At 47.1% G+C, this 70,421-nt stretch overlaps 5 protein-coding genes across 5 annotated transcripts; 3 read left to right on the forward strand and 2 right to left on the reverse strand.

Moving 5' to 3' along the window:
- Window positions 1-11,365: 11,365 nt before the first annotated feature.
- Window positions 11,366-22,588, reverse strand: csnk1da (casein kinase 1, delta a). Its single transcript, XM_080511373.1, has 9 exons — window positions 22,137-22,588; window positions 18,125-18,235; window positions 16,821-16,969; window positions 15,075-15,303; window positions 14,824-14,994; window positions 14,583-14,731; window positions 14,329-14,497; window positions 14,029-14,141; window positions 11,366-13,432 (listed from the first exon to the last, which is right to left on the reverse strand). Exons 1-9 carry the CDS (start codon window positions 22,210-22,212, stop codon window positions 13,382-13,384), a joined length of 1,218 nt encoding a protein of 405 aa, XP_080367499.1. The 5' UTR covers window positions 22,213-22,588; the 3' UTR covers window positions 11,366-13,381.
- Window positions 22,589-23,213: 625 nt separating this feature from the next.
- On the forward strand, window positions 23,214-34,718 carry engase (endo-beta-N-acetylglucosaminidase). The gene is given in 15 exon segments (XM_080510771.1): window positions 23,214-23,351; window positions 26,411-26,487; window positions 26,582-26,706; window positions 26,708-26,784; window positions 26,873-27,021; window positions 27,770-27,924; window positions 27,996-28,144; window positions 29,281-29,452; window positions 29,518-29,624; window positions 30,529-30,640; window positions 31,629-31,816; window positions 32,041-32,183; window positions 33,555-33,654; window positions 33,764-33,884; window positions 34,013-34,718. Coding segments are annotated over 15 exon segments (2,121 nt in total). The 5' UTR covers window positions 23,214-23,313; the 3' UTR covers window positions 34,421-34,718.
- Window positions 34,719-39,367: 4,649 nt separating this feature from the next.
- Window positions 39,368-47,871, reverse strand: scpep1 (serine carboxypeptidase 1). Its single transcript, XM_080511424.1, has 13 exons — window positions 47,742-47,871; window positions 46,443-46,582; window positions 46,263-46,352; window positions 45,392-45,547; window positions 44,257-44,331; window positions 43,658-43,730; window positions 43,490-43,527; window positions 42,907-43,035; window positions 42,690-42,771; window positions 42,488-42,601; window positions 41,606-41,743; window positions 41,031-41,194; window positions 39,368-40,136 (listed from the first exon to the last, which is right to left on the reverse strand). The coding sequence occupies exons 1-13, from the start codon at window positions 47,797-47,799 to the stop codon at window positions 40,074-40,076; spliced, it is 1,320 nt and encodes a 439-aa protein (XP_080367550.1). The 5' UTR covers window positions 47,800-47,871; the 3' UTR covers window positions 39,368-40,073.
- Window positions 47,872-48,740: 869 nt separating this feature from the next.
- On the forward strand, window positions 48,741-54,876 carry coil (coilin p80). The gene is made up of 7 exons (XM_080511481.1): window positions 48,741-49,017; window positions 51,527-52,262; window positions 52,691-52,771; window positions 53,445-53,492; window positions 53,729-53,798; window positions 53,899-53,987; window positions 54,710-54,876. Exons 1-7 carry the CDS (start codon window positions 48,767-48,769, stop codon window positions 54,758-54,760), a joined length of 1,326 nt encoding a protein of 441 aa, XP_080367607.1. The 5' UTR covers window positions 48,741-48,766; the 3' UTR covers window positions 54,761-54,876.
- Window positions 54,877-58,937: 4,061 nt separating this feature from the next.
- On the forward strand, window positions 58,938-69,985 carry rab11fip4a (RAB11 family interacting protein 4 (class II) a; the record flags this gene model as incomplete). The annotated part of the gene is made up of 15 exons (XM_080511044.1): window positions 58,938-59,090; window positions 62,099-62,186; window positions 62,391-62,473; window positions 64,006-64,148; window positions 64,742-64,906; window positions 65,067-65,201; window positions 66,334-66,369; window positions 66,497-66,605; window positions 67,011-67,114; window positions 68,097-68,237; window positions 68,334-68,415; window positions 68,572-68,709; window positions 68,905-69,042; window positions 69,586-69,729; window positions 69,862-69,985. 15 exons carry the CDS (start codon window positions 58,938-58,940, stop codon window positions 69,976-69,978), a joined length of 1,776 nt encoding a protein of 591 aa, XP_080367170.1. The 3' UTR covers window positions 69,979-69,985.
- Between the last annotated feature and the right edge of the window lie 436 nt (window positions 69,986-70,421).

Here is a 70,421-nt window from a genome sequence, read left to right on the forward strand (position 1 = left end):
ATGAACAATAAATTCTGTTACTTCTTTTTGTTTGGTTGGGTTTTTCTCATGTATTACTTCTGTTATGTTCCATATTAATTTTTTCTCCCGTATTACGACTGCTATGGTTATTATTATTATTATTATTATTTATTTTTTTATTTCATTTTTTTTCTTTCTCCAGTTGCTTTTTTTAAAATGTGATTATAGTTTTTGCATCACTGGTGTCTGGGGTAACCGCACGGGTTTTTAAGGGAGAGGCTAAAATAAGCCTTGGCTTCAGCCTAATACCCATTTCAGATACAAGTATATTGTGGAAACAGTGAAACATCACAGGTGTGTGAACTTGTACCATGAACTGCACAAAAATTCATCAACTGCACTTGTACTGAAACTGTAACTGAAATAAACCATTCATTCATTCATTCATTCATTCATTCATTCATTCATTCATTCATTCATTCATTCAGGTTGGGACGTGGCCAGAACATAGGGGAAGCGTTTTACCATGGTGGTGATGAGAGGACTTCAGGAAGTGATATTTGATTTGGTCAGGGCGGGGACATTGATCATGTTGTTCATGAGAACCTCAGCCTGTCTGTGTGTGGGGAGGATGAAGTGAGAGAACGTCGGGACTGGCTGGGACACGATTTCCATGGTGAATGAAGCCAGGAATTTATGGCCCTGTTGTTTCTGCCTGAGGGCGGACTACTGAGATACTCAGAAAATATCTGAGTATCAGACATAAAGTAAAGCACAGAACGGAACATGGGCACTTAGAAATAAGCAGGAGATAAAAGCAAGATAAATAAATAGTAAGGTGCAGTGGCAGAGCCATTAGAAGTAGGCATTATATAATAATAATAATAACAATAATACAGATAATAACAATGTGTAATAGTGTATAATACTCGTGTATAGTACTACTAATAATGGTAGCAACAATGTAACAATAACAATATGGTAGCAATAAAATAACAATAACAACAATATATATATATATATATATATATATCAGTAATAATAATAATAATAATAAAAAAAGCCACGCCGCTCACACTCATGGTTCTAAAGAAAAAAAAAACCCAGATCTCCTGCATATAGCTGCCATTTTAATAATATGTAGCGTCACAATGCAATGCATCATGGGAGTTTGTGTCTGTTGCGCTTTAGATGTCATTATTGTTTTGTTTTTTTTAGCTTTGTAGTGTTGTGTGTTTGCGGCTTCGTTCATGGAGTTAGTTAGTTCATCTGGTTGAGTTCAGGAGGGTTTTAGTGTGTCGTGTTCCTTGCTAGCCTGTCAAAATAAAAAGACCAACGTGCGCGCCTGGTGTAAAGCCGAAGCTTTACCACTAGCGTTGCTCTGCCATAGTAGCGCGGAGACATTGTGAAGAATGTGTCTTTGTGCCTGTGGACGACGGGATCAAATGAGTCTCTGAGCTTTGAAGGTTGCCAGCTGCTAGTTTATGGTTTTTTATGAGCGGAGCTCTGTCGCTGAGCACTGCCTGGACTCTCATTCAAGGTGGGGGTGGGGGTCCCTGGACACTTTCACTTGCAAGTTTGTTTGACAAAACTTTACATTTCCTGAGCATTCTGGGGCGTCATTGTCAACAATCACTGAATCCTCAGAACTTTAATATTAAGTTGTGGGTTGATACTTATATTATCTATTTATTTATCTTGCTTTTATCTCGTGCTTATTTCTAAGTGCCCATGTTCCGTTCTGTGTTTTACTTTATGTCTTGTACCCAGATATTTTTATATTTTTATTTTTTACTTTTATTACTATTCTATCGTATTTTATAATATTCGTATGTACCAGATTGCTGCAACAAGACAATTTCCCTTCGGGGATGAATAAAGTAATTATCTATCTATCTATCTATCTATCTATCTATCTATCTATCTATCTATCTATCTATCTATCTATCTATCTATCTATCTATCTATCTATCTATCTATCTATCTATCTATCTATCTATCTGTCTATCTATCTATCTATCTATCAATAAGTCTTGATTCCCAGGAGGCACTATGATTTCGGTCTTATTAATCATTTCCTCCACCAAGGGTCAGAAGAAGGCCATTCCACCCATAAATCAAGACGATTATTATTTTGCAGGCAACAAAATCCTCCGTTGGCCAGATCAAAGAGCTTAATACACCGGCATGTTTCTGTGTCAAACACACTTAATGCTTCCAAAGTGTGTCAAAGTCACTTTGGAACCCTTGAAATGCCAAATACATTGGTGGAGGACGAGTTGTCTGTGAAGCACGTGGAAGGGTGTGACGTGGACAAGGCCTCCTGTCTCACCTGCTCAGATGAAAAGGGGATTCGGGGGATGGGGGGGGTGTCTGCAGAAAACAATGGGAGGAGGAGGAGGAAGACGGTGTGGAGGGGTGTGATCAGGAACTGTTTGAAGTTTTGTTTGAAGGAGGAGGAGGAGGGAGGAAGTAAAGCCTCCGGAGAAACAAGCTCATCTCGGGCAGTCGACCTGCTTTCATCCCAGACAGACGCCTTTTTTATAAGAAGGTGGTTATTTGTGGAACGTCAGTGACTACAGAGAAACTCTTATAGATTCTCATAGGAAAAACAACAACACACACATTATCCTTTTTATTTTTATTTTTAATGTGTGTATTAATTTGAGGGGAGTTACGTGTCCTGGAAGTACAGTTCTGTGTTCTATAGATCTATGAAGCCACGTTCAACATAAAGAAACACATAGAAACGCTTTTCAAATTGATTGTTTTGTTGGATAATCATTGTTTTATTTGGTCCTTATTTTATTTGAAGGTAATCACTGACCCATTTCATTTTTAATTTTTCATTTTATTATTTATTTCATTCATTTAAAACAATGCAACAACAGCATTTCGTAGGAATGAAAAGGAGCAGAAAGAAGTAAAACTTATAATGTTCTGCCTCTTATCAACACAAAATCATTTCATTTGAGTCACATGCAGCCGTTTTTTTCCAAGACATCAAACACAAAATACATAAATAAGGCTAATCTGCTACTCCGCCGTGTCGTATTTCTGTAACATTGACAATTTAACAAGTTTCTTAAACACATCAATGGACTTAGAAGTTAGAATTTTACAATCAAGACTGTTCCGCAGACCGACTCCTTCCATTGAGATGCATTTTTCCATTACGGCCGATTGAAACCTGGGGTTTGTCAAAACCTCAGTTCTGTTAGAGTTATGACGTTTTCTTTGACCTCTGAACTGTGACGCTTCCCGCATGGACTTATTCAAACTGTTAAAATGGCGTCGGACTGTTTTGTTATTGAGCTGTAGATGGTGGACAAATACTGAAATGCATCATGGGAAGCGTAGTTTGTTCTGTCTGCGTGAAGGTCCGCCAATAGGAGAGCACGTTGCTTACGCCTCCTTCTAGCGGTGGCCAATGGGAAGAGGGGATTTACCGGAGCGCGTGTTTTATATAGCGGAAGGTCCTGCTGGCTCACGCTCTCTGTCTTTTCCTCCTGTAAGCTGGATCCGTGTGCTATTTTGTGCCGCTTCGACGACTTTAGAATTGCACAATTCTTTGGAAGGCCAGTATTTCTGTCTTTTGTAATAAATTACTGTGTTAATCCAATCTCAAGGTTTGTGGAACTGTGACTTAATGTTCGCCGCTGCTTCCCTTCAAAAGAGATCTGTCCTCTCTTCTGTGCTCGGGAGAAACACGACAGGACAGTTCCTTTCAGTTCATATCTACTTTTTCTCTTGGCGAATCTGTTTTGCAATTTGTTTGGTAAACTTTCCAGATGAGCTTTAAACAAGGTTGTACTCCACTAAATCTTTAAATTTCAGTGTTTTTTAGTTGTATAAATAAAGGATTAGTATGGTCTCTGTAACCACTTCCACTAGCCACTCTAATCGCTATAACCAGTACATGAGGGGTCTTCTAACACACACACATACACACACACACACACAGAGCTCAGAGGGTGTTGTAAAGTTCCTCAGGGGGCGGGGTTTAGTGGCTCCCGCCCCCTGACTTGAGGATTTCTTTTGATCCAGAGGCAGGAACACACGCTCTCTCTCACTCACTCACTCACTCACTCTGACTCACAGTGTCTCACTCTCACTCCCTCACTCACTCTCTCACAGTGACCTCATGGAGCACAGCAGGACCACGGTGAAGCAGGAGGACCAGGACCCAGAGCTGCTGGACTTCATGGGACTGATCCAAACCAGGATCATTCAGGAGCAGCTGAACCTGAAACAGGAGCTCAAAACTCAGGAGCAGGAGGTGAAGGAGGAGCTCAAAACTCAGGAGCAGGAGGTGAAGGAGGAGGACAAACAAGGGGAGGAGGAGAAGGAGGACAAACAGGAAGAGCAGGGCAAACAAGAAGAGGAGGATGAACAAGAAGAGGAGGAGGAGGATGAAGAGGAAGAGGAAGAGGAGGAAGAGGAAGAGGAGGAGGAAGAGGAAGAGGAGGAGGAGGATGAAGAAGAGGAGCAGCCCCCTGAGGCTCCTCGTGTGACGACTGACCAGGAGGTGAGTGTGAATTCACCTCATGAAAATCAATGAACACAGTTACTGTGTCTGTCTCTTTGTTTGACTCCATCCTCATGTCTCCCTCCTCATGTCTCCATTCTCATGTCTCCCTCCTCATCTCCTTCCTTATGTCTCCCTTCTCATGTCTCAGTCCTCATGTCTCCCTCCTCATGTCTCCATCCTCATGTCTCATTCTCATGTCTCCCTCCTCATGTCTAAATATTTGTCTCCCTTCTCATGTCTCAGTCCTCATGTCTCAATCATCATGTCTCCCTTCTCATGTCTCAGTCCTCATGTCTCAATCCTCATGACTCAATCCTCATGTCTCAATCCTCATGGCTCCCTCCTCTTGTCTCCATCTTCATGTGTCAATCCACATCTCTCCATCCTCATGTCCCAATCCTCATGTCTCAATCCTCATGTCCCAATCCACATCTCTCCATCCTCATGTCCCAATCCTCATGTCTCCATTCTCATGTCTCCCTCCTCATGTCTCAGTCTTTGTCTCCTTCCTTATGTCTCCCTCCTCATGTCTCCCTTCTCATGTCTCAGTCCTCATGTCTCCCTCCTCATGTCTCAATCATCATGTCTCCCTTCTCATGTCTCAGTCCTCATGTCTCAATCCTCATGGCTCCCTCCTCTTGTCTCCATCTTCATGTCTCCATCTTCATGTCTCAATCCACATCTCTCCATCCTCATGTCTCAATCCTCATGTCCCAATCCACATCTCTCCATCCTCATGTCTCAATCCTCATGTATCAATCCTCATGTCTCCCTTCTCATGTCTCAATCCTCATGTCTCAAACCTCAGGACTCAATCCTCATGTCTCAATCCTCATGTCTCCCTCCTCTTGTCTCCATCCTCATGCCTCAATCTACATCTGTACATCCTCATGTCCCAATCCACATCTCTCCATCCTCATGTATCAATCCTCATGTCTCCCTTCTCATGTCCCAATCCTCATGTCCCAATCCTCATGTCTCAATCCTCATGTCTCAATCCACATCTCTCCATTCTCATGTCCCAATCCTCATGTCCCAATCATCATGTCCCAATCCTCATGTCCCAATCCTCGTCTCGATCCTCATGTCTCAATGCACATGTCTCAATCCTCGTGTCTCCGTCCTCACATCTTAATCCTCATGCCTCAATCCTCATATCTTCATCCTCATTTCCCAATCCTCATGTGTCCATCCTCACGTCTTAATCCTCACGCCTCCGTCCTCATGCCTTGATCCTCATGCCTTTATGTCTCCGTCCTCATGTCTCTACAGGGTTCCAGCTCCGTCCGTCCCCAGAAGAACCGCGGCAGAGTTTCCCGTTGGAAGACGTATGAGTGCGAGCTCTGCGGGAGGTGCTGTAGCGGCCCGGCGGCCCTGAGGATCCACCAGCGGAGCCACACCGGCGAGAAGCCCTTCAGCTGTGAGGTCTGTGGGCGGAGCTTCAGCGTGCGGCGGACCCTGACCCTGCACCGCCGCATCCACACGGGGGAGAAGCCCTATGAGTGTGTGGACTGCGGGAAGCGCTTCGCCATCGGCTCCAGCTTCAACACGCACCGCCGTATTCACACCGGAGAGAAGCCGTACGCCTGCGACCTGTGCGACAAGCGCTTCACCTCCGGGGGGGCCCTGAACAAACACCGCCACGTCCACAGCGAGGAGCGGCCGTTCTCCTGCGGGACCTGCGGGAAGACCTTCAAGTGTAATTTATTGGCGCTGTACCACCAGGACAACCACAAGGGGGTGAAGAGGTTCTGCTGCAAGTTCTGCCAGGAACGGTTCATCTGCAGGACGTCCCTCAATGTCCACCTCCGCCGCCACACCGGAGAGAAGCCCTTTAGCTGCGACCTGTGTGAACAGAGGTTCACCACCGGGACGCAGCGCCGCTACCACCGCCTGGGACACAAGTTCCGGGACCTCGCAGCCGGGACCTCGCAATTGGCGGCATTATCACATCACAAATATGGAGCCTTCATCATACCGTCTTCATCACCACGTCCCGACCATGGAGTCTTCGCCACAATGTCTTCATCACCACGTCCCGATCACGGAGTCTTCACCACACCGTCTTCATCACCACGTCCCTATCACGGAGTCTTCGCCACACCGTCTTCATCACCACGTCCCGACCATGGAGTCTTCACCACACCGTCTTCATCACCACGTCCCGACCATGGAGTCTTCACCACACCGTCTTCATCACCACGTCCCGACCATGGAGTCTTCGCCACACCGTCTTCATCACCACGTCCCGACCTTGGAGTCTTCGCCACACCGTCTTCATCACCACGTCCCGATCACGGAGTCTTCGCCACACCGTCTTCATCACCACGTCCCGACCACGGAGTCTTCGCCACACCGTCTTCATCACCACGTCCCGACCATGGAGTCTTCATCACACCGTCTTCATCACCACGTCCCGACCACGGAGTCTTCATCACACCGTCTTCATCACCACGTCCCGATCACAGAGTCTTCGCCACACCGTCTTCATCACCACGTCATGACCACGGAGTCTTCATCACACCGTCTTCATCACCACGTCCCGACCACGGAGTCTTCGCCACACCGTCTTCATCACCACGTCCCGACCACGGAGTCTTCCTCACACCGTCTTCATCACCACGTCCCGACCACGGGGTCTTCGCCACACCGTCTTCATCACCACGTCCCGACCACGGAGTCTTCATCACACCGTCTTCATCACCACGTCCCAACCACGGTAGCGTCATTACAGAGTCTTCATCACCACATCTTCATCAGTATGTCCCTACCACACAGTCTTCATCACCACGTCTTCATCAGTATGTCCCTACCACACAGTCTTCATCACCACGTCTTCATCAGTATGTCCCTACCACACAGTCTTCAGCACCACGTCTTCATCAGTATGTCCCTACCACAAAGTTTTCATTACCACATCTTTATCGCCATGTCCCAACCACACAGTCTTCCTCATCACGTCTTCATCACCCCGTCCCAACCACACAGTCTTCCTCACCACGTCTTCATCACCATGTCCCAACCACACAGTCTTCCTCATCACGTCTTCATCACCCCGTCCCAACCACACAGTCTTCATCACCACGTCTTCATCACCACGTCTCAACCACACAGTCTTCATCACCACGTCTTCATCACCCCGTCCCAACCACACAGTCTTCATCACCACGTCTTCATCACCACGTCTCAACCACACAGTCTTCATCACCACGTCTTCATCACCACGTCTCAACCACACAGTCTTCATCACCACGTCTTCATCACCCCGTCCCAACCACACAGTCTTCATCACCACGTCTTCATCACCACGTCTCAACCACACAGTCTTCATCACCACGTCTTCATCACCACGTCTCAACCACACAGTCTTCATCACCACGTCTTCATCACCCCGTCCCAACCACACAGTCTTCATCACCACGTCTTCATCACATTCCTCAGCAGGTCTGAGTCTCAGTGGAAACGTTCTGTCTGTAAAACAACTTTATTAATGTTCAGTTTGTTTATGACACTGATCTGTTCATTAAGATCAATAAAGTTAAACTGAATTTCATACACGCTGTGTGTGTGTGTGTGTGTGTGTGTGTGTGTGTGTGTGTGTGTGTGTGTGTGTGTGTGTGTGTGTGTGTGTGTGACCTCCATCATCCAGCACCTGCAGCATCCAGAAGAGAAGCTCGATCAACACAAACACACTCAAATAGAAACACAAAATGTGTTTTATTTTTAATCATGAATAATTGTTTACATCATTTGTGAGTCTAATGTTCTACATACCAACGTCTACGCTCACACAACGAGCCAGAGGGGTGACGGGACAAAACGTTTCCAAATGATCTAATGTTTCAACGCCAATGAAAAAGGGAAAACTGATGAAATACACAAGATTGTTGTTACGTGCTGATTTCATATCGGAAGCGGCTCCGGAAGATAAATTCAAAATGTATGAACAAGAATGTCTTTTCATTTTCACAATAAAGCAGCATTTTTACACTCAAATCATCCAAACTAAATTCACACGTTCTTCTGTCACTTAATGACTGGTCATTATTATGAGTGAAGTGCCTCCACCCAGTGGCCAGCCGCGGGCAGTGCAGGAGGTGGTGTTCCCTCCACGTCCAGGCTGAAAATACATCTTTTTTAAAAATCTAAACCCCACTTTTATTCATAAAAGATCATGAATAATGAGATTGGAGAAAGAAGACATAATTAAAGCTGTTTTGTAGGTGGCGCCGTGGAGCCACTTTAACCAGTGATCTGAAGCCAATGAGACATTTACATTTTAAACGTATCTTTTTTTTTCTTCCTGCTGTCGGTTTTTACCTCTGGACTCGAACCCTCACCCTCTGGACGGACTTCTGATTGGCTCCAGAGGTCAAATTCAAATCAAGAGGATTGAACCAGACGACATCAGTCTGAGGAATTGTCTCTTGTGTCTTATTAACATGTTATAACAGGAAGTCAAAGTCCTTCATCCCCTCTGTCATAAAGCTCTTCAAACACAGGCCACACCCATTTTAAATGACGCTACCATGAAGACATTTATCAGTCTTCTTCATTGCTTTTATTGCTGTTCGTTATGTTATTCATATACTGCCTTGCTTTGTGCATATCTTATCTGCTTTTATTTATTTATTCTCTTCTGACGTCCCCCGATGTCCCCTGCCCGTCCCTGACATGCTGCGCGTTGACTTGAGGACAAACTGCATGCATGTATGGAAACGTACGCGCGACAAAACGACAGATGACTAAATAAAAGTGTCTGGATTGGAGTCTCAACCCGTTCAGCTTTATTTATACAGCAACGAACACAACACAGTCACTTCGGGGCGCTTTTACAGGGAAAGGCCAACAGTTCCACACGGAAAGAAGGAATAGAAGCAGGGCAGCAGTGTGACTTTGTGTGGCCACAAAGGTCACACACACACACACACACACACACCCTTCAAAGTAAAGTCACTATTTTCACCTAAAAAAATAAATAAATAAAGAGGGGGAAAGATGTGTTCTGTTGCCAGCAGGTGGCGGAGACCATTTAAATACTGTATTAACACTTTTATTTCAAGTGAAACTTGGTTTGATTTGTATTCAATAACTGAATTTTTTTCTTTTTATCAGTGTTTTCTTTCTTTTACGACAGAAATGTGTATAAACGGATCGGTTGAGCATTAAGAGGGTCATTCATATATATATATATATAACACGATGTGATTAAGTTATGAACTTTTACAGGTTAACGGGCTTCACGCCGCCAGATTCTACTTCCTCATGTAGATACAGGCTGTTTTTAGCCTCTGCTTCTCCAAAACCGGCCCTAAAAGTGACATTTGTGCTCCTGGTGAGCTCGTCTTGTCCGGAGGTCAATGTTGCGTTCAGATGCATCACGTAAACTAGAATACTGGACTCTGTGGCCGAGAAATCTTCCTTCTCAGAATCTCAATCAGCAAATAACCAATAAAATACTTTATTAACAGATAAAACACTTGGTTATCATGTATCTGTCTCTCTGTGGGTCTGCAGGCTTCACAGCAGGCGCATGAAGCACAACACAGCCTGTGTGCAGGAACTTCCAGCACTACGAAAAGACACATTTGCGAAAATTGATGCAAATATGATCAATCCCCCGTGTTCCTGCAGTGAAATTATTTCCCTGTTACAACGTGGACACCTGCGGCTTATCATCAAGTGTGTCTTATATATGTTTTTCTTTGTTGTTGTTAAATTTTTCAAGTGCGGCTTAAATTCAGGTGCACTCTATAGTGCGGAAAATACGGTAAGTCAGGGTACGGTTTAAGTTTTGTTTATTTAGGAACGGGAGGGAAAGGCCAGAGGCCCGTACTACGACCCGGGATCTCTTCGAGTAGTTCTGCGTCCCATAAATCCACGTTTCGTCAGTTCCGTGAGGCTTGATCATGAACCTCATTCGTCCAGATCAACCGTCGTGGAGAAAAACAGACTTGGGACGAGTCAAGACCAAGAACATCCTTCAGAGCTTCAGGGACCAGGATTCATTTAATGTCAAAACGTTCTCCTCGCAGCTGAATCCGTGTTCTATTTGATATTATAGGAATCAAGTTGAATTTCATTGAAACCGTACCAAGAGATGACCTCCTATCCGGAACATAAAGAGTCAGTTACCACGGCGATTTAAGAAGAGAATGAAAGTCGTAGTGCGGAAAAGCCCCGATTAATCCTTGATTATGTCGATGAAAAAATCCAGAGAACCTTCTGTAGAACGTTGACGGCACCACGACTGAGGACAAATCAATCACACACCACCACCACTTGATTTATTTACAAAGCGTTCCAGTTGCCTGTCTCAGGTTTGAATTTCCAGTTCAGCCTCCTAAAAAGTGCAAAAACATTGTGGGTTTAAAGAATTTCCCTCTGGGATCAATGAAGTATTTCTGGTCCTTTTCTATCATCAGGCGGTGGAAACCCAGAGAAGCTCCTCCTCCTCCAGTCTGACACCATCTGAACAGAAAAGGGTTCAGATTTCTACTCTAGAGCTCCTTCAGAATCCTTATTTCTTGACTAGGAAACCGTGTCTAATTCCAGCTAGCAGACAAGTGTCGCTTTTAACCCTTTCAGCACCACATTAAACCGCGTGAAAAGATTTGGTATGAGCAGGTCGACGTGATTTACTGCTGCAGGTTCATTTGTGGAGCAGGAACAAAACCCCACCTGCATTAAACACAACTAGAAATACAGTTTAGGATTACATTCACTATTGTAGTGGTTTTATTGTGGAAAAAACTGAAATATCACTAACATACTTTAATAACACCGTTCAGTCTGTAAATCATAATTTATGAAACACTATTTGAGAAGGAAATCAGTAAAAAAAAAAAAAAAAAAAAGACACAAACCAGTACGTAATACTTAAGTACTTAATTTATTTACACAGTTTTAAAATACACAAATACAGTGGCATTACAAATGAGGAGCCCAAAGTCCAAAGTCAAGTGTGGAAAGAAATTTTTCCCCCCCCATGAATCCACAGTCCAAGATGCATTGTGGGACATGATCAATCATCTCCACGAACACGGTTCAGAAAAAAAAAGAAGAAAGAAAGAAAGAAGGAAAGAAAAAAGAAAAGACAAGTACAAGAAGTGAAGTGGACATGACGGCCTCAAGAAGCTCCCCCAGGCAAAGTGTACCTGTGTTCTTCGTCGTCATCATCATCATCATCAGTGAGACACAAGTTAATTCTGCCACGTTGTTTTAAGCCCACAGGTGAAACAGACCCTCGAACCTTTAAACACGACAGACTGGAGGTACAGACGACCCGTTAACCACAAACGACGGCCTACAAAACACAGTTTCAGTCTACACACAACGTTTCTACCGGAGAACCCGCAGAGCCCCGCCTCTTAAAGGAGCCGCGCGCTTGAAGCTACGTCGTCGCGCCGTCCCCCACCGGAACTCGGGGCCGTCACCTTGTCCTCGGGCACTGCCGAGACCAGGGACACGTTTTGAATCCGTCTGTCTGGAGACAGTGACGAGGCCATGTCACAATTGTTTCAGATTTATCTAGAAAGATTTCCCAAAAAAAAAAAACCTGCTGCAGATTTAACAGAAAATCAACGTCAGTCTGAAACAAACGACTGTCATCAGTTGTCTCTACTTTATTTATTTTTTTGTTCTAAATGAACCTGAAGGGTGACAGATGTTTCCCCTCATTGATGATAAAAGCTGGATTATCAAGTTTGGAAATGGACGGCGAGTATCGAGAGTTTCAGGTGGGAGACGGTCAAGAGGTCGACGACGACGACGACGAAGGCAAACTACGTTTTTGGTTCAAAGTGAAAGCAGTGGAACGAACGAGGGTCTAAAAGTGAGGTGGACGAGACAAAGTAGCTCAAAATAAAATAAAAACAAACAAAAACATTTCCCCCCCCTCCAACCCTCTGCGGCGGGAGAACTAAGACTGAAGCACAAACACACCGAGGAACACATCATTTAAAAACATCCATTCAGTGCGTCACACCTTTCACAGCTTCCCCCACAACACACTCGAAACCAAAGCCTTTTTGTTTTTTTGTTTTTTGTTTTTTTTAAGGCTCGTTTGCGACCACGTCCTGCGTCTGAAGCACCTTGAGGAGGAGGAGGACGACGACCACCGCTGGAGAGAACGCCGCCTCGCACGCCGGGGGAGCACGCCGTAACCCACGACGACACCCCCGACTGGAAATAAACCTCAAGAGGAGCTCGCCCCACCGGCTGGGCTCTGTGTGTGTGTGTGTGTGTGTGTGTGTGTGTGTGTGTGTGTGTGTGTGTGTGTGTGTGTGTGTGTGTGTGTGTGTGTGTGTGTGTGTGTGTGTGTGTGTGTGTGTGTGTGTGTGTGTGTGTGTGTGTGTGTGTGTGTGTGTGTGTGTGTGTGTGTGTGTGTGCGTAAGTAATGCTAAAGCAACAGGAAGGAAATCAAAACGTGACGAATGAAAGAGTGAAACCGTGGCTTCATCAACAACAGCGAGGAGGTGAAACGTTCCCACGCTCCCTGGCGGAAGAACAGAGGAGGCTGCGGCCGCTACGACGCCGAGAGGTTGGTAAGGCAACCATACTGTACTGCACCTGCCGCGCATACACACGCACGCACGCACACACACACGGCAGGAGCACAGCAAGGATCTTGTGCATTAGTAGGCAGTCCTCTGTGTGTGTGTGTGTGTGTGTGTGTGTGTGTGTGTGTGTGTGTGTGTGTGTGTGTGTGTGTGTGTGTGTGTGTGTGTGTGTGTGTGTGTGTGTGTGTGTGTGTGTGTGTGTGTGTGTGTGTGTGTGTGTGTGTGTGTGTGTGTGTGTGTGTGTGTGTGTGTGTGTGTGTGTGTGTGTGTGTGTGTGTGTCCGGTGGTGCACGTGGAGGCCTCCGTGGTGCAGAGGAGGTGGAGTGTTTCACCGAGGCGCTGCAGACTGGAGGCCGCTGGGCGTGACCCTGGACAGAGCCTGGAGGAGGGGGAGGAGGAGAGACGGTTGTCATGGTTACCGGGCGGGAAAACAAACGCCCCAGAGCTTCTTTCTCCACCTTCATGAGATGAATTACGGAGATTGTTTTTTAAACTGTCCATCACTGTGACAAAGCCACTCTGGGTTCACGCTCCAGAATGTTCTCAGTGGTTCAGTCACAGAAACGGGACGACGATCATATCAGCGTCACACGGACCAACGCAGACGTTTGGTGTTTTCATTCTTTTAGTTCGTATGAAACGGTCAAGCAAAGAAAAAAATACTCAGAGATTTAAATCTGTAAGATACTAGTTGGAACATTTGACAAATTCTTATTTAAATTTTATTCTTGTGGACTAAACTCACTAAATCTAAAATACGTTTGATGACTAAATCTCGCTTTTGACAAAAGGCTGTGGCAAAAATTTAATCAATTATTGCAGTGAAAAGTCAAACTGGCTCCCACAAGTCTTCAGAACGAAGATTTATAACTTTATTCAGGTCAAGAGTGGAAACAACCTTCAGCTCAGTGCGTCACGTCTCCATAGAATTCTCCCCGACCCCCCAAGGGACCCCAGCACACTGTCTGTCTCTACCTGTGAGGTGGACATGCGCGAGGTGTCCTGGCGTCCCGTCAGGTCTGAGGACGAGATGTTTACCGGAGCTCCACGATGAAGACGCATGCTGACTTTCCTCTCCTTCTCCATACCTGAGAAACACAAGAGCACGAACGACGGTTTTCAATCATCGTTTTTTTTACCATCAAGCATGTGATGCAGTGTGTGTGTGTGTGTGTGTGTGTGTGTGTGTGTGTGTGTGTGTGTGTGTGTGTGTGTGTGTGTGTGTGTGTGTGTGTGTGTGTGTGTGTGTGTGTGTGTGTGTGTGTGCGTGCTGACCAGTGTGTGAGGACGGGTTAAGCGGGGACGGGGCGGCCACGTCCTGCGTCGCCCTGGCTCTGCCCGAGGCGGAGGCCATGCCCCGGGCTCCAGGGTTCCTGCCGTGCCTCAGCCTCTCCTCCCGCTCCCGACGCTCCCGCTCTGCGTCCTCCATGGCCCTGTTGGCACCCTGGAACCACAAACCACCCGTCAACCTATCAGTTCCACGCCGCGAACGGACCACCCCCCCACCCCCGGAAGCAGCGGCCACTTACAAATTTGAGCATGTTCCAGTCGAACACGTAGTCGTAGGAGAACCCCTGCCGGTGGAAGAGGTTCCTGAAGAGCTGGCGGAGGTACGAGTAGTCGGGCTTGTCGTCGAACCGGAGGGAGCGGCAGAAGTTCAGGTAGGTGGCGAACTCCGCTGTGGGTCAGAAACATGGCGGGCAGAGCGTGTCAGAACCCCCGGAGGTCAACAGTAGCGGCGCAGCACGGCGGCGGGACGGGAGCACCTACAGGGGTAGCCTTTACACAGGACCTCGATGGGGGTGGACATCTTCTTCTCGCTGATGCGCTCGTACTTCTGCCTCTTGGTGGCGGCCTTGAGGCCCTGCCAGGGCAGAGAGCCCAGGTTGAAGTACATCAGGACGTATCCCAGCGACTCCAGGTCATCCCGCCTGGACTGCTCTGTAGGGGGGAGGGGAGGGTCAGGATCACCGCTTCAAACCAGGCCTGAACGGTTGCCAAGTTGGTCGCCGCGGTCTTACCGATGCCCAGATGTGTGTTGATGGAGGCGTAGCGGGCGGTGCCGGTCAGGTTCTTGTTCTCGCGGTACGGGATGTGCTGGTGCGTGCGGGCGTCACGGTACTTCTTGGCCAGGCCGAAGTCGATGATGTAGACCAGGTTGCCCTTCTTGCCCAAGCCCATCAGGAAGTTGTCCGGCTTCACGTCTCGGTGGATGAAGTTCTTGGAGTGGATGTACTCGATGCGGCTGATCTGGAAGAGGGTCGTGACTCGTTGCAATGGGGGTCAAGTCAAACTGTGTAGGGGGGGGGGGTCAAATAAAGCTGGACTGAAGCAGCGACGAGAGAATAATCGGAATGTGCCGCTTTATCTGATGCCCAGTAGAGGGCGCTACAACTGCTTTCAACTCCAATCAAAATACAGCAGAGGGAAAAGCAGACGGTGTATTGGCTGAAGGAGCGGTTTAGCTCCAGTCGTAAAATAAGGCGTACCTCGCTGTGTCCTTCACGCTGGACTAACGTGTTCGCTCCTGCTCGCGTCGTGCTTTTACCACCGCTGACACTTTGACCTACGTCATCACTGATCAACTTGTTTACATCGATGCGCCATTAAAAAATAAATGGACTCAGTCATTTCTTGCTCATCGGGAATCTTTCGTCCCCAATATCTGAATGGACACAAAGCATCCATAGCGGTCGGGCTCTAATCATTATATAGAAGGAGTTTCCCAAAAAACATAACATCGAATTATTAGTATTTTAAAAAATTGGAATCTGAATTATGGGGGGGGGGGGGGGGGGGGGTACCGAGTAATACCAGACACACGGTTGAATAACTTGAAGATTACAGGAACTGCATATTGGTGAGGGATTTTGTGCAGTGAAATTGAGATTAGAGTTTCAGTTTGTTCTGGTTTTTATAAATAACCCTGCGAACATGAAACTCCATGATTGATCCCACATTCTGCAGCCTTGAGGGCTCAACCCGGGCTAAAATGATGGAGTCACCCATCTTGGAGGACGTTCATTGTACTAGAGACTGTTCCGCTAGGTCAGGGGTGCTCAATACGTCGATGGCGATCTACTGGTCGATCGCAACGGTAGTAATAGTAAATGGCATGACATTAGAAAAAAAAAAATAAACGCTGGTGTAGTGAAACTAATTTACCTTTCCGAATTACGAGTACAATCGAACGCAGCGTCAGATGACGGCTGAATCTTTCTGACCTTCAGGTCGCCGCACACGTGCAAACGATGACGCTAAGTGTGGCGAAGCTAACAAGCTAGTCAGTGAGTTAGCGCAAATTTGAAGCCCCCCAAAAATGAGTGGGGGAGCTGGACCAAGTGAGAAGACGAAGACGTGTCACTTTCATGAGGAAATGGGAGGTGGACTTTTTTTTCACAAAGTCATTTTCGAAGTGCGTTTGTCTCGTCTGCCCGTCGACCGTCACAATACCAAAGAATCAAAGTAAACTCAGGTAATTACAAAGAATGTTCATAGTTAATTATGTCGTGTTGCACAATATTGGCTCATACGGTTTTGCAAGGTCCATCATTATACATTGTACATGTAAAGAATCCTCAATATATTTGAAAATAAATATACGTTTTGCATTTTTGTAGAAGGTAGATCACTTTGACTTGGTCGTTTTATAAGTAGCTCGCAGGCTGAAAAAGTGTGGGCCCCCCTGTGCTAGAGCATGGTTCTTGCGGTGTATGGGTGTAGCAGCAGTGATGTCAGAGGTGCGTCGTGGGCAGCCGGCTCCTCACCATCTGATCGGCCAGCAGCAGAACCGTCTTCAGGCTGAACTTCCGGGAGCAGAAGTTGAAGAGGTCCTCCAGACTAGGCCCCAGCAGCTCCATCACCATCACGTTGTAGTCGCCCTCGGCCCCGCACCACTTTATTGTGGGGATCCCCACTGCAAGACAGCGCAGAGCGGCACAGGGTCACACGGGGTCACGACGTAAAACGGCGGTCCACCGAGGGACACGCCGTCTTCCCGCTGGCTCGTGTTCTAAACGCAGACCGACTCCCACCATGTTTCTCGACGCCATGTTTGCACTGCTTTTTGTGCTTTTATACGGCAACAGCAAGAAAACGATGCAGTCTGCAATGCAAACATCACCTCATAAACATCAACGGTGCAGAGTACACAACATCCGTGTGGACAGACGACGAACTGGACGCCAACAGGATATGAACAGGGAGCCTCGCCGCTCTGGAGGCGCCATGTCTTCAGAAAGTTGCATTTTCAGTGGCTTGTTTTGTTTGATGAATTGTGTAAACAAGCAGAGCTCTGCCTCTGTGCAGGTCGGCTCCAGAGATCAACCTGCAGCCTGTCCACCACAAGCTGGCGCTCCGGAGCCGTCACACAGCAGCTCGCATGCACAAAGTCAGTGATGTCAGCGATATCTGAGCCGAGTATCAACGGGTAACATCCATAGGCGCCGGTAAAGGTTGCGAGTTCACCAAGAGGTCAGCGGTCAGGAGCAAACCTGACCTCGGTGGCTTTTTGAGATTAAACACATAAAACGGAGGTTCTGGAGGCCAAACTGCAACCAAACCTGTTTAATCGCCGAAACCCACTTCTCTGTATGCCCAGTAACGTTGAGACAAACGAGTCACGTCTAACCGGTTGAAAACCGCCTGACCTTTGTGTACTTTGGAGTAGTAAACAAACAAAAACAGAGGATACTGTATCAGGAGTTACAGACTGGATCAACTGGAAAACTACTGACTTCAACAAGCTGAGAAGAGCATCTGCTATTTCACTCTGCAGGCAGGAAATAGTGTTCAGCATGAGAGAGAGAGGGAGGGGGGGGGGGGGTAGAGGAAGAGGAACTCAAAGTTCCATATTATTCAGAGGACTTTTTCCAATACAAATGCAGCAAATCCAGTTAAAATCTGCACTTTAAAATGCAGAAACGCGCCGCAGGGGAACCAACCTGATCCCACCTGAGTGATCTCATCGTCGTACTTCCACAATAAAAGCTAAGCAGGATTTTTGGATTCATTTCCATTTAACTCCAGGTTCAGACGCCGATGCTAAACAGATCAGACGGTGGTTCTGTACCTCCGCCCTGCATCATCTTGTAGATCTTGCTCTCGATGTGGAGCTGCGGGTGTTTGGTCTTCACACATTCCAGTTTGATGGCGACTTCCTCTCCAACGGAGATATCGGTGCCTGGAGAGGGAGAAACGAGAGAAGTGAGCTGCGTGGAGACGTACACTCGCGGCGTGACAATCCCTCGCGTCGCGACTTGAACGGTCGTCGACGCAAAGAGAGAGAACGTGTCATTTACCTTGTCATCTTTCAAGTACACTTTTATTTTGAAACACCACTTCCACGCCCGTGTCATTTCCACCCAAGCGCCTTCATGTGGAGAAAACCTGGGTCAGCGCACAACAACCCCAAACAAACTACGACCTGACGAGTTTAAGTATTTGGGAAACCTGCGGGGGCATTTAAAACGGGAAACACGACGTCGACGCCAATGCTAACGCTAACAGTACCACGTCAGCCTCGACAGGCTGTTAATGACATTATAAATGTGATTGACAGTTTACGTGTACGTTGATATAATGGCACTTTAAGTTAATGCATAAAAACTTGTTTTTACAAGGAATGTGGCACTTTATTAGCAGGTTGTTTTTTTTAAATAACTTTTTCAACTTTAGCTTTTCATTTAAAAAGTTGGTTCATTTGAATATCCAACAAATGTTGATTGAGTGCATGATATACGGTCTCATATCCATTACAGGACCCAGAATTGTCATCAAATTCAAGTCGTGTTGTGGCAGATTTTGCTAAATCGGCAAATATTGCATCGCACACCACACCTCTGCCTTACTTTTCCTCAAGTAGATATAAACTATTAAAAATGTTATCGGTGCTGGGAGCGGTTGTGAGAAGCAGGAAGTGATTGGTATAAAACCACTGTGCATCCCTGGTCGTGGGGGGAAAAAGTGTGTACTTTGCACCCTGCTGAGCTTCGTGTGTCGACATGCCTCTGCAGGATGAATTGTTCTCAGACACGGGAACATTCGGAGTCTCACCTCCACAAACCAGTTTATTATGAAGGATGGCGCACAAACTGACAAACCATGTTCCAGCTGCTCGCTCTCCAAATATGGAGCTGGTGTCCGTACCCCCCCGTTCCACACGCACACACACACACACACACACACACAGTAACCAGACACCCAGTTACATAACACAATGTTTCATTCACACACGAGGAGCAGCTCAGTGCAGAAAGGCCCAGCAGCAACGCAAAAGCGTTACTCGGTCACACGTCCATGGTAGAAAAATACAACTGAAGTTTAGTCAATGAGCCTTCAGGCAGACTTCCATCCTGAAATTAATCCAGACCTACGACTAAAGACTGTTTCTCACCGTACTGCTCAGAATAATTCAGTCTCCCAGCGCTGGTCGAACACGCCGAGCGGCACCGCCGCTTTGTTCCCTCAATAGGTAATATATGCCGGTTGCCATGGAGATGGAGATGCTTTCCTTCACCAGTATACTGACTGGAGGAGGATGTGGCTGCTAAGTACAAGCCAAAAAGGATCTGATAGGGAGAGCGATGGGACAAAACAACACGACCTTCAAAGCAATAAAACGATATTTCTGAACGTTTGACCTGCGGGCCGAAACGTCTCACCAGCGGTTTTATTGTCCAACCTGGAAGAATCAACGGTGGGAGTGACGTCACGGTCTGACGTGTGGATGGAAAATATGGCGCAGGCAACAAGCCTGTTCTAACCTGTCCCACCTTGGAATACCGTGAACCACCCGATAGTGACTGTAGCGTCCATTCTGACTTCCTGCTGTACATGAAACCCCTCCCCAGGGAACCCGTCGCCATCAGGGACGTCTCAAGATGCGTCGTTTTACATTTAACAAAAGTGATGAGTCATCTTCTGAGTGTATTGGAATGGACGGAGAGTTCAAGAGTGGTCACGATCTACAAGTCACGAAGCACCTGGGTGGAACTGACGACCAACCAAGGGTTAAGTTTCCATTGCAGCTCTCCGGTGTGAACACTGCACCGCTTCCCAACACTGTGAGGTTTGGATCTTCTCCAGGTTCACTTGTTTACTCCCTTATGTAAGCCCAGCCATCCCAAACCTGTCACCTGTTGAGTCATCGCACGCAGGCTGCCGGTTACACAAGCACCAGTCGGACAGGTACCCGGCTCAGGTGAGGCTTCAGCCTTCAACCAACGTCGCAGAGCGTGTGCAGTCCTGCTACCGTGACAACGGGCTGCTGGGAACGCCTTGACGAGCATCTGTCAGGGAAGTTTCCTTTGGAGGAGATGATCGGGGTGATTAACGGCTACGACGGCGTTGGAGGGCGGAGCGGGACGAAAACAGAGCGTGGTTATGTAATCAGCTCGTCCACATAAAGACCCACTGGATCCAATTACTGTAAAGTGAGCGTCTGGACGTGTGCAGGACCGTCAGCATTTCTCTAATATCCTGCACTCGTCTACCACTGCAGGCAAAATAAAGCTGCACGTTATATTTACCCTCACTCCCGTCTGCTCTGGTTTTAATTAGTGGATCTAAACTTTCCACTTTGTTGGTACAGAAACGGTTTTGTTTAAATATGTTGCTGATGTGAGCCGCAGCGAGCTGGAGGATGTTTAACGTGAACCCACATGTGCTCCCGGTGCTTTTTCTCTTACAGATCCTGGAACTTAAAATGCTATTTATAGAGAACAAAGTGTTCTGTTGAGACGCCAACGGCCGTCACGTCTCAACTCCGACAAACATCAGCAGACTTTTCAAAACCAGTTCACCTCAGACGATCTGAACCAACCAAACCGCTCCAGTGGAACGGCCCGACCCGGCACGTGACGTTCGAACGATTTTGAAAATGGTGACTATGTCCTCCAGATCCAGCTGTTTAAAGCTGGTCAGCTTAAATAAGGCCAGATGTTGGATTTGTTGATTGGTCCATTTGGGCATGCTCCATGTCTGCTCCTCCATTTGTGGTGTTTTTCAAGGTGTCACCTGGACTTAGATGTGTCCTGCATCTGATGTTAAACCAATGGCATGGCGAATATGTCCCACGAGGCAATCCGTCCCTTTTCCTCCCACTTTGATCCAGAAAGAAAGACGTCCTCTTTCTTTCTATAAATTAGCACCCAGAGCTGATCAGTTCAATGTGTTGTTGCTCTGAAGATCAGCCCAGACAGGTGATCAGCTGGTTTTACGTGCACCATTTCCTCACCTACAGGCTCCACGTTTCCCTGTCAAACCTTGTCCTGCAAAGACAACATTACCTTTACTATGAAACTACGTTTGGACTGAGGCCTGAGCCAGGAGGTCAGTACTGGACTTCACTGCTATTAAAGTAACACCAAGTTATTACTGTAGTTTGTCCTCAGGAGAACCTTGGTGGTGTGCTGACACAGCATCTTCCCTCCCTATAATGTTTGTTATGATGAGGGGTTGTTTTTTTTGTTTAAAAAAAAAAAAAGAAGCAAAATGTAGTCGGAGCGTTTTTCACCAAAACAATGGGAACATTGAGTCAGAAACGGACAACTCAGATCACAGACTTCAGAGTTGTTATTCATCCAATGGTCATATCCCCTGAAATAAAGTGTGACGGGCCTGGAGTCTTCATACTCCCGAAGTAATCTAACGTTACACGACATTAAATACTGAAAACAAAAAACAGCAGTATCTCCTCAGCATGAAGCCTTTGGCCTTTATATACACACACACACACACACACACACACACACACACACACACACACACACACACACAGAAGCTGCGTCCAGCCCCGTGAAACACAGAAACACTTTTATTAAGCGACTCATTATCATGATAAAAGACTTTGGAGGCTGATCGTCGGACAATAGAAGAAGAAGAAGAAGAAGAAGAATTCTTCTTCTATTGTCCGCCTCGGGGCACTCGGGGGTTCGGAGCTCGCCTGGCGGCTCACAGCTGATCGACCCCAAACACTGAACCCCGGAAATACAAACCGTCTCCCGTAACACTGGACCCCCCCAGTACCAGTGCCACATTCGGAGGACGGGGGGACTAAATAAGCAGTCCGAGCGAAGACTCACCCAGATAAATGTCTCCAAACGAGCCACTTCCAATCTTCCTGCCCAGCCTGTATCGGTTCCCCACTCGCAGCTCCATGTCAGCTTCGCGTCGGGCTCGCCTCCTCGCTTAGCGGGCTCGCTGTGGCAGATCCGGTGATTTTATTTTAAGTCAAATCGCGTTCCGGGCCGAAGCGGAGAATAAAATCCACCCCGGAGGAGAGAACTGAATCCACCGGAGCAGCGGACGGGTCGTCTCTTCGCCGACGAAAGGCGGCTCTCGCTTATCTTTCGCCTCCTGTTTCAAAGTGCTAACAACCACATAGTGTGGCAATACGACGCTCGTCCGAAAGCTTAGGGTGTGTACTTTGTGCTCCTGGTGTTTAGAAGGCGGATGGAGGTTAATAGATGGCGGATGACGACGGATTAGATCAGGTTCTCATGTCTCTCGGTAGCCGGTCCTGTCGATCACTGAAGCTGTGGGCTCCCTCTGACGTCAGATCCTGCTGTGAGCGCGAGAGCGTGAGTCTGGGAGAGAGTGTCCGGCAGACGCCACGTTCGGTAACCAGCCGTCATGGCCTCCGCCAATCAACGGAAAACAACAGTAGCGACCCGCGGTAACCGAGTGGGTGAATGGAAAACAGGAGATTATAAAACCAAGAAAAAAAAATCAGTCAAAGTACAAAGTGTGTATGTGTGTGTGCGCGTGCGTGAGCGAGAGAGAAAGAGAGAGATTGAGAGATTCCCCGCCTGTATCCGCCATCTTTACTGTTATTGCGGTCGGTCTTGTGTTTTCCACAGCAGGCCAATCTCTCCCGTGTAAAGTGTCGGGACGACGCAACAATAACAAAGAGTGTCCTTTGTCCAGCTGTTGTCCTGTGTTAGTCTGCTGATGGACATGGGTCCTCCTCACATAAACACACACTGGAAGCCCCTCCACCCAGTCCCCGTGTCTGGGAGCCTCACGGCAAGCCGCGAGAGACGATTGAAAAGTAAAGTCACCATTCATAGGGTGTGTGTGTGTGTGTTCTGAGTGGGACTGTCTAGTGATATAGGTCTGTATCTACGTGCGTATGTCTATGATTGTGAAGCCGGAAGTGTGTGTGCAGAGAGCAGAGGCTCAGAGGAAGTAGGGGAGCAGTAGAGTCTAGTGGAGTTTGTTCTTCTGTCCTGCTGCAGTTTCTGTTCAAGAAAACAAGTGATGGCGTCCAGTGCAGAGCTGAGGAGGGTGGACAGCAGGTACACACACACACACACACACACACACACACACTTATTATTCCTATTATGTGGGATTACTTCCCAGCTGTGCTTTACTGCCATGAACATTATACTTTTAAAAATGTGGTATTTTCCTGTTCTTCTTTGAGTTTTCATGTGCTGGTGGTTTTCATGATTGTTTGAATTAGGTGAAACATTTTGTTGTTTCACATTATGGAATTAAAATGCTATCCAGTGAGAATATGAGTTATATTGTAATAGAATATTTATAACTGGAAATGTTCACTCACATAAAAACACATGTAGACGAAGCAACTTGGCCCTTTACACTTTATACACAATAACCAGTGTTGAGCAACTTGTTTCCAAAATGTAATCTATTATCTATTATTAGCTACTGTCATTTGAAAGTAATTTGTTACATTACAACATCACTTTTGAGTTTCTCTCATAGAAATAACCTTTGAAATAGGACTCGGCATTCTGAAGGGATGAAATGTAGTTTATTGCAGCTGATCCTACACTGATGTACCGTCATGATTGTAGGGCTGCTCAAGCTTCTAACTACTTCATATAATGGACAGTAATAACATGATAATGTAACCTTTGCAACCTGTTCAGTGGCCTTATGAACCGACAATCCAAACGTGCTTTGACAACTCGGCCTGCTATTTTAACTGTGTATTATATAAACTGTAGTAGCACATACATCTGGAGAAGTGCCGTCAAAGCAGGGTTTAATCGTTGAATCCTTAAGTATGCAGTATATACTTAATTTTATTGCTCATAAATATCCTTTAAATGGTGAAAAAAGCCTGCTTTTTTTCCTAATATCTGATTCTGGTGACACTGAAGTGAAGACCACTGATGCTCTTCGATTATTCAGAATATGAATGATGTTAATAAAGCAGTGTTGTTTGTGTCGTCGATGACGTTTCGTTGTGAGTTACTGATCCCGAAGGATCACATCCTTTGGCTCAAACGATGATGCTGACCAGCTTCGCGCTGAGGCGTTCAGGCGCATCGCGTAACACCGACCGTTCTTTTTTTCGTCTTTTAAATTTGGTGAGTGCTGCTCATACTGACTGACTGGGAAATAAAATGCAAAGGGCTTAGCATCGAGATCAGGCTGTATTAATATCAGAGTTATCCACAAAGTGCTAACACGGCGCCGCACGTATATCCCCCCCCCCCGGTGGAGGTTTTGGGTCTGGAGGCCCGGAACCACGACCTCGCCGGACCTCACCTTACACGGTTTGGGAAACTCCACCCAGCTCGTCCTCGTGCGACATACAACAGGATGGAGGAAGAATTCAAGACAGCAGGCCAACGTTTTATCGGGCGACCTCAGAATAGATGGGCGCCGAGGTGACGACCAGGTGGTAATGAAGGACCCTGGGATCTATTGCCCCGGCGCCGTAATGAGAAATTGTGGATGTGAATAACACCAGAAACATTGCTTTGGCTACGGTGACGCTACAATATGGACACTTGATCCGACTCAAACACATTATTTTTTCCCTTCTACTTAATTCATTTAAAATGAAGACTCTCATTACAGCATTTATTTCTATTTGGATTTTCTGCAACATGATCGGTGGATTAACTGTCCACTTTTCTTACATTGTAGAAGAAAATACATGTCGTCTGGCTCCCCTTATTCTGACTGCACAATTTATTATTGTAAATCTCTTAATGTTTAGATAGTCAAATTATCAGCACTATTGGGTTTTTTTTCATTTGATTTTCTTCTTCATATTTATCTATTTCGGTCTGTTTTGCGACTGTAAAGTGTTCAATGTGTGACAAGAAAGAAAAACCATTCAAAAGAGAGTCGCAAAATTAAAAAAACAAACAAAAAACAAAACAATAACCTGACTCCATTTTGGGGAATATATTTACATCTCTGAGTCGCACATTCATGTTCATACAAAAGAGAGAGCATCTTGCAACCGTGTGGTTAAACCTGAAATGTTACATAAATGTTATTGACGGGTCAAAAAATCACACTTGAAATAACAAATGTGATATTGAATAGTCAGCATATTTTACAAAACTTCCCCAAAAACTTCCCACGACTTCCTTTTAAAGTCAAAGTACAAAAAGTGTGTGTGTGTGTGTGTGTGTGTTGTGTGTGTGTGTGTGTGTGTGTGTGTGTGTGTGTGTGTGTGTGTGTGTGTGTGTGTGTGTGTGTGTGTGTGTGTGTGTGTGTGTGTGTGTGTGTGATTACACCAGATGTGTGTGCTGGTCAGATTGACCATTGCACAGCTGCTGCCGGTCATCTGAGGCAAAGCTTCATTTAGAGGAAGAGACAAAGTATTTCTCCAGACTCGGAGGGCAGTTAGAGCCGGTGGAGGATTAAAAAAAAAAGAAAAAAGAAAAAAAATACAATCAGTCAATCAATGCCATATAAAATTCTATCGGGTAAAAAGGGTAAAATACTGTGCAATAAAAAGTCCATACAAGATTAAAGTGCCTGGTTTAAAAGCATCACCTCTTGTGGAAATGAAACTGTTGGTATAAACATTCAAAGTGTGTTATATTTACACACAACATAATTCAAAAGGAATCTTATCTTTTGGCTAAAAGGGGATTTAAAAAAAACCCAAGCAAAATGGTGGGAAACCGCAAGAAATGGATGGGAAAAAAATATAAAATGGCTTAAATAAACTGACATGAGTAGAATTTCTAATTAAAACAAATTTGCAAAATTTCAGAAAGAGACAAAAAAAAACTGTTAAATCAGCTAAAGTGTCAAGATTGTCTACAAAAATGATGGAAAACGAGGAACCAAAGTGCAAAAAACCAGGTGAAACGCAAAGAAATGTTCACTTTTCTGAATTCAGACTAAATGAAGTACGTTTATTACAAATATATATGAAACGTTAGAAGCTGCCTCACCTTCAAGGTTCAACATGTTTCGTGGCTCCGGCGACACTCTAACCATTTGGAAAAATGTCTCTTTCGGCCATCGAGGTTGCGGAACCCCTGGTCCAGCCTCATGTTTCAGTTCGTGTAGGTCAACACTTACATTACACATTACAGGGAGCGTTTGTGTTTTGGTCCTGTGTGTCCAGGCCGGAGTCCTGCCTGGACCAGCCCGTGGACTCCAGCGTTCGGGAGGTCATCAACTACGTGCCGTCGCGTCTCCCCGGTGAGCTCGGATAACATCCCCCCCCTCCCCCCCCAGGGGGCGTCGGCAGCGGCCGCAGGCCCCTTGACGTGTTCCGACCCGACTTGTCTTCCAGCCAAGCATTACGACGCCGACACCACCGAGCCGATCAGCAGTGGCCTCAGGACCATGAAGGAGCTGCTGGCGTGGAACCGCGGCAAGGCCAGCCCGTTCAACGTGGCCTCCGTCCCTCGGGGCGCCCCGGGAGCCTCCTCTGGACAGGGTCCAGCACCGGACCCTGGTGTCGCACGACATGATGGGAGGCTACCTGGATGACAAGTGTGTATACACCCCCCACCCCCACCCCCCCCCCCCCGCCAGATAACAGAGCTGTAGATCTCCTCACTAATGTGTGTTCCTGGCCCAGGTTCGTGCAGGGCACCGTGGCCGAGGCGCCCTACGCCTTCTATCACTGGCACCACATCGACATTTTCAACTACTTCAGCCACCAGCTGGTGACGGTGCCTCCGGTCGTGTGGACCAACGCTGCTCACAAACACGGAGTCCTGGTCCTGGGTGAGGGAGGGCGTCTCGGCGTGACCGTGTGTTTGTCCTGTGATGGGATCGCCTGGACAGGCGGACCCGTGTCCACACTCATTTCATAGTTTCGTCAAAGAAAGCTGGGCAATCTTCTAAAAATGTGTTAAAAAAAACCAACCAAAAAAAACATTTTTCCATACAAAGTGGAGGAGAGAGGCGCCTCGTGGAGGAGATCAAATGAGATCAGCGTCTGTTGCCATGGAGACGCTCCCTGCTCAGTGGTTCACTCAGTGATGTAGGTACCCGAGCTACCTTGTTAGCATTGGTGTGCGCTAATGGCTATCATGCTGGAGACGGCTCCACAAACAAAAAGTGGCATTGGCGAAGGTCTGCGCTCTACCGAGTGTAGCTCTAGTTTAGTGAGATTTCAAAAATAAAAAGGCAATGGTGAAAACTACTAAACAACAGCTCAAAATACTGAAAAGGCCACTAAATAACATGTTGTGGAACATCGTAAATGGACCCTTAAGCACTCAGTCTTTTTGTAGTCGAGACCCTTGAAGGCGCCTTTTCATATTGTAAACGACACGACGACAAGAACCACGATGCAGGATGTGGAAACTGTTGATGAGAGAAGCCCCTGGTACTCCCCGGTGTTAATAAACAGGACGCCGCGCGCTCGTCTGCTTCCTGATCATCACCGCAGAAATAAGCGAGCGTGAACTCACGGGAGAGTTTGTCGGGTCAGCAGATTGACTTCCTGGCCGTGTGCTCCGCGCTTCAGGGACGTTCATCACGGAGTGGACGGAGGGCGCGGCCCACTGCGAGGCCTTCCTGAAGGACGAGGAGTCGTACCGCGCCGTCGCCGACAAGCTGGTGCAGATAAGCCACTGCTACGGCTTCGACGGCTGGCTCATCAACATCGAAAACGCCCTGAGTGTGAGTAGAGCCGACCGGCTGAGCCGGAGCCCGGCGGGACGATTTGTTGACCTGTGTCCGGTGGCCCGCAGGCGGTCGCGGTGCGGAACGCACCGCTGTTCCTGCGATACCTGACCGACCAGATGCACGAGAGGGTCGGCGGCAGCCTGGTCCTGTGGTACGACAGCGTGATCCACGACGGGCAGCTGCAATGGCAGAATGAGCTCAACCAGTACAACAGGTACCCTTCGGGGGCGATTCGCACATCCTGCGTCTGTAGGCCGGTCCGTGTCACGTACACGGACCGTACTTTTGTCAGTTTTTGCACCGACTGCGCAGGCGCCAGAGCAACAAACAACAACAGCCACGGACGCTCTACTCGGGAGCTCGTGCGTGGAGATTCCCGTCTGTACAATCACAATTTAAAAGAGCGACAAGATAGAGCAGACGGCTCAGAGTTCCAGAGTGAGATATATCAAAAACTGTAAGGAGGGAGGAGAACGCTGGCCACCAGAAGTGGAAATGCTTCTTGTTATAGATGTGAAAACCGTAATGTAGTATAAATGGAACGCATTGGCAATGAGTGTGCAGATGTAAATCCACTTCGTTCCACAAGAGGGGGGGGTGGAGCGGGACTCTAGTTTATGACACCACAGCACAAAAACAACGCTAAAGCTTCGTGTAGTTATAAAGCAAGAAATGTAGAAACGTCCTGAAAACGTTCACATCCAGTGCACTTAGAAAATCCGTTTTTCTTTTTAAAAACGTCCAATTTGAGAACTTGCCAGTGTTCCGCGTCTAATAAAGTAGCTAGCTTGTAGAAACTTGTTGTTGTATTTGATAGGAACAAGGTGTCCAGTTATTACATCAGCCAAGGATGTAGTAAACTCATTGGCATATATTGTCTTTTAGCAAGATTACGTCAAAACTGCTGCACAGATTTTGTTGAACTTTTCACCAGCCACGGATATTAGGTCCAATTCTTGAGGTGATCCAGATCAGGATCCGGATTCCGTATCAGCATTTAATTTTATAGGCGTTTAAGGCTTTTATGTCATAACTACATGACAGATTTCCACTACGTTTCCACCACTGATGGATCTTAGGCCAGCAAAATCCCCTTTAAAAGTCTGAGGTGATCTGGAACTGGATCCTTCGTCTGGAGTCTCTGGTTGCTCTGGTTGCTGCTCTGAGCATTGCTGTGTTTACTGTTTGACTCAAAATATTCTGACTTCTCTGAAAACCCATGACCCTCATTGGACAAACTTGACAGTACAGTACTTATTTTGCTTGAAAAATTACAGTTCGTGTCTTGTGCCACTGTGCTACATCGTGTCGTCAGCTGGACAGACTCTGTGTGTCGATGTGTCTGTGCAGGATGTTTTTTGACGCCTGTGACGGCTTGTTCACCAACTACAACTGGACAGAGCAGAGTCTGGAGTGGATGAAAGGCTACGACGGCCTCCAAGGACGCCAGGCCGACGTCTATGTCGGAGTGGACGTGTTCGCCCGAGGGATAGTGGTGGGAGGGATGTTTGAGACAAACAAGGTATGTCCGTCCATCCGTCCATCTGTGTCGGTGTGTGAGAAACGCTCATGGTTCGGTTCCGGCAGGCTCTGGAGGTCATTCGGAGGCACAACTTCTCCACAGCCATCTTTGCTCCAGGCTGGGTGTATGAGGCGCACAGCAATAAGAAGGAGTTCCGCTGGAATCAAGACAGGTGAGTGTGAGTTAGTCAGTTCTGCAGGGGTCAGGACAAGTGAGAGTGAGTCAGTCAGTTCTGCAGGAGTCAGGACAGGTAAGTGAGTCAGTCAGTTCTACAGGAGTCAGGGCAGGTGAGTGAGTCAGTCAGTTCTGCAGGAGTCAGGACAGGTGAGAGTGAGTCAGTCAGTTCTGCAGGAGTCAGGACAGGTGAGAGTGAGTCAGTCAGTTCTGCAGGAGTCAGGACAGGTAAGTGAGTCAGTCAGTTCTACAGGAGTCAGGGCAGGTGAGTGAGTCAGTCAGTTCTGCAGGAGTCAGGACAGGTGAGAGTGAGTCAGTCAGTTCTGCAGGAGTCAGAACAGGTGAGTGAGTCAGTCAGTTCTGCAGGAGTAAGGACAAGTGAGTGATTCAGTCAGTTTTGCAGGGGTCAGGACAGATGAGTGTAAGTCAGTCAGTTCTGCAGGAGTCAGAACAGGTAAGTGAGTCAGTCAGTTCTGCAGGAGTCAGGACAGGTGAGTGAGTCAGTCAGTTCTGCAGGAGTCAGGGCAGGTAAGTGAGTCAGTCAGTTCTGCAGGAGTCAGGACAGGTGAGTGAGTCAGTCAGTTCTGCAGGAGTCAGGACAGGTGAGAGTGAGTCAGTCAGTTCTGCAGGAGTCAGGGCAGGTGAGAGTGAGTCAGTCAGTTCTGCAGGGGTCAGGACAGGTGAGTGAGTCAGTCCGTTCTGCAGGAGTCAGGGCAGGTTGTGTAAGTCAGTCCGTTCTGCAGGAGTCAGGACAGGTGAGAGTGAGTCAGTCCATTCTGCAGGCGTCAGGGCAGGTTGTGTAAGTCAGTCAGTTCTGCAGGCGTCAGGGCAGATTGTGTAAGTCAGCCTCCACATTCTTTCAGGCAGGTGTGTGTGTGTGACATGCCGTCTGTTGTGTGCAGGTTCTGGGATCTGCTGTCTTTCTACCTGCCGGTTCACCGGCCTGCTTCCTCGCTGCCCTTCGGCTCCTCCTTCTGCCAGGGCTTTGGGAAAACCATCTACTGCAGAGGACAGGTACTCTTCCTCCCCAGCTGTGCTCATATGTCACTCACTCAATCACTGTCTGTGGCTGTGATGGTCCAGCGGGCCGCCTTTCATGACAGAGCTCGTGTTTTCCTTCGGAAATTGGTCGTTAACGCTTGAGGTGCGTCCCTCGTCGGCCGGACAGACAACCCTAACCCTGACCCTAACCCTCGGGTATCCTGGCAGCGATGTTTCCACGTTTTCCCTCCTCCCGTTCTGGACGAGGTTGTCTCTCATGCTCCTGCTTTGAAGGTCCAGGATGGATTCCTTCATCTTCTTGTTCTCCCCGTTGGACCCGGTCAGTCCCTGGTTCAGCAGATCCACCTTGTCTCTCAACCCTCGGTCCTCCTCTGTCAGCTCGGCTGAGATCGAGTGAGTCCCGGAGAGCTCACGGTGGAGCGCCTCCACCAGGACGAGACGGGCACTGAGGCTGGACAGCTTGGTGTTGATGCTGTCCAGGATGTCCTCCAACTGTTTGTTTGTTGGAAGGAGCCGCTGTTGGAGAGCTTTCAGGGCGACTCCTCTTTGAAGACAAAGTCTGCGGCGTCTTGGACATGACGAGACGGCCGTAGCTCTCGTCTAAGTAGGACTGAAGGTCTTCTATTGTTTCCTCTTCCAGCGTTATAATTGAGCTTAATTCACCCTTTGTTTCTTTGTTTCGTTTTGTTTTCTTGAAAAAGTGTGCTTCACAGCCTGGGCGTCGCCATGTTGGATGACGTCACACTCCAGTCGCTCACACCAAACACCCCTGTTTCACTACTATATACGTACGCCGTTTCTCATCAGTCTGACATGAGACTGATGAAGATGATGAGCTGCATGAAACCTCAGTATCAAGACACTGTGTGAATGTTTTCATCCATTCAAACTTTACCGCTTCATCCTGTTCCTGCTTGTTCTGAGGGCGTCATTCATCGGGTTCACATTTATTCAGTGTGTGTGCGTGTGTGTGTGTGTGTGCGTGTGTGTGTGTGCGCAGCCTGAAACGGTCAGAAACTGGTTCAACTTGGCGGCGCAGGAGTTGCAGCCGCTGTACTACCAGGTGCCGGTGGCCGGCGGCGGCTGGCTGCGGAGCCGCGGCTGTCCAGAGGACGCCTGGGACGGGGGCAGCTCCCTGCTCCTGGAGGGGCTGCTCCCCGCGGCCCACACCGCCCCCCTGTGTGCCAGGTGGGTGCCCCCCCCCCCGTCGGACCTGCGCCTGTCCACCACGCCGCTGGGTGCACGCCTCAGACTCTTTCGTGTGTGTGTGTGTGTGTGTGTGCGTGTGTGTGTGTGTGTGTGTGTGTGTGTGTGTGTGTGTGTGTGTGTGTGTGTGTGTGTGTGTGTGTGTGTGTGTGTGTGTGTGTGTGTGTGTGTGTGTGTGTGTGTGTGTGTGTGTGTGTGACCGTCAGGATCTTCTCCCTCCACGTCCCTCTGGCGTCCAGCACCCTGGTGACCCTGGTCTTCAAGGCGTCTGCGGGGATCTCCGTGTCTCTCGAGCTTCAGACCACAGACGCCAGCCACTGCACTCACGTCAGCGTCCAGGAAGTCTCACGTGAGGTTTTTATTTTTTATTTATTTTATTTTTATGTTTTAGGACCAAACGAGGGACGAGGTTCTCCTCTGTGTTTCCATGGAGACAATGTGAAGTAACGTCTGCTCAGGAGGAGACGCTTCATGTCTCCAGTAGAATCAGCAGGTCCTGAGCCCACTCAGAAAGAAACGTGAACTTTAAAAAAAAAAATGTATCTATTTAACTTTTATTCCACCAGAATAACCTTGTTGCGATTAAAAATATCTTTATCAAGAGTCCTGGCCAAGACAGACGGCAGGACATTGAAGGTTCCAGACAAAACACATGAAGCATATTTGAAAAAGAACTAAATAACTAAACACTTGTACTAGGACTGAACCTGCACTGCCAACACTGGTGCTATTTATTTATTTATTTTACTATAGTATGTTTATTGTACTTTATTCTACACTTTGCCCCCCCCCCATTATAGTTTAATTTCCTTGCATTTCATCTTACCGTATATTTTGCTCCCCTTAGAACTTATTATACTTTATTATAGTTTGTGATTTTTATCTTTTTTTTTTTTTTTTGTCCTATTTTATTTTATTTACTTATTATTACTTTCTACTGTAAATACTTTTGGCCCTTAGAGTTCTTGATAGTCATTGTATATAAGATCCCTCTATTCTTATCTAACTGTTGCACATTTCTTGTCTTTCCTACTCATGAGTCCTTAAGAGCAGAATGGAACAAGTACATTTCTCCTTTGTGAGACCAATACAGGCTTATCTTACCTTATTTTATCTTATAAAATAATAATAATTTGCCCACAAATTACAACTAAGTCCATCCTTGAAAACTCCTGCATCACCCCAAGTCGCTAAGCAACCTTTTTGGAAAAAAGCCCAATCAAACCAGGTTTTTTAAGTTTCAGGGGTTTTTGTCTTTTCTGTTTTTTTTTCCACAAATACAAATGACTGTATCGTCATTGTTCACGTGAAATCTGACATTCCATATATTGCCATTGATGTTGGCAAGTATGGACCCAGATGACCGCTCCGGATAAACATACGTGGACTTGGACTAGCGCACCAGTCGCCGTCGTTTAAGATCGGGCAGGTCCTTTTTTCTAGAGATCTGATTGGTCAGGAGGCGGAGCTCTGACCTCGTAACCAGAACGTAAGCTGGTCTGATGCAGAGTTGAAAACCCAGAGTTGATCCTTCCAAGTCACCTCGATGAGACGGTGTCTCCTCAGCTGTGTGTGTGTGTGTGTGTGTGTGTGTGTGTGTGTGTGTGTGTGTGTGTGTGTGTGTGTGTGTGTGTGTGTGTGTGTGTGTGTGTGTGTGTGTGTGTGTGTGTGTGTGTGTGTGTGCGTGCGTGCGTGCGTGCGTGCGTGCGTGTGTGTGTAGTCTCTCAGGTGTCCCCTGCAGTGCTGGACGATGGACACCAGGTGGTGCAGCAGATGTCTGAGCTCTGTGGCAGCTGGAACACAGCTGGCTGGACTCTGAGGTGAGGCAGCAGCAGACCCCCCCCCCCCCCTCCGGTTCGGCCCAGAGCCACTTCCTGTGGAGCACTCGTTCTTTACTCGTTCTCCCACGCCTCTTGCTTCGTCTCGCAGGTGCTCACTGCTGGAGGTCCGCGGCTGCGTTCTGAGGGAAATCTGTGTTAAAGTGAGTCGAGACGGAGACCCTCGGGACCTCCAGGACCTCCCCTTCAGCTGCAGGGTGGGGGAACTCATGGTAAGACCGAGGGGGGGGGGGGGGGGGGGGGGGGGGCTGGCCAGGTCCCACAAGTCCAAGAGGAAAGCTTTACGAACCTGTGTGTGTGTGTGTGTGTGTGTGTGTGTGTGTGTGTGTGTGTGTGTCAGGTCCTGGACGCGGCCGGCCTGCAGCTGCCCCCCGACCATGTCCGGGGCGTGTGCGTGGACGACGTGGTGTGGCTGCGCGGCGCGGGAACCTCCCCCGACTCCGACTCCTCCCACTCCGGCCTGCGCCTCAACGCCACCCTGCGCTGGGACTACCCGCCCCGGGCGGTGCGTCACTTCAGGGTGCACTGGAGGCGGCTGCGGGGCCCGGACCCCCGCGTCCCCCCGGGTCAGCTGACCCCGGTGGGCCGGGCCTACTCCACCCCGTTCAGGGTGACGGAGCTGGCGGTGCCCGAGCCGCCGGGGCTGCTGGAGCTGGTGGTGGAGCCGGTGCTCAGGGAGGGCTTCCTGGTGCCCGAGGGGCAGTGGGGCAGGAGGAGTCTGAGCTACACCCAGGAGGCGGTGCAGTGACGGAGGGCAGACACTGAGACACTGACGACCGAGAGGATGGAGTCCTTATAGGTTGTTTTTTTTTTTTTTTTTGCACATTGACTCAGGGGGGCCACAAAGCTGGAGGCCCACCTCACTGCTCAGCCACGTCAAAGGGAAAAACAAGCTGCTGATCGTATCTTACTATCATATTCAGCCTGTATAAATCATTTCTTCTTGTTTGTTTCTGTCACTTCGCTTCATGACCCCCATTATTCCTCTGAACACCGTCTGACTCACAATCCTCCACCTTCTGCAGGGGGAAGCGTCTGCAGGTCGTTGTCACGCTCATACTTTGTTGGTGGAATTAAAAAAAAAAAAAAATGTTTCGAATTTTTTTGCAGCGGAATTTTTACGCACTGAATATTTGTAGATGTTGGGGGGGAAAAAAAAATTATATCAAAGAAGCAAAAAAAATTTAAGCTGCAAGCAGCATTGGTCGGGACCTCGAGACTGCCCGTCGGGGGGGTGGCTATGAACGGTTAATTCAAAAAAATATTATTTAAGCAAAAAAAAAAAAAAAAAAAAAATTAGTACTTTTATTTTGAAAAAACGGCGTCAAAACCAGCTAATTAGCTAGTGATTTGTGATTGCAGCACCCCCATTAGGCTACCTACCAAATTTCGGCTCAATCGGACAATGCTTGCTCGCATGCTAACAGGCATGCTAAGCCGCAAGCTAGTCGAGCTGCCTGTAAATGTCTGTTGGGTACTCCCCAGATGGCCCCGATCCTGAATCTGGTCTTACTTCAATTCTAGTGTGAATGACACTGCACTTATGGAACAATAAAGGTTTTTCAAAAACTTCCACCAACATGAATTATATAGCCTCAGGCCAAGCCTCCTACAGAGGTCAGTGTGGGACATGAGAGTGACCTGGTGGAGTGCCGGGGCTAGGAGGCCCGGCCTTTGTCGGCGTGAACGAAGGTGTGAATGATGCAGCAATAAAGCTTTTTCAAAAACTTCCACCGACTTCCATCGTACAAAGGTCAGTGTGGGACGATGGAGTGACCTGGTGGAGTGCCGGGCCTAGGAGGCCCGGCCTTTGTCGGCGGTGTGAATGATGCAATAAAGGTTTTTCACAAACTTCCACCGACATGAATTACATGTCTCAGGTCAGGCCTCCAACAAAGGTCAGTGCGATACATGACAGTGACCTGGTGGAGTGCCGGGCCTAGGAGGCCCGGCCTTTGTCGGCGTGAACGAAGGTGTGAATGATGCATCAATAAAGGTTTTTCACAAACTTTCACCGACATGAATTACATGTCTCAGGCCAAGCCTCGTACAGGTTTTGCATGTCCTCATGACAGGAGAACATGAGACATGAGAGTGAGGTCAGGTCACATGAGAGTAACCTGACCTGAGAATGACTGGTGAGGTCACTCTCAGGTCAAACTGCAGGATATGACAGGCTGTCAATCACACAGCAGTGATGAGCCTGAAGCTACAGGAAGCTGCCCATATATGGAGTGATGCACTGACCAATCACAGTGGAGAATTTCACAGCTGCGCCGAGCGCGGACACTCTGACGTCAGAGTGAGCCAGAGAGGATTATATTAGAAGATTTTGTGAACAACTGCTCTTAATCTATATTTATCGGGGGAGTATGTGGATAAAAATACCATACTTTTGTAGGAATTTTTGTCCTCTTTAAGATTGTGTACGCTTGGAAGCAGTCGGAGGTAAACTTTGGACACCAGGGTGCGCTGTTTGGCGACAACGCCGGATATCTCCCATCAGGATTCAATGTAAAAATGTAGAACGGAAAAAATGTTACTCTGTCGCTTTAACTCGTCATTCTGGGGACTTGTTTTGGAATTTTCCCCACATATGTTACATCCTCTTGTTCGGCAGGGTCTCGTGCGCGTGGCGATGCCCTCGGTTTGTGGCTGAGAGTCACGGTTTGCAAACAGTTAAGAGTAGTTCGGGGAGTTTAAAATCGTTGATTTTGGGGGAGAATTTTCCGTTTCCCCATGTTAATGGATGACAGGAGCCAAAAAGGCGAGTAGGGGGTGGGGAGCTTGGACGGCTAATAAAAATTAAACTGGACTAGGTAAGAAAAATTCCCTCTAAATTATTGTAGTAAACAATCTCCTCTATTTTTGTATATCTCAATTTAACCGATACGACCTTCGCCCTATGATGGTTTAGATTTTCCGTTTCGGCCTTTTTTTGCCTTTTTTGGGCGAACACCTTACTTTGAAAGGCAAATAGCCGGCTTCCTGTTGGAGTTAGGTCAAAAGTTAGAGCGCGTGAGTCGTAGGGCTCGAGTAGACGAACAAGTTTCGTATTCGCGACATTTCTCTACGACATTCCTACGGACCGTGGCGGGCGATTTAAATTTTGTAGGTGGCGCTAGAGAGCCATTTCTAGACTTTCATGGAATGTTTTGACATGGTCACCGGCTCTATGCGATTTTTCACGAGCCTGCCAAATTTGGTGAGTTTTTGAGCGTGGATAGGGGGTCCAATATGAGTGAAAGCGTAAAAAAAGCAGAAGAATTAAAGCTGCAAGCAGCATTGGTCGGGACCTCGAGACTGCCCGTCGGGGGGGTGGCTATCAACGGTTAATTAAAAAAATATTATTTAAGCAAAAAAAAAAAAAAAAAAAAATTGTACTTTTATTTTGAAAAAACGGCGTCGGAACCAGCTAATTAGCTAGTGATTTGTGACCGCAGCACCCCCATTAGGCCACCTACCAAATTTCAGCTCAATCGAACAATGTTTACTAGCATGCTAACGGGCATGCTATGCCGCAAGCTAGCGGATGCACCTGAAAATCTCAGTGTGGTACTCCCCAGGTTGCCCCGATCCCAAATCTGGTCTTACTTCAATTCTAGTGTGAATGACACTGCACTTATGGAACAATAAAGGTTTTTCAAAAACTTCCACCGACATGAATTATATGGGCTCAGGCCAGGCCTCCTACGGAGGTCAGTGTGTGACATGAGACTGACCTGGTGGAGTGCCGGGCCTAGGAGGCCCGGCCTTTGTCGGTGGTGTACGGAGGTGTGAATGACGCAGCACTTATGGAACAGGAAAGGTTTTTCAAAAACTTCCACCGACATGAATGTGAGGGCCTTTGTCAGTTGTGTACGGATTACAAAAGGAAGCTGGCATTGGCCAGGCCTGCGGCCTGGCCTTTCGTAAACTGTGGCTCAAGCCCGTCGGGGTGGCCACGATACTCTAGACCAGTTAATGATCATTTTTTATCTTTTTAAAAAAATAGTATTTTTTTAATTACTTTTATTTTGAAAAAAACGGCTGAAAACCAGCTAATTATGTAGTGATTCATGACCGCAGCGGCCCCATTAGGCCACCTACCAAATTTCAGCTCAATCGGATAATGTTTGTTAAAATGCTAACTGGCATGCTAGGCCTATGAGATCCTGAAAATGTCACTGAGATGCTCCCCCTCCCCCTCCCCCGGTCCCCGGAGCAGGATTGCGCAATCCTGCTGTAGATTTTCACAGCAGGTGCACGTCACTTTGGCTCATTAAGTGTCAGAGCTAGAGTGGAAGAGAGTGAAGATGAATTCCAGAACTTTGCGAACAACTGCTCTGAATCCATAGTTATCGGGGGAGTATGTGGATAAAAATACCATACTTTTGTAGGAATTTTTATCCTCTTTCGGACTGTGTGGGTTCGGAAGCAGTCGAAAGTAAAATTTGGACACCAGGGGGCGCTGTTTGGCGACAACGCCGGATATCTCCCATCAGGATTCAATGTAAAAATGTAGAACGGAAAAAATGTTACTCTGTCGCTTTAACTCGTCATTCTGGGGACTTGTTTTGGAATTTTCCCCACATATGTTACATCCTCTTGTTCGGCAGGGTCTCGCGGTCGTGGCGATGCCCTCGGTTTGTGGCTGAGAGTCACGGTTTGCAAACAGTTAAGAGTAGTTCAGGGAGTTTAAAATCGTTGATTTTCGGGGAGAATTTTCCATCTCCCCATGTTAATGGATGACAGGAGCCAAAAAGGCGATTAGGGGGTGGGGAGCTTGGACGGCTAATAAAAATTAAACTGGACTAGGTAAGAAAAATTCCCTCTAAATATTTGTAGTAAACAATCTCCTCTATTTTTGTATATCTCAGTTTAACCGATACGATCTTCGCCCTATGATGGTTTAGATTTTCCGTTTCTGCCTTTTTTTGCCTTTTTTGGGCGAACACCTTACTTTGAAAGGCAAATAGCGGCCTTCCTGTTGGAGTTAGGTCAAAAGTTAGAGCGCGTGAGTCGTAGGGCTCGAGTAGACGAAGAAGTTTCGTATTCGCGACATTTCTGTACGACATTCCTACGGACCGTGGTGGGCGATTAAAATCTTCTAGGTGGCGCTAGAGAGCCATTTTTGGACTTTTTGGGGATTTTTTTAAATAAACCTCGAATGGAGCGCAGACTTGACGAGTCTGCCAAATTTGGTGAGTTTTCGAGCGTGGTTAGGGGGTGAAAAATGAGGCTAAGCGCAAAAAAAAATATATAATAATAAACATTAGAAAAACAATATATAATTTCGCCACCAGGTAGTGGCCGACGCCCCCTTCGGGGGCGTCGGCCACTCTGGGAGGGTCAGGAGAGGGCCTGGATGAGTGCGGGCCCTCCTTCGGAGGGCCCGCACTTTTGGCGACGACGAAATCCAAAAGAGACCTGCCGTTGGCATGGGCCTAGGGCCCATGCCGTTGGCGAGGTCCCTAATAAGAAAAAACATTCGAAATACAATATAGAACTTCGCCACCAGGTAGTGGCCGCGCCCCCTTCGGGGGCACGGCCACTCTGAGGGGGTCAGGAGAGTTCTGGATGAGTGTGGGGCCTCCTGCGGAGGCCCCACACTTTTGGCGACGACGAAATCCAAAAGAGACCTGCCGTTGGCTGGGCCTAGGGGCCCAGCCGTTGGCGAGGTCCCTAAAAATACGTACTTGAAATTCGACAGCTTTTAAAATTCAAAGTCTGATTTCGATGGTAAATAAAATTCAGAGTTACAAATTCGAATTCAGACTCTGACGGCACAGTTTTACTTCCATACGGGATGATCTGTGTTTCGGTCACGACCAAGGCTTGTGAGGTGTGTGTGTGTGTGTGTGTGTGTGTGTGTGTGTGTGTGTGTGTGTGTGTGTGTGTGTGTGTGTGTGTGTGTGTGTGTGTGTGTGTGTGTGTGTGTGTGTGTGTGTGTGTGTGTGTGTGTTGCTGGCTATATTAATATTAAACACAGAAGGTGGTGATTTAATATGACTTTTAATTTAATCTCTTCTCTCTCTAACCCAGCCTCATTAAAAAGTGTGTGTTCTCTCCGCGGTCCTGTTGTGACTGGTTGATCACCACACGATTAATTCTTTCATTTAATTTTTTATCCTGGATTCACATTTTGGTTGCGAGCACAAAAAAATCAAGTGCAAACGCTCGTTTGTCTGCAGACGGCGTGTCGTGAATTCCCCACTAACTGTCCCTGGTGGTTGAATGAGGTCTTTTCCTCTTCAACACACTGACACAAAATGCAAAAACAAAAATAAACAAACGACGTCTTTATTGGATTGAAATTTACACACCAAGTAAAGTCAAAGAAAGGCGACACTGAATTTGGTTTGTGTGCAGAACAAAGGGATCGGCGTGAGCGAGAGGAGCAGAGTGGGAGCGAGGAGGGTTTAGGCCTGCTGGGTGATCATCTTCAGCATCTGCAGGGCCATCGGCCCCTGGTCCGACGGGATCTGACACACACACACACACACACACACACATATTTTTGTGAATGGAGAATAAAATGGTGACCGTTTGTATTCAAATATGCAAAAAATAAACACTTTTTGTTTTTAAACAACTGGACCATTTTCTAGTGAAGCAGTTCTGGGTTAAGAGTGCTGGGAGAGAGAGAGAGAGAGAGAGGAAGGGAGAGAGAGAGGGAGGGAGGGAGAGAGAGGGAGAGGGAGGGAGGGAGAGAGAGACAGAGAGAGAGAGGGAGGGAGCGAGAGAGAGGGAGAGAGAGAGGGAGGGAGGGAGAGAGAGAGGGAGAGAGAGAGGGAGGGAGGGAGAGAGAGAGAGAGAGCGATAGGGAGAGAGGGAGGGAGCGAGAGAGAGAGAGAGATAGGGAGAGAGAGAGAGAGAGAGCTTCTGCCAGTGAAATGATGAGAAAAACAAACATTCCCTGTCGTAGCAGCAAATTAATGTTCATCCTTATTAAGGTGTTTCTGACACTGACGCAGTATAGAGATATAGAGAGATTCACTTGAGGATGCAATTTTAAATCATAGAGTTTAAATCACAGCAGCCAGGTAAAGAAGTCAAATGTAATACTATAGAAGCACATTAGAAACTACAGGTGGTGAGAAATATAAAAAATGTATCTGCATTTTGGTTTTATTACGAAAGGGAGAACCTTCCTACACTTTATAGAATTATGAAACAGGAGGCTATCAATATGATGTAGACATGCTGAAATACCCTTTTAAGAAACAAAAAGGTGTGTGTATGAGCTGTGACGCTTCTGCCACAAGGGGGCACTGTTGTAACAAGTCAACACTAAACAATGAGCCATTTCACAGAGTTATTATGACGTAAACTGTAGTTTGATGCCTCTGGAGCAAAGCTCTCCGGCGCTCTCTCACCATGTGACCTGCTTTGAGGATCCAGTAGAAGGCGAAGTTCTTGTAGGTCTTGTAGAACGCCCCGGTGACGCCCGGCGAGCTGGGGTCGTCCAGCGGCGTCCACCTCAGCTTGTTGAAAAGAGGAAGTCCCGCCCACTTCAGCTGTTTCACCCACAGCTCCTGGCCTGTGGAAACAGCGGCCGGCTGGATCAGGGCAATGAAACAGGAAGGGTTCTTCAACGACGCCGTGGAATTTCAAGAACTTCCCAAAAAAATAGAATTTGACTGGAGAGGAAATTCAGTCGTGAATTAATAACACAATCAATAAAACAGCCTCAGATGTGAGTTTAACAAACTCAAATAGACGTAAATCGGTAGAGGCGAATCTGCACTTTTGAGACAAGTCGTAGCGGAAAGTGGGAACGCCTGTGTCTTTTCTGCAGCGTCAGCACCGATCCGTCATGTGACCGTGACGCCCGACGGGGTCAGCTGACCAGCAGAGACCACTGAGTCCAGGTCACCTGGTTAAAATCCCTCACATGCACCAGAGGGAAGGCGGTTTTCGGGGGGACGTCTGAAGCCCCGCCCAGTTATACCCATGGTGTCCACGATGAGGTCCAGCTGGCCGTTGTAGATGGTCACGTTGACTCCAGCTGCCAGCAGCTGGTCCACCACGTCCACCACCGGCTTCATGAAGTCTCCCGACATGCTGCTGAACACCTCCTCCGCCTGGCCTGCACACACACAGCCACGACAGAGGTCACCTGGAGGTCACCTGGAGGTCAACTAGAGGTCTACTGGAGGTTAACTGGAAGTCGACTGGAGGTCAACTGGAGGTCTACTGGAGGTTAACTGGAGGTCTACTGGAGGTCAACTGGAGGTCTACTGGAGGTCTACTGGAGGTCAACTCGAGGTCTACTGGAGGTTAACTGAAGGTCAACTGGAGGTCTACTGGAGGTCAACTGGTGGTTCGACTGGTGGTTCGACTGGAGGTCAACTGGAGGTCTACAGGAGGTTAACTGGAAGTCGAATGGAGGTCAACTGGAAACTGGAGGTCGATTGGAGGCTAACTGGAGGTCAACTGGAGGTCAACTGGAGGTCAACTTGAGGTCTACTGGAGGTTAACTGGAGATCGACTGGAGGTTAACTGAAGGTCAACTGGAGGTCAACTCGAGGTCTACTGGAGGTCAACTCGAGGTCTACTGGAGGTTAACTGGAGGTTGACTGGAGGTTAACTGAAGGTCAACTGGAGGTCAACTGGAGGTCTACTGGAGGTTAACTGGAAGTCGACTGGAGGTCAACTGGAAACTGGAGGTCGATTGGAGGTTAACTGGAGGTCAACTGGAGGTCAACAGGAAGTCGACTGGAAGTCAACAGGAAGTCGACTGGAAGTCAAGTGGAGGTCAACAGGAAGTCGACTGGAGGTCAACAGGAAGTCAACTGGAGGTCACGCGGCTCTGACAAGATGAAGGACAAACCTCCCCAGGTGACGTTCTGAGGGATGATGCCCAGTTTCTTCCTGATGGGTCCGTTCATGAGCTGACTCAGTGACTCTCTGTAGAGGCGGCGTATGTGACGACGGGTCTGCAGGGCTGGAAGAAGAGGAGGGGGAGGGGGGGGGGGAGGTATCAGGACACCATCTCTACTCCATCAGTTCAGCAGGTGGAGGTTGAGCCTCACTGATAAAATCCTCAGCAGGAGACTGAAGGTCGTCGTCAGGCTCCTGAGTCAGGATGTTGTAGAAGTTCACCCCGTTTGTGTTCTGGTGGGGGAAACACAGGGAGTCTGCCTCAGCCGTGTGTGTGTGTGTGTGTGTGTGTGTGTGTGTGTGTGTGTGTGTGTGTGTGTGTGTGTGTGTGTGTGTGTGTGTGTGTGCGTGTGTGTGTGTGCTCCAGACCTGCTCCACCACGGTCTCCGTCACAGACCACAGCTCGGTGGCCTTCAGGAACTGCTGCTCCTCCACCGCCTGCTTCACTGCTGCTGCTGCATTGTTGACGTCCTGCAGGCCGTAGTCATCCAGCAGAGACTGAGACACACACACACACACACACACACACACACACACACACACACACACACACACACACACACACACACACACACACACACACACACACACACACACACACACATACACACAATCAGTTAGTTCGCAGTTCGCCTCTTACGACATTATTTTTTCTTCTTTTTTAGCTGCTTGTATACTAATCAAGACTTATCTTTTATTATTATTATTATTATTAATAATAAGAATAATAATAATAATATTTTTTAATATCACTATAATTTCTTTTTCCCTCTAAGAATAAATGAGTGTGTCCACATTGATTGAAACTCTATTTTCCTCTAACTTTTCTTCATTTGGGTTTAATTTGACCGCGTTGCAGGAGACTCAGATTCCACCGGATCAACTACCCAACCGTACTTTACTGGAGACGTTGGACGGAGCGTGGGTGGAGACGGCGGGGCAGGCGACTCACCGTGGTGTACAGGTACGGCCCCCACGTCATGACGGAGTCTGAGGACGAAGAGCAACCTCTGTCACAGGCGAGGACCGGCTGTCGTCACCACGGGGTGGCGGGCGACAGGACTTTTCTTTGTGGGAATGAAAAAAGGTGGACGAGGGTTTGAGAAAGACACACACTCACCGATGGGGGAGATCCAGGAGTCTCCTAGAGCCACGCCGGCAAAGTTACACTTCACCGTCCCCTGGGCAACGGCCTGAGAGAGAGAGAGAGAGAGAGAGAGAGAGAGAGAGAGAGAGAGAGCACATCCTCCCTGAACAGACGGGACTCTACTTTCATGAAAGAGTAGACTGTCTTGGTTTTCATCAAAACTATATTTGGTTTGTTGCTGTGGATGAAGCGTGTGTGTGTGTGTGTGTGTGTGTGTGTGTGTGTGTGTGTGTGTGTGTGTGTGTGTGTGTGTGCGTGTGTGTGTGTGTGTGTGTGTGCCTGTCTGTGTGTGCTCTCTTGCATTTTAAAGTGATGCAATCAAAGAAGTGATCAAATAAGAAGGCAGGAGGAGCACAGTGTTACAGTGCTTCCTCCTTTATGTGAAAGGTTTCACATCGGGGATTTCCTCAACACACACACACACACACACACACAAACACACACACACACACACACACACACACACACACACACACACACACACACACACACACACACACACACACACACACACACACACACACACACACACACACACACACATTTTTAAAGCAGAAAGACAGTCAGCTCACCTTAGTGAGCGCCAGCGAGATGGCAGCCGCCATCTTTCCTCCGTAGGACTCAGAGAAGATGAAGAAGGGAACATTCTGTGAGGAGCAAGAGGAGCTATGAGGAGCAATGAGGAGCAGAGAGGAGCAGAGAGGAGCAGAGAGGAGCAATGAGGAGCAGAGAGAGGAGCAGAGAGGAGCAGAGAGAGGAGCAGAGAGGAGCAGAGAGAGGAGCAGAGAGGAGCAGAGAGGAGCAGAGAGAGGAGCAGAGAGGAGCAATGAGGAGCAGAGAGGAGCAGAGAGGAGTAGAGAGGAGCAGTGAGGAGCAGAGAGAGGAGTAGAGAGGAGCAGAGAGGAGTAGAGAGGAGCAGAGAGGAGCAGTGAGGAGCAGAGAGGAGCAGAGAGAAGCAGTGAGGAGCAGAGAGGAGCAGTGAGGAGCAGAGAGGAGCAGAGAGAGGAGTAGAGAGGAGCAGAGAGGAGTAGAGAGGAGCAGAGAGGAGCAGTGAGGAGCAGAGAGAGGAGCAGAGAGGAGCAGAGAGAGGAGCAGAGAGGAGCAATGAGGAGCAGAGAGAGGAGCAGAGAGGAGCAGAGAGGAGCAGAGAGGAGCAGTGAGGAGCAGAGAGAGGAGTAGAGAGGAGCAGAGAGGAGTAGAGAGGAGCAATGAGGAGCAGAGAGGAGCAGAGAGGAGCAGAGAGAGGAGCAGAGAGGAGCAGAGAGAGGAGCAGAGAGGAGCAGAGAGAGGAGCAGAGAGGAGCAATGAGGAGCAGAGAGAGGAGCAGAGAGGAGCAGAGAGGAGCAGAGAGAGGAGCAGAGAGGAGCAGTGAGGAGCAGAGAGAGGAGCAGAGAGGAGCAGAGAGGAGTAGAGAGGAGCAGAGAGGAGCAGTGAGGAGCAGAGAGGAGCAGAGAGGAGCAGTGAGGAGCAGAGAGGAGCAGTGAGGAGCAGAGAGGAGTAGAGAGGAGCAGTGAGGAGCAGAGAGGAGCAGAGAGAGGAGTAGAGAGGAGCAGAGAGGAGTAGAGAGGAGCAGAGAGGAGCAGAGAGGAGCAGTGAGGAGCAGTGAGGAGCAGAGAGGAGCAGTGAGGAACAGTGAGGAGCAGAGAGGAGCAGTGAGGAGCAGTGAGGAGCAGAGAGGAGCAGTGAGGAGCAGAGAGGAGCAGGTACCTGGAACTCTGCTCTGTCGTTGAAGAAGCTGCGGAGGAGAACCATCATGTCTGAAGCGACGGTGGAAACGTCGGTGGCGAAGGCGTCTGGACGCTGGACGAAGCTGAAGCCGGTTCCCACTGGATTGTCCACAAACAGCAGGCTGGCAGCCTGGACCTGACCACACCAACACAACACCTGTCTTCATCACTGCAGGACATTGTTGTTGTTGTTGTTGTTGTTGTTGTTGACTCAATGTTTGCGAGGATTTAAATATCTATCTCCAAACACACTTGGTTTAAACTTCGCTCTACATGAAATACATGAACATTTAGTACATCTGCTGGCGACACATTAATTTTGTTCCGGAAATTATATTAAAAAAAATTTATCACGACAAAAATGTTTGATATTAATTAAATATTTTCTATTTATGGTGTTTGGAAGAGCTCCCAGTAATGATTCTAGATAAAAAACTGTTGGAACTGAATATAATAAATGTAAACTATGAAATCTGTTCAGTAGGAAAAGCGTCTGTATTCCATTTTTCACTTGTATTTCCTGAAATATGGGAAATAAGTACAAAACTTATATAAACTCAATAATCAATCTACAGAAAAGAGCCACTAAGGTAATAAATAATGCCGCTTATTTTCATTCTACTGATCAATTATTGGCCATATGGACATTGTGTGTTAAAAAAAACCAACTTGTTTGTAAGTTCCATATATTCTAGATTATTTTATTTCCCTTAAATGTGTTCAAGTATTTTGTGTTGTGTTTATGTAAGGAGACGTTTTGATCTATGACCAAAAGTAAACCTTCCAAGTTCAGTGGTTCGTTCTCTTCTTCTTCTCCCGTGATAAATAAAGAGTAAACAAAACCTCCTCACCCAGCTGGTCTTCCGGAGCTCCAGGTCTCTGGTCAAAGGTCCAATCTCCTCGAAGTTCCCAAAGCCACTCCCAGATCCTCCCGGACCCCCCTGGAAGGCAGACGGAATAGATGTATTATACCTGCAGTCACAGTGACCGAACCCTTCCAGATGTTGCTCTGTCCGCTCAGGAAGTCCTACCTGCAGCCACATGACCAGCGGCAGGTCTTCGCCCTGCACGGACTGACAGTCGGCGTAGTAGAGCCACCAGAACATGTGGGCGCCGTCCCTCACCTCCACGTAGCTCCACGCCTCCTTACCTGCCAGGGGGCTGCACAGGCCTGCAACACAGTTCACTGCAGGGTCACTGACGCCACGGAGTATGGAAATCTCACAGGAAGGTCATTAAAAGAGGCTTTTTAATTAAGATATACTGGAATATGGAGGGGGGGAAATAAGCCGCCATATAGAAGAAGAAAGTTTATTTATATAGCACCTTTCACAGATAAAATCACAAGGTGCTTCACAGAGGCATAAAAACAATAAAATAGTACGGACAACAATAAAACATTACGGACACAGTAAAATAGTACGTAGCAACATATCTGTCACCAAAGACACAATCAGATTCGCAGAAGGGAATAATCCATTTTCCACAATGAATGGTGAGGAAATACCTTTAAATAACTCTGGACATAATGCCCGTCCTGTATAACCACGTCTTTCCTAATTGAACTTTTTCTTTTTTAAATTTTTCTGGTCAAATTAATGAATAAAAGATGGTGTTTTAGACATTCTGAATGAAGCAGTGACTTTTGTTTCTAGCAGATTTAAAGAAATGTTACATTTCACTTAACTTCATGTTTATAGATTCTGACATTATTTACAGTTGATATACAACAACGATCCCTTTTTCTGCATCCCCCAAATTCATAATTATATTACATACGTATTACATAATGTAACATACATGTAACACACTGACCCACCACACACACTGGACACACACAAGCAGGAAAACAGATAATTATTTGCAGTTTGGAACATAATTAATAAGTTTTATAGTTGACCAAATCCACAGGGTGCATGGGACATGGAAAACTTTCCTTTAAAACATAAAAAACAGTGTGTGTTCATCCAAACGTCCACTAAACCAATAAAGTGAACCAATGTTGAAACGAGTGGTTAAAAAAAAAAAAAAAAAAAATCCACAAACTCCTTTGAGTGTGAGTTCTTGCACGGTTTGAAAAAAAAAAAGTCTTTACAAACAATAAAACGGGACATTGTTCAGTGCAAGTTCTATATTTACTCGCAGGATTGGGGAACAGAAAGAAGAAGACTTTGGTTTCGTCGCGAGCGAGTTCTCTAACACACACACACACACACACACACACACACACACACACACACACACACACACACACACACACACACACACACACACACACACACACACACACACACACACACACACACACTAATAGAGGCTATAAGACTTACCTGTGCTGATCACAGAGGTCAGGAAACACAACACACTGCACACCTGAAGCAGACCCATCCTCACTGTGTGTGTGTGAGTGTGTGTGAGTGTATGTTACTGTACAGACAGTGAACACTCATCATATGACCGCAGCAGCAGTCAGCTGACACGCGCATCATAGTCACGTGTTCACGCAATGAGGATGTTGAGTCAGAGCTGTGAGGAGCCCGTTTATGTGTTTACACATTTACTGAGGGACTAAATCAGTAGGATGTTGGATAAACCGAATTTAACAAACTACTGAATAATTTTTTTTATGTGAATGTCACTTTTGCCACATTCTTTAAAGGGCAATGACACATTACGGTGGATAAAAGACTGCGAGACCGATTCTCAGTGCTGATTGTTGACCTCCAGGCCGAGAGGGGGCAGTGCTCAAGAAGACCACTCCTCCGCTGAAAACCAGCCTTGCCAGACAGAAAACGCAATGTTGTTTTTGTTTTTTGTTTTTTTTTTAATTCTCAAAGATATCTCATTCACAAACTTACATGCATATCAGCCATATTTATAAGGCTAAATTTAGAAACACAGTCTTAATTTATTTCACTTGAAAAGGAAACCAAATAATATGTCAAATACATTAGTGATTTAAATAATAGAAAAGCTGATTTACTTTGCTTTAGGATTTCTGAATGACACTTCCACTGGCTGATTTGTTTGCACATCGACAGGGTGTTTGTGTTGTTCTATTGTTTGTACTGTTTAATATAAATAATAAAAAAAAACCCGACTTAGTATTAATAATTAATAAGCGACTCGGTGTAAGTGTTCGGTATAAGTCAATTCAAAGAATGGCACAATAAATATTTCGTCAGTGTTTTTCACAGAGAATAAAAGTGATTTCTTCAACGCTGAGAACAAAAACAAACAAAACCTTTAAACTGACAGTCCCGGTGAGCCGGAAGTACTTCTTCTTCTTCCGGGTCTAGTCACGTGGTCGCCTGGCCGGGTCTCTCATGCTGGCTGTAGGCGGCTGCACTGAGCAATGTCTGCCGGCGGGAGCAGCTTCATCCGCCTGCGGCTGAGCTTCGACTACCCGCCGCCCGCCGCGGTGGGCTGCCGGCTGTGCTGGCTCCTGGTGGACCTGGACTCGTGCCGGGTGGTGGCCGACCTGGAGAGCCTCATCCGGGACAAGTTCGAGTTCAGCCGCGGCAGCGTCCTCAGCCTCTTCGTCCAGGACTGCTACCTGCCGCACACCGAGAGCGCGCTGCTGGTGCGGGACAATGATAGCGTCAGGTACAACTGCTGTCCCGGAGCCCCCCGTACCCCCCCCCTCCAAAAAAAAAACACCCCTCGGATGGTTTCTGCCCCATGGGGGGGTCCCAGTATAGTTTCTACCCTTGTTTTCCCCCCTCAGTCTAGTTTCTACCCTTGTTACCCCCCCCCCCCCCCCCAGTATAGTTTCTGCCGCTAGTATAGTTTCTACCCTTGTTACCCCCCCCCCCCCCAGTATAGTTTCTGCCCCTAGTATAGTTTCTACCCTTGTTACCCCCCCTCATTATAGTTTCTACCCTTGTTACCTCCCCTCAGTATAGTTTCTACCCTTGTTACCCCCCCTCAGTATAGTTTCTGCCCCTAGTATAGTTTCTACCCTTGTTACCCCCCCCCCCCAGTATAGTTTCTGCCCCTAGTATAGTTTCTACCCTTGTTACCCCCCCTCATTATAGTTTCTACCCTTGTTACCCCCCTCATTATAGTTTCTACCCTTGTTACCTCCCCTCAGTCTAGTTTCTACCCTTGTTACCCCCCTCATTATAGTTTCTACCCTTGTTACCTCCCCTCATTATAGTTTCTACCCTTGTTACCCCCCTCATTATAGTTTCTACCCTTGTTACCTCCCCTCAGTCTAGTTTCTACCCTTGTTACCCCCCTCAGTATAGTTTCTACCCTTGTTACCTCCCCTCAGTATAGTTTCTACCCTTGTTACCTCCCCTCAGTCTAGTTTCTACCCTTGTTACCCCCCTCATTATAGTTTCTACCCTTGTTACCTCCCCTCATTATAGTTTCTACCCTTGTTACCTCCCCTCATTATAGTTTCTACCCTTGTTACCCCCCTCATTATAGTTTCTACCCTTGTTACCTCCCCTCATTATAGTTTCTACCCTTGTTACCTCCCCTCATTATAGTTTCTACCCTTGTTACCCCCCCTCATTATAGTTTCTACCCTTGTTACCTCCCCTCAGTATAGTTTCTACCCTTGTTTCCCCCCCTCATTATAGTTTCTACCCTTGTTACCCCCCTCATTATAGTTTCTACCCTTGTTACCTCCCCTCAGTATAGTTTCTACCCTTGTTACCCCCCCTCATTATAGTTTCTACCCTTGTTACCTCCCCTCAGTATAGTTTCTACCCTTGTTACCTCCCCTCATTATAGTTTCTACCCTTGTTTCCCCCCCTCATTATAGTTTCTACCCTTGTTACCCCCCTCAGTATAGTTTCTACCCTTGTTACCCCCCCTCATTATAGTTTCTACCCTTGTTACCTCCCCTCATTATAGTTTCTACCCTTGTTACCTCCCCTCATTATAGTTTCTACCCTTGTTACCTCCCCTCATTATAGTTTCTACCCTTGTTACCTCCCCTCAGTATAGTTTCTACCCTTGTTACCCCCCCTCATTATAGTTTCTACCCTTGTTACCCCCCCTCATTATAGTTTCTACCCTTGTTACCCCCCCTCATTATAGTTTCTACCCTTGTTACCTCCCCTCAGTATAGTTTCTACCCTTGTTACCCCCCCTCATTATAGTTTCTACCCTTGTTACCTCCCCTCAGTATAGTTTCTACCCTTGTTACCCCCCCTCAGTATAGTTTCTACCCTTGTTACCCCCCCTCATTATAGTTTCTACCCTTGTTACCTCCCCTCAGTATAGTTTCTACCCTTGTTACCTCCCCTCATTATAGTTTCTACCCTTGTTACCTCCCCTCATTATAGTTTCTACCCTTGTTACCCCCCTCATTATAGTTTCTACCCTTGTTACCCCCCTCATTATAGTTTCTACCCTTGTTACCTCCCCTCATTATAGTTTCTACCCTTGTTACCTCCCCTCATTATAGTTTCTACCCTTGTTACCTCCCCTCATTATAGTTTCTACCCTTGTTACCTCCCCTCAGTCTAGTTTCTACCCTTGTTACCCCCCCTCATTATAGTTTCTACCCTTGTTACCTCCCCTCAGTATAGTTTCTACCCTTGTTACCCCCCCTCATTATAGTTTCTACCCTTGTTACCTCCCCTCAGTATAGTTTCTACCCTTGTTACCTCCCCTCATTATAGTTTCTACCCTTGTTACCTCCCCTCAGTCTAGTTTCTACCCTTGTTACCCCCCTCATTATAGTTTCTACCCTTGTTACCTCCCCTCAGTATAGTTTCTACCCTTGTTACCCCCCCTCATTATAGTTTCTACCCTTGTTACCTCCCCTCAGTCTAGTTTCTACCCTTGTTACCTCCCCTCATTATAGTTTCTACCCTTGTTACCCCCCCTCATTATAGTTTCTACCCTTGTTACCTCCCCATAGTCTAGTTTCTACCCTTGTTACCTCCCCTCAGTCTAGTTTCTACCCTTGTTACCCCTTCAGTCTAGTTTCTACCCTTGTTATGCCCCCAGTATAGTTTCTACCCTTGTTACCCCCCCCCCCTCCCCTCAGTATAGTTTCTGCCCCCAGTATAGTTTCTACCCTTGTTACCGAGAGTGATACGATGTGTGTGTGTGTGTGTGTGTGTGTGTGTGTGTGTGTGTGTGTGTGTGTCAGGGTGAAGGTGGACAGTGTGTCTCAGGTCAACGGTCTCAGCAGTCGTCCAGCTCCAGACGCCGTCCAGCACAGGAAGAGGAAATCGGTGGTGGAGGAGGAGGAAGACGACGGCGGAGCGGCGAGGAAGAAGAAGAAGAAGGAGGAGAAGAACAAGAAGAAGGAGGAGGAGGAGGAGAAGAAGAAGAGAGGTAAAAGAAGGGAGGAGGATGGAGGGCAAGACGCTGCGGCGCCGGCGGGACGAGGCTGCAACAAGGAGTCGCCTGCAAAAAGCCCCAAGAAGAAGAAGAAGAAGAAGAAGAAGACCTGCCCCCCCGCCTCCCCCAGACCCCCCCAAGCTGGAGTCCTCCAGAGTCCACGACCTCAGAGGTCTAAGTTAGCAGGACGCCCTCCCCCCCCCTCCTCTTCCTCCTCCTCCTCCTCTGATGATGCGTCCACCAGGACTAAACCCCCACCCCCCACCGCCCCTCCGGCCCCCCCTCGCACATCTGAGCCTGTGCAGTCCTCTGACTCTTCACATAAAAGGGCTGCTGCCGGACCACCCCCCAGCTCCCAGACCCCCCATGGGGAAGAGGAGGAGGAGGAGGAGGAGGAGGAGGAGATCCAGCTGGTCATCCACCCCCCCAAGCAGCATCCATGGCGAGGTGGAGGGCGGGGGGGCGGCAGGGGGGGGCGCTTCGAGTCCAGAGCCAAGTTGCCTTCATCTGAGCCAGAGACCCCGACCCCGGGGGTCCTCCAGGTGGGTCTACGTGGAACACACACACACATTTGTAAGTTTGAATTAAAAAATGTTTTACTTTAAAATGTTTTGCATCATCATCATTATTATTATTAATAATAATATTAAGATTATTTTTAATAATACTATTAATAATATTATTATTAATAATAATATTAATAATAATATTGTTATTAAGATTCTTATTAATAATAATAATACTATTAATAATATTATTATTAATAATACTATTGTTATTAAGATTATTATTATTAATAATAATATTATTAATTATATTAATAACACATTTATTATTACTAATATTATTATTAATAATATTAATATTACTGTAATTAAAGCTGCTGGATTTCAAGTAAAGACCTGACGTTGGTTGTTGCCATGGCGACACGGTTGAAGTAAACATGTTCATGTTGTGTATTTCTCCGTAGAATGGAGCTCTCAAACGGGACTACACCTTAATGCCCCTCCTAGCTGCCCCCCCTCCGGTGGGGCAGAAGATCGCCTTCAAGGTAAGAGCGTGTTGCCAAAACCCACCATATTTTTTTTCAAAATGGCCGACTTCCTGGTTGCGTTTCCAGCCAGGGTGTAACCGGGGCTAGTAAGAGGTTTGCTCGGGCAACTTGTACAAACTGGCTCGTGGTTTGTTTGTTTTTTTAATGTATATATTTTTGACGTTTTTCCCGACAAAAATCACTTGTTATCGCCAAGGTGAGGCCATTTCTGCATAATAATAATAATAATGCAATAATTATTTATTTATTTATTTATTTATTTATTTACAGTGCAGTAACATGCCCACCCTTATATGCACTGTGTGCATGAAAGTATTCACATATCTTCAGTTTACTGGCTCTGTCTCCCTGCTCACTCTCCTGCTCTGGAGTTTTATAGAGTTTTATTGCACAATGTGGGATTTTATTTTATTTTCATCCTGAACGAGGTGTGAGTTTATTCTCCCATCCTGCTTTGCTGCCGCCGTGACCATGTCAAGTTCTCCACCTGGGACATTATTAAAGGATCGTCTCATCTTATCATCTCATCTTATCGTCTCATCTTATCCCCCAAAAATTCACTTCAGTTCACTTTACTAAAAACGTAACGTGAACGATCGTCACGCTAAGAACAACCCAGATCCCAGCAATAATAATGATGATATTAATGACTACTTTCTTCTGTGTTCAGCTGCTGGAGCTCACTGAAAACTACACCCCAGAAGTATCAGAGTACAAGGTGTGTGTGTGTGTGTGTGTGTGTGTGTGTGTGTGTGTGTGTGTGTGTGTGTGTGTGTGTGTGTGTGTGTGTGTGTGTGTGTGTGTGTGTGTGTGTGTGTGTGTGTGTGTGTGTGTGTGTGTGTGTGTGTGTGTGTGTGTGTGTGTGTGTCCTGGACAGTGCCAGTCTCGCGTTCTGCCCCCCTGCTGTGTTGTTGTTGTTGTTATTAACACCCTGCTCCTGGTCGTTGGCTTCAGGAAGGGAAGATCTTGAGCTTTGACCCGACGACCAAGCAGGTAGAGGTGGAGCTCCTGGTGGCCAGTCCAGGTAAGACACCCCCCCCCCCCCCCCTGGTCTCAGCCTCACAACGGTCTGCAGAGACCAGCTGACCACACTGAGGGATGTTGGCTTGTCCCGGTTTCTTCAGGTCCCGCGGAGCCGGGGAAGTTCGACCTGGTCTACCAGAACCCGGACGGCTCGGAACGGGTGGAGTACGCCCTCTGCAGGGGGTCGCGGGTAAAACCTGCTCTTCCTGTCTCTGCTGCTTGGGGTCAACCAGTATTTATTTATTTATTTATTTATTATTGATAGAATAGAAATACTTTATTCATCCCAGGGGGGATTTCTCAAGCGTCCATAGTTTAAAAACAGCTGGATTCTATCTTTTAGCGAAAAGCACTGACACGTTGAGGAGATTTTGCTTTAATTGGGACTATTTATTTGAGTGGGTGTTTATCAAGACGCTGCATGGATGTGTTTTTAAATAAGAGCAACGTTGGTCCATAGAGATAAAACTGTGGCTTTTGTATGTTTGGACTGTTAAAGTCTGTTGAAAAAAGAAAAGAAAAAAGGCATTTTTGGAGAGAGTGAATAATAAAAATGACAAAAAATGGACAAATGAAGCAGCAGTGATGAAGAAAAGTTCAGATAAAATAAAGGAAAAAGAGAGAATATGGGAATAAATACTACATGTTATGTATGTGGACTAACTGAGGAAAGCACACAAAGGAGAATAAATCAAGCTTTATTGATACAGAAATAGTCAAATCCATTATTTAATGGAGCGTCTGAGCCAATAACATTGTTTAAAACCCTAATTTATAATAAGTGAGTATCAACGAGTATTTTTAAAACCACTATTGAGGCGATTATTTAAAGGAATAGTGGATTATTGTAACGGGATTATTGTTGGTGCTCTGGCCCGTCGTCGGCTGACGGAGGTGCTCTTCCTCCTCCAGGTGACGGAGCAGTGGGAGACCCTGCTGGAGCCCAGGCTGATCCTCCAATAGTCCCTCCTCCCGGAAACCATCCTCACGTGGACCAAGACGCTCCGCCATCGTCTGGACGTTCAGTTTTATACCTGCAGTTCTCCTTTTAATACGCTGCTTTCATGTGTTTGTACAGTGACGAGTTTCTGATCGTAATAAACGTGTTTGGTCTAATTTAATGGTGCTGAATCTGCTTTAACAAGTTAAAAGCATATCTTATTGCTAATATGTGTATTTCCCCCCCCCATCTGGTACTGATGGACTTCCTGTGTGTGCATATAGTCTGCAGGACTGATTTTTATCATTTAATTTTAATTTAGCTGTGTTGAATTCCATCAGATCAGAGTTTCAGGAGGTCAGAATGAATAAACCAGGAGTCAGTGTGGTGCAGGAAGAGTCACTCTTCTGGACTGACGAGGGTCGGTGATGATTTGTAGGCGTTTCCACACAGGAAGTCAAATAAGACTTAGTGGCCAGTGTAAAATATATACTGCTTTGTTGTTTAAGAAGGATTTTGCTTTCCTGACGACTGAACTTTTTTGGGGGGATAATTTAGTTTGGATATGTTTAAAATGAGGTTTCCAACATGTTTTCATCAATTATCACACATAGAAACTTAATTTCTTTAACCCTTTTTATGTTTAGTGATCGCTTATTCATTTTTTAAATTTGTTTAACTCATGTGATTTCATTGCATATATAAGGAATAAATAGTTTAGGAATGCTTTTTTTTCTCTTCCCGGTCTATGAACACCCCTACTGCGTATATCTTTTGGTCTCTGGAGCTGGAGACGTCTTCTACTGGTTCTAATGAAGCCGTCCAGGTGGATCTTTGTGATCTGGATCCGTATCGGCTTCTAGACAGGACTTTGTGTTTATCAATACATTTGTCCAATCAAACGGTGAAAAGGCTTCTGTAAGATCTTTAAACCTATAAACCTCTTTACAACCAGATCCCATCATACTGTTGTTCCACATCCCCAGAAGATGGCCTGGTTCTCAGTGCTGCCCCCTGGTGGTTCCCAGGTTTTCTAAAAGAATGGAGGCAGAGCCTTCAGCTCTCATCCCACATGGAAAGAACCTATACGAGGATATATGCGCATATATGAAACCTATAAGCAGTTTATATGCACATATTTGCTGCATATATGCGTATATATGCCACATATAGGCAAAATTGAGGTGCATATATGTGAATATTCAGGCCATATAGGTCTCCTGTACTGCTTCTTTATTTCCACATATAGAGAGCCCATATCTCACTTTGGCAGCTGTCATACATTATCAAGGCCATAACTAAGAACTAACTAAAGAACAATTATATAAGAAGAACATATAGGTGCATATATGCACACATATATGTGCATATATGTACCTATATAGGTGCATGTATGCGTGTATATGTGTACATATACACTACTCACAAAAAGTTGAGGATATTTGGCTTTCAGGTGAAATTTATGGAAAATGTAAAAAGTTCACGCTACAGTGATATCACATCATGGAAGTAGGACATTTAAGTAGAAGGATGCACTGGTGATTTCCTCATCTCAAACAATTTATTGAAACAAACATTAACAACAATGGTGGGTACATCACAACAAAAAATGTCAACGTCTCAATAACTGGTCATGTGCCCTTGAGCATCAATTACAGCTTGACAACGACGTCTCATGCTGTTCACAAGTCGACTTATTGTCTGCTGAGGCATGGCATCCCACTCTTCTTGAAGGGCAGCCCTCAGGTCATTGAGGGTCTGGGTGCTGAGTTTCAAGCCGCTACACAGCGACTCAGCTGATCCCACAGGTTTCCAATGGGATTCTGGTCTGGAGAAAGTGCAGGCCATTCCACTGGAGGTCCACCAGCCTCCAACAGCCGTTCCCTGATGACGTGACCTCGATGAGCTGGAGCATTGTCGTCCATGAAGATGAAATTAGGTCTGTGTTGTTCATGTCGGGGCACAATCACTGGATGAATGATGTTATTCAGGTAGCATGGGCTTGTCACTGTACCATTCACAAAGTGTAGGGCAGTTCTGTACCGACTGGACACACCTGCCCACACCGTAACACCGCCACCACCAAAGTCTGGTCTGGTGACAACAGTGGCTGATGCATAGCGCTCTCCTTGACGTCTCCAACATCATTGGCGGGCATCATTTCTGCTCAACATGAATCGACTTTCATCAGAGAAGAGCACTGAGGCCCACTGGTCCCTCGTCCAGCGTAAATGCTCCCTGGCCCATCAAGACGATGACGCCTGTGCCTGGCGGTGTGGTCAGGCACCCTTGCAGGTCGTCTAGCACACAGACCACGCTGATGGAAACGGTTTCCAATGGTCTGACGTGACACTTGGAGCCTCTCACCTCCCTGAAACGTGCCTGGAGTTGAGTGGCCTTCATCATCCGGTTTCTCAGGGCATTGTTCACAATGTCGCGGTCATCAGCATGGGATGTGGCCAAAGGACGTCCACTACTACACCTTTCTGTGACTCTTCCAGTCTCTCTGTGTCTCTGTTCAACCTGCTGATGCCACTCTGTGACACTGAGCTCAGTTCCGTCTGAGAACGTCCTGTTTGAAGCATCACAATGGCGAGGTACTGTTGATCCATCGTCAGGTGTCGTCTTGATGTCATGATGTCAAAACGTGAACAGCATGATGAGGACGACTGTTTAAACACCAACTCTAATTGAACAAGGACATTTATTGGTCGATTACAGGATCAAACACCGGTTGTGAATTTTGCCGTTCAGCTCCTTGTTAGAGAACAGAAACTTGTGCAAAAAGTACGAAAACATTTAACAGTTGGACATCTCCATTCCAAAGCTTAGAGAAGGTCACATTAAGTTCACCTGTAAAGGTTTGAATGCATTTTAGGCTCGTCCTGAAATTTCACCCAAAAGCCGAATATCCCTAACTTTTTGTGAGTAGTGTATGTACATTTCTGTACATATAGGTAAAAGGCCAATTTTATATATGTCACATATATTAAAAACCTATATCAAAACCTATATTAAAACATATATGTGTATGTAGGTTCTTTCAATGTGGGATGTTTCAGTTATGGAGGCTGAATCTTTTCTTTGTAATAAAACCTGCAGTCAGAGCTGCTTCGGGAACCCTGGATCGTTTTCTGGTGGAGCTGCTGGAGGTTCAGACTGACGGAGGAGCCACACTGAGAGTCTTTACTTTCTCACTCTCTGTGTTTCACTATTATATGTCACAAACATTAACATCTCGACAATACTACTACTACTACTACTACTACTACTACTACTACTACTACTACTACTACCCACATGGAAATAACCTATATAAACACATATGTTTTAATATAGGTTTTGTGGAAATAAAGAAGCAGTACAGGAGACCTATATGGCCTGTATATTCACATATATGCACCTCAATTTTGCCTATAAGTGGCATATATATGCATATATGCAGCATATATGTGCATATAAACTGCTTATAGGTTTCATATATGTGCATATATCCTCGTATAGGTTCTTTCCATGTGGGTACTACTACTACTACTACTACTACTACAACTACTACTACTACTACTACTACTACTAATAATAATAATGAATTGCATTACTCTAATTAAAACCGCTCACTGGAGGATCCATCAATAAGAAAACATCGCCTTGTCCATAATAATAATAATAATAATAATAATCATAATAGTCTTTAAGGTTTAAGGTTTAAGGTTTAAGGTCTTTCAAGGCTGATATTAGGCTGATATTAATGGCTGATATTAATGTAATTCAGTTTTTGTTCAGAAAACAATGTTCGCTTATTTTTTTTTAATTTTTTTTAAAAATTAAAGTCATAATTCCTATTAGAATGTTATTTATTAGAATGTTTCCCCCGAGCAGGATAAAACGGTATCGAGCATGGATGGAGGGTTTTAATATTTTTAATATTTATGACCGGAACCGCTCTCAGGACTTCTTCTCTCCTCGGCGGCGGCGTGCTGACGTCACACACACACAAGCACACACAAGCACACGGGGCGCGTGGCGCCTCACCTGGATTATTAATGAGCTCCCGCCGTGTGTGACGCAGTGCCTCGTGCTCGGCTCGTCGGCGCTCGGCGGTTTCCGTCAGCGCTCGGCGTTCCCCCGGCTCTCGGCGGTGCGATGGTGGCGTTCGGAGCGGCCGTGTTGTGAGAGCGAGCTGGAATAAGGCGTCCCCTGATGGAGGGCCTCGCGCCGCCGCACCGCGACCACGTCCTGGCGTTCGTCAACCGGCTCAAGGAGGTTTTCGACGTCTGCGACCAGGACGCGGACGGTCTCATCCGGGTGGAGCAGCTGGTGGACCTCGGTCTGCGCTTCGGTCAAGGAGAGGAGGTGAGAGGATGGAGGGATGGTGGAGAGAGAGAGAGAGAGAGAGAGAGAGAGAGAGAGAACGAACATCAGGCTCATCCAACAACATCCTACACCAACACACTCAATCTGAAAAGATCTGGATTAAACACACTGCAGGGCCCTGTGTGTGTGTGTGTGTGTGTGTGTGTGTGTGTGTGTGTGTGTGTGTGTCTGCGATATGACCACAAACACACACACACACACACACACACACACACACACACACACACACACACACACACACACACACACACACACCAGCAGCCTGTTTAACGTTTATAACATGTGGCAGCTAGAGAAGCCTTTGCAGGTCAGTAATTCATAATGTGTGTGATCACGTGACGCCAGAAAATTAATAATCAGCAGCACCTGAGAGAGAAAAGAGAGAGAGAGAGAGAAGAAAGAGAAAGGGAGAGAGAGAGAGAGCGAGAAGCCTGAGAGAGAAAGAGAAGCGAGAGAGGGAGAGAGAAAGAGGGAAAGAGGGAGAGAAGCGAGAGAGGGAGAGAGAGAGGGAGAAAGAGAGAGAGGGAGAGAGAGAGAGAGAGCGAGCGAGAGAGAGAGAAGCGAGAGGGAGAGAGAGGGAGAAAGAGAGAGAGAGAAGCGAGAGAGGGAGAGAGAGAGGGAGAGAGAGAGGGAGAGAGAGAGAGAGAGAAGCAAGAGAGGGAGAAAGAGAGAGCGAGAGAGAGGGAGAGAGAGAGAGAGAGAGAGCAGCACAGTTATTAACCAGGTATAAAGAGAGCAGCCAGTAAAACCAGGGTTCAGGGATCTCAGCTGAGCTGGAAGCAGAAATGTCTTTAAATTATTCAGACATATTTCTTGGCTCTGTTCTCCTTTTAAAGACACACTCCCTCAACCGGCACTAATAATATGAGGCTCCAAGAAGCATGTTGTTGTTGTTGTTGTTGTTGTTGTTGTGTTTCTGATGTTCCATGATGGGTTTTATTCATGTTTTAAACCTACGACAGTCAACGATCCTTCTCGCAGCTCTGAGAGTCACGTGACTACTGGACGCTCTTATTTTTTTAACTTTTGACAGTTTTTCTACCAAATCAGGTCATAAAGTTTACTGAAACACAAGATCTCTAAACAAAAACACTGCGATACTGACACAGAAATACAAGGATAATGATGGGTTCTACAAGTCCTGACGGAAGGGTTTATTTTGTATTTCACTTTTGAACACAATTAGATGTTTAAAATCACCTTTTAAATAAGGTCAGAGAAAAAAAGTAGCAGAAAATATTCCAAAGGGTGTTTCTTTTTTTCCCATATTCGTTTTTTCTTTAATTGATTTGAGACACGCACATAAGCATAGTAATAAACTTGTATACATACATATCCACATATAAACCCTTTGTTGATCGTCTGCTTCAATAATTAAATGAGTTTTTTCTGAAAATATATTGGCACTAATCTGTCTCCACCTATACCCACACCTATAAATACTGATGTACATACATGAGTCATATTTCTACTTATACATGCTTGAAGTCAAACTTTTTTAATCCAACACCTTGTCCAACACTCCATAGTCACAGTATATTATTGTCCTTCTGTATTATAAGTGTGTGTATGTATATATATATATATATATATATATATATATATATATATATATATATATATATATATATATATATATATATATATATATATATATATATATATACGCACACACACACACTGTTTTCTTTTATCTTACAATACCTGCTGTTACCGTTACCATGGAGACATTTTTGACATCAGTAAACAATTTGCCAGTTGTGATCTTTGCATTAAATATGAAAAGAAAAAGAAGGTTTATGTAGAAGGTGGCTGGATGTAGGCGTGTAAACTCTTTGATTTCATCTATTTCATTTTCAAGTGTGTCAAAACATTTTCACGGAAAACTGTTGAGAATAATCCAAAATAATCATCAGAACATGAATAAACTGGTGTTTTTTTTTAAATTTATAAGAGGTGTATGAAGCAGACAGTGACGTTGTTGAAGCAAAGCGCAGCTCTTCATCGTCCTGCGCTGTTCCTGACAGATAAAGAGGGTTAATATTAATATTAATGCCACACACTGCATTACAACATATAACATAACTCACATCCACCACATATTGGATGAAACTCATCACCTGAATATATAAAGTAAATGAGTTTCCTTCTCTTTTGAGACGTTTTCTCATCAGAAGCTCTAAAGATCAACGTGACGTACTTCAGCACCACGGACAGCACTGATCATTATTATTGTTGTTGTTATTGTTTTTATTATTATCATTATTATTATCATCATTATTATTATTGTTGTTATTGTTGTTGTTATTATTATTGGTCAGCACTGCTGCGCTGTGCAGGTACATTCATTGATATTGTGGAGAAATGTTTATTTCTAATTGTGCTAAACAGAATCTCCATCTGCTATAATTGATGCAGTGGTTTCGGTGCGGGGGGGGGGGGGGGGGGGGTTCCTTCCTTTCCTTGAATTTCATCATACCAAAAAATAAAATGAAGCTGCTTCGTCATTGTGGGCCCGAGCGCGTCGTTCTCCCTCAAGAGCCGTGCTCTTTGTCGCCATGGCGACCGGCGATCTCTGCCACCAGCCAATGAGCAGAGCGGTTGGGGTTTGATTGTTTATTATTGAAAAGCTCTGCCGAGCTGTGAGGCGGAGCGCTGCAGGAGCTTTGGACTTACATTTTTCACGTTTCGTCCCGGGTCATTTCACACACTGAGACATCCAGGAGGGTCCAACAAATCCAACGACCCTCTAAAAGGAAATCACCGTCAGGATATCCACAATCCATACGTAGATCAGTGCCTCGTCACAATATCAACTGGCGCAATGCACATCTGGCAAAAGAGCGAACAGGGAGGACAAACTGCTGAATGATGGTTCCACTGAACAGTAGATAAATAAATAACGTTCACCGGCTTATAAATCAAGGCGTCACCGTATCTTCTGAGACAAAACAGATGAGTGGACTTTGTGTTTCTCTCTCCCACAGGTGAAGAAGTTGACCAGTTACCTGGATCCGAACCGTCACGGAAAAATCAACTTCAAGGACTTCTGCCACGGCGTGTTTGCTATCAAAGGTGAGGGACACGGGTTAGTTCACTGGATACGTCAAGGCTCCGGTGAGCCGGCCTGGGCAATGGAATCTACCTGAAAGGACGAACTAGTGGACACACCTGAAGCCCGCCTCTTCGGCCGGCGTCTCCGACATGGGGGCAGGAAGTTGAGGTGGTGGTGGTGGTGGTGGTGGGGGGGTGCTGATTTCTCTCTCCCTCCCCCGGCAGGTTGTGAGGAGATCCTGAAGATGTCTGCCGGTCCTCGCGGTCTCGGCCAGTCGGCCGTCACTGACAACGGATATATTTACCAGGTATAGTTTGGGGGCTTTTTGCTCACCACCCTCTGTTCTGTCACTTGTTTATGGCCACAACGAGACACATTGTCCTCTGAGATCATGAGCACTGTTGCTACCGGAGCTCATGTGTTCACACAGAACAATCAGAATCCTTTAAACACTCTTAATCGACCTTATCTGTGTGACGTTAGCTGATCTGTGATCAGATCAGCGTCCCGTGTCTCTGAGCGGAATGAACCAGTAAGTCTGATTCCTGCTGTCCATACCGAACATTGTCGTACAGGTTTGTGTGCCTCAAGCTGCAGATCAGACCGACTGTTCTTCTGTTGCTAGGCAACAGAAGTGTTGGTGGGAAGGGCGAAGTAGAGGCGTGGCGTCGTCTGCGTGTATAAATCGTGTGTCACGTGAGGAGGGTTTCCATTCTGAGCGTTTCTGGTTTGACGTGCAAGACGATGGGTCGTCTGCATACCAGTTGAATCAGGAGTGTTTGAATGAATCACGTGGGGTGACGTCATGAAATATTCGCGTTTGGGCGGCTTAGCGGCGTCGTGATGGCGGCAGCCGTTTGTACCGGACTTGTGAAGTTGCCAGAGTTTCTTCCCAACACGATCCGGAGCCGTGGTTCCAGTTTCCCTGACGATCCCGCTGCCCAGCGGAGCGTCCTACTGGCTTCGTACGCCGACGAGATGCCCGCCGCCTGGACGCTGCCAACGGGACTCCTTTCGCCATTCTGCAGCAGGTCCCTGACCGCGGTCCAACGGGCCGTCGGTTTGATGGGATTTAGTTTTGGCCGACTGGTGGACGTTACAAACCGCCGCCTGGTTGATGCAACGTCTGCATGTGGCGCCACCACGCCGTTTCCTGGAACAGCATCGATTCGGGACGATCGTCCACACGGCGTTACAGTAAAACCGACATTTGTTGGAAACGACGATGTCATCGCCCCGCCTCTCGACCCCATAACCCCGCCTCCCTCTCCGTGATGTCACCGAACAACCATGGTGGACTGCACGCTGCAGTTTGAGCCGCAGAAGCTCCTGATGCTCGTTGCTTCCATAAGGCCAGAGGTTGGATTTCCTGTCTGTTTTCGGTATGAGTCTGCGGCGGAGTTACAGCTCCACCTACAGGCCCGGCATATGTACTACGCCGTTTTGAGCCACGTTCGTGGTGAACGCGTGAACGCAATTTATTTTAAGAAAAGGGAGAAATGACAGAAACAGAGACACAGATGAAAGCAGCCCAGCTCGTTATGGCGACGGCGCAAAAACACCAAGAAGACAAAAACAAACAACCCTTTAAAATACGCCGTTTTTTTTCACATGTTGAAAAAATGTGTTACAAGATTCAGGCTACGTAAATTTTTTTTCCTTTCTTTTTTTAACTTTCTGGGTACAGCTTATATGTGCGCTCAGTCGTTGGGCGATGACGGTGGTTAAAATGTTGGAAGTGTTGCGCTTCCAGAGTGTTTCTGTCCTCAGGGACTCCAGACGCCTGAAACCACCAGGCGCTTGGTCCTTCAACGTCACCTCCGTCCTGTCTTTGTGCAGAACGGCGAGGCCAAGCTGGGCCCCCCCATCATCATGTGCACGCGGCCCTACCCGGAATGCGCTTCGTACGGCGAGTGCGACATGGACAGCGGCGCCGAGAACGGCGGCGGCTCCGCCTCGTTGAAGCCGGCGCAGAAGGAAAGGTGAGTGTCCGATGTCCTGCAGCTCAACCTCCTGCCACGTCATCCCACAGACATTTTTGGGGTCCCCTTGGTGCATTGTGCCCACTCAAGACCGCAAGCAGATGTTCTTGCATTCTCACCTCTCCTCGCTCGGAGAAGAATACTCTTTGAATGGAAATCTCCCAAGCCTCCCCTCTCATCTTCTTGGTTGAGGGATGTTGTGTTCTTCATCGAACTTGAAAAGATTAAATACACTCTGAGAGGTTCTTTAAACGATTTTGTCACTAGGTGGCGCCCCTTTGTCTCTCACTTTGATAAGCTAAAGCTACTTCCCGATGCCTGAGTAACAACTCTGTCCGTTTGACATCCAGATTTGTATTAATGTCTACATGTAATGTATTGGGCCGGCATTCTCTATTTTGAGGTTGAACACTCATGTGCTTTTCTTTTTTACACTGTTTCTTATTTTTTTAATGTATTTGTCAATTTCATTTGTCCAAGGATGTTGTTTGCGGTGTGGGGAGGGTGGGGTTGTTTATAAATGTTTGTATATGTGCATAAGTGAATTTCATTAAAAACCATTTGGGGAAAGAAGGAAAGGTGAGTGACCGGAGCGCTGGCGGCCGTCTGTCCTCTGTGTCCTGTGTCCCACCGTCCTCCTCCTCGTCCTCCAGGGAGGAGCAGTTTGAAGACTACGGCGAGGGCGAAGACGTGGAGTTCACTCCCAGCAGCCCCTGTCCTGAAGAAGACCCCCGGACCAACGGCTTCTCAGACTCCAGGTGTGTCTCACCGTCCGGGGAATCGCCTGGATACTTTCTCATATGGAGTTGTTTGACGTTTGTGTTTGCGACTCACACCGGCACTCGGTGACGTGTTCTGTGTGTGTGTGCGTGTGTGTGTGTGTGTGTGTGTGTGTGTGTTGCTCTCCTCCTCCTGCAGCGCCGGTCAGACTCCGCAGAGGATCCAGCAGCTGTACAACAGCGAGCTGCTGGATATTTACTGTTCCCAGTGCTGCAAGAAGGTCAACCTGCTGAACGACCTGGAGGCTCGGCTGAGGAACCTCAAGGGCAACAGGTAGCACACACACACACACACACACACACACACACACACACACACACACACACACACACACCAACCAAGACCAATATTTGAGTTTTTTTTCCCCCCCCACGATTTGTGTCATCAAAATGTCTTTGACTGCTTCTACTACTACTGATATGGTGACGCAAAAACAAATAAGGAGTTTCAAAAGGACTAAACTAGTCGGATATGAGAAAAAAAACTCCGCTGAGTCATTTCAAGGACGTTTTACAGAGAAAAAAACCCCAACAATTCCACATGAAGCAGAGGAGACGGTGGAAAGAAAATCTCCTTATTCATCGAGTTTTCAATGAAAAAAACTGTCCAGGGGCTTGTTGACATCACTGGGTGTAAAGTCAAGATGAAACTGGACTGTATGTCGTCCTGAACTCATTATCAGGGACCTCGCCAACGGCTGGTTTTCTATACATCTTATACACATTTTTTTTTTTTTTTTACGTAATGGAATTGTCGATATTTTTCCAAGAGCAAACCATTAGTACTGAAAATGATTACAATCTCAACATAAAGTCCATTTTAATGAGACATTCTGGTGCAAAATACAATGAAATGTAAAAGAAAAAAACCCTCAAAATGTATAAACTACTGGAGGTGGAGAAGTGGAGATCGTTTCAGGATCGTTACGTTACATTATGGAACATTAAGGAAGTGAACCAGAGTGTAGTAAGGAGGCGATCATGAATCACCTGCAGCCTGAATATTCTAGTAATCTGGTCCAGACCAGGTATTTTGTGTCCCTTGTCCTTGTCAGGCAGCTTGTCCTCATTAAGGTGTGTCCCTTGTCCTCGTCAGGTTGTCCCCTCATCACAGTGTGATAACAGTTTAATATGAGTCTGCGCTCAGTGACGTGTCGCCCAGTACAGGTTCTACTGTATTGTTATTTATTTTATTTATTTCATATGTCTTCAGAGAGGACAGTGCACATGAATGGACACTCAGTACAGTTACGTTGTATAAATGCCAGATTTATCCACACAAACATGGACACAGGGTTTCTACACTATTAACAACCGCCCCTTTGCAATGTCAACACATTTTCCTCATCGAGAACATTTAATGCTTTCCTGAAAGTGTGTGACTGTTTCTTTCCTGCGTGTTTCAGTCCGAACAGGAAGATTTCCAGCACTGCGTTTGGCCGGTGAGTAAAGCTGAGAGCTTAAAGTACAACGTCTGAATCAAAGCTGGATGTCGAGGTCACTCTGTTCTCTCTCTCTCTCTCTCTCTCTCTCTCTCTCTCTCTCTCTCTCTCTCTCTCTCCGCCACAGTCAGCTGTTCCAGGCCAACCACAGTGTGTTTGGCTCCAGCCAGGGCAGCAGCACCGAGGACTTGTTCACCGACAGCATCGACTCCTGCGACCTGGACATCACCGAGAAGGTACGGACCGACACGCCGCGGGAAACAAACCCACTTCCTGTTTGGAAATGTTCCTCCTGGTGTGAAGCCCGGAGGACGAGGCGTGAGGCTCGTTTCAGCTGACTTCAGAAGCGCCTGCACACTTTCACTGGAGCTGCCGTGGTTCCGTCGAGCAGGTTCATGTCCAGTCGTGAGGTTGAGGGTTCAATTCCAAGTGTTTCCATGTCGTCACCAGTGACTGGTATTTTCTTTAACAAGAGGACCCCATAATAACCCTCCGCTTACCAGCTAATAAATAATATCAACTTTTTGTTTGACCAAATAGCAGCAATACAACTGCAGAAAGGTTGTTTTTATTATATTAATATCATTAATAATGATAAGCACCTTTGTGACCCTTGTTTTGATTCTGGGTTTCTCCTGCAGGTCAGCTACCTGGAGAAGAAAGTCACCGAGTTGGAAAGCGACTGCCTGGCGAACGGAGACCTGAAGTCCAAACTCAAGCAGGAGAACACACACCTCGTCCACAGGTGAACGCCCGACACACACCTCGTCCCCAGGTCAACGCCCGACACACACCTCGTCCACAGGTCAACGCCCGACACACACCTCGTCCACAGTTGAACGCCCGACACACACCTCGTCCACAGTTGAACGCCCGACACACACCTCGTCCCCAGGTCAACGCCCGACACACACCTCGTCCACAGGTCAACGCCCGACACACACCTCGTCCACAGGTCAACAGTTGTTTTTGATCAGGTCAAGCACAAATCCTCTGCAGTGAATCCAATAGATCCAAACGTTGTGGCCCTTTCCAGCTTCCAGCCTCTGAACCGAGCCGTCAACTTCTCCACGTTGGATTCCGTCCCGCATTGACCTTCAAAAGTCGCATCCCGCGTCCTTTTCAGTTGGTTTATCGCACGAGCCCGATTGTCTAGAGCTCTGCACGGTGACGCCTGGCAGCCTTCCCAGAACAGCTGCCAGGCGTCATCCCAACTTTGCGATAGATCAGAACAACTGGCAGCTCCAGTCAGCAGCATACCTGTTATCTTCAATTATGTTGACGTCTTCCACGTCCTCGAGGGAAAGTGTGGACAGACACACGGTCCTCCAGGAGTCCAACGTGTATCCGGCAGCAAGCTTTCCGTCAAGACAGGCGGACTCCCCTTTGCCTGTTTTTTTCGCTGTCGAAAAAATGTGGTCGATTGCATTGAGAGACCAGCTGATTGAATCCTTCATTCTGGTTTGGATAGAGGTGTGGACAAATGCAAGACAAGACAAGCAGCAGCAAGCAGGACAGGTAAGGCAGGGAGAGAGAAAAGAAGCGTCCGTCTTCGTTGAGAGCAAGAAGAACCCCCATGAACCCCGTGTTGTTTTGTGCCATCAGTGTCTGAAATGCCTGAAAGGTTGATGGGGACCACACTGGGCCTTTGTCCCCCATCGTGAAGCACTGACATGTTCAAAGCTCTTATGAGACGCCAGAGGTCAATTCGTGCTCGTTGTCCTCAGGATCCACGAGCTGGAGGAGCAGGTGAGGGACACGGAGACGAAGGCCGACCAGAGTCTGCAGGAGGAAATGAAGAGGCACCGGGACGCCCACAGTAAGATGGAGAGAGACCGAAACACCGAGATGGACCTGCTCTGCAACAGGTGAGCGCACCATCGCCCCACCGCAGAATTCCGTTTGACCGAATCGTCCAGTCCGCGGTTTCGCAGCGTTTGTTTCCCGAACTCTCCCGAACGCAGGATAGAGCAGCTGGAAGACGAGAACGGGGAGATGAAGATAAACATGTGCAGGCTGAAGTCTCAGACCGAGAAACTGGACCAGGTGAGTGGCATCTCCTCCGTTCATCACAGTCTACACACGACTGAAGTATTAATGTATATTTAAAAGACTCTCTCGCTCTCGTTCTCTTTTCTGTAACTTAAGCTACGTAAGTGCAACTTAATTGATCGTGAAAATGTTTTATTCTGTGTTCCACAGGAGAAGCAGAGGATGACGGACAAGCTGGAGGACACCAGTCTGAGGCTGAACGACGAGATGGACCTGTACAGGAAGATCATGGACAAACTCTGGCACAACCGCCACGAGTTCAAGAAAGAGAAGGAGGCCATGCAGGAGGTGAGGAGCGCTCGATCACACTTTCGCTGATGAATCCCTCCGAGAATCAGGTTGAGGGTTCATGTTGTTATGAGCAAACTAAAGGTGAAATGAATAGAGATGAATGGAGTTGTGCCGCTCAGTGAGTGAGAGTGGTTCCACTGTAGTCCGAGGATGAATTAAGGACGGGTTAATTAAGTGAAGGTTTCGTTGCAGCTGATCGATGACCTGCGTCGGGAGCTGGAATATCTGCAACTGTTCAAGCTGGAAATGGAGCATCCCGGGAAGGGGAAGGGCCTGGCCGCCAAGACCAGGGAGATGGAGATGGAGCACGAAGTGAAGAGACTGAAGCAGGTCGTCACACGTCCACCTTCCGCTGCGTCACACGTCCACCCGTCCTCCCGTCCTCCCGTCCTCTGAGGACGGGAGGACGGCGTGTTTAAAGCATCAGAGGGAGGACGGGGCAGGACTCCGGCCTCCACCTCTGCTTCACGTCTTACATCTTCCTCAAAGCTTCACTTCAGTCGTGACAGATAAAAGTAGAGTCTTTACCCTGAAACAACATTGAATGAAATCAGCTGAAGCTTCCTGAGCGACTCAAACAGCAACAACTGTTAGAAGCCAGACTCTTACAACAAGTGGAATACTAAATACCACTACGAGAACTGACGATGGGAATCCCGTGTTTTCAGTTTCTGCTCGAAGTGTTGTCAGATTCATAAAAGCACCAGTTTTATAAACCGTTTCTAAACGTCATGTAAATAGATTGACGGTTTGATTGAACATGTGTCTGTTGGTCCTGAGTGTTTGCAGACTGTCTGCATCAGCCCGGACTCACTAAGCCCCGACGGTGTTAGCGTTGCATAAAAAAAACGATGGAAATGTGTGTGTTTTCAGGAGAACTACAAGCTGCGGGACCAGAACGACGACCTGAACGCTCAGATTCTCAGTCTGAGTCTGTACGAAGCTAAAAACCTGTTTTCCTGTCAGACCAAGGCTCAGTGTCTGGCGGCCGAGATCGACAACGCGTCCAGGGACGAGGTGAGTCCTTCAGCCGCCGCTGGACCGGAGTGTGTGTGTGTGTGTGTGTGTGTGTGTGTGTGTGTGTGTGTGTGTGTGTGTGTGTTTGGCTGCACTGTGGCGCTCACGTCTTCTTCCTCCCGTTCGCCTCAGCTGGTCGACGCCTTGAAGGAGCAGGAAGAGATCAACCTGCGTTTGCGGCAGTACATGGACAAAATCATTCTGGCCATCCTGGACCACAACCCCTCCATCCTGGAGATCAAGAATTAGACGCCGCACACTCTCCGCCACGTCCGCCGCTGGTGCTGCGCTGAGAGAGCGTGGCCAAAACCGGCGTTTTCACACACACACACACACACACACAACACCGCACTCCTCACCCCACGTCCACAGATTGGACTGTGGACGTCTGGCGCTTCACGGTTTTCGTGCCAAAGCTTTTTTTGTGTCCGCGTGTGTCTCCGGCCTTTTTTGAGGACGCTTCTCGCTGCATGACGATACAAACGTCACGTTTAACAGGATTTAGTTGGAGGCAGGCTGAAATGACCTGGAAGCTCATTGGGTATAAAGAAACGAGGCTAATGAGTGACGGCGCTCACGGATGTGGACGGAAACGGGGGAGCGTCAGTATTCATGTTGTACCTTTTAAAAAGGAGCTTTATCAATGTCTTGAGAGCAGTTGTGACCAGTTCGTGGAAATGTGATTGCGAAGC

This window comes from Blennius ocellaris (assembly GCF_963422515.1).
Source record: "Blennius ocellaris genome assembly, chromosome: 16".
NCBI classification, from domain to species: Eukaryota; Metazoa; Chordata; class Actinopteri; order Blenniiformes; family Blenniidae; genus Blennius; species Blennius ocellaris.

Bases quoted from the DNA above. Each gene is read 5' to 3' on its own strand.
- csnk1da (XM_080511373.1), bottom strand. From the start codon at position 22,212: ATGGAGCTGCGAGTGGGGAACCGATACAGGCTGGGCAGGAAGATTGGA. The intron at 18,236-22,136 runs GTGAGTCTTCGC...CTCCCTCTCCAG, and splicing joins GTTTGGAGACATTTATCTGG to GCACCGATATCTCCGTTGGA. The intron at 14,995-15,074 runs GTAAGACCGCGG...TCCCCCCTACAG, and splicing joins CAACACACATCTGGGCATCG to AGCAGTCCAGGCGGGATGAC.
- scpep1 (XM_080511424.1), bottom strand. From the start codon at position 47,799: ATGGGTCTGCTTCAGGTGTGCAGTGTGTTGTGTTTCCTGACCTCTGTG. The intron at 46,353-46,442 runs GTAGGACTTCCT...TCTGCCTTCCAG, and splicing joins CGCTGGTCATGTGGCTGCAG to GGGGGTCCGGGAGGATCTGG. The intron at 43,528-43,657 runs GTGAGTGTGTGT...CTTCGTCCTCAG, and splicing joins CTCCTGGATCTCCCCCATCG to ACTCCGTCATGACGTGGGGG.
- coil (XM_080511481.1), top strand. From the start codon at position 48,767: ATGTCTGCCGGCGGGAGCAGCTTCATCCGCCTGCGGCTGAGCTTCGAC. The intron at 49,018-51,526 runs GTACAACTGCTG...TGTGTGTGTCAG, and splicing joins CGGGACAATGATAGCGTCAG to GGTGAAGGTGGACAGTGTGT. The intron at 53,988-54,709 runs GTAAAACCTGCT...TTCCTCCTCCAG, and splicing joins CCCTCTGCAGGGGGTCGCGG to GTGACGGAGCAGTGGGAGAC.